This window comes from Nelumbo nucifera, chromosome 1 (assembly GCF_055504915.1).
Source record: "Nelumbo nucifera cultivar China Antique chromosome 1, China Antique-T2T, whole genome shotgun sequence".
Classification (NCBI taxonomy): Eukaryota; Viridiplantae; Streptophyta; class Magnoliopsida; order Proteales; family Nelumbonaceae; genus Nelumbo; species Nelumbo nucifera.
The window spans coordinates 68,679,436-68,751,524 of record NC_142649.1 but is presented as its reverse complement, the minus strand read 5'-3'; the positions used below and the strand labels follow the sequence as shown (position 1 = coordinate 68,751,524).

The 72,089-nt window shown below is 39.3% G+C and overlaps 3 protein-coding genes and 1 pseudogene across 11 annotated transcripts; 3 read left to right on the top strand and 1 right to left on the bottom strand.

The window, feature by feature from the left end:
* LOC104594400 (granule-bound starch synthase 2, chloroplastic/amyloplastic pseudogene) overlaps window positions 1–652 on the top strand; it is a 9,122-nt pseudogene extending 8,470 nt beyond the window's left edge.
* A 39,089-nt stretch (window positions 653–39,741) lies between these two features.
* LOC104594084 (uncharacterized) lies at window positions 39,742–40,511 on the top strand. The gene is made up of 2 exons (XM_010254217.3): window positions 39,742–39,971; window positions 40,098–40,511. Exons 1-2 carry the CDS (start codon window positions 39,867–39,869, stop codon window positions 40,329–40,331), a joined length of 339 nt encoding a protein of 112 aa, XP_010252519.1. The 5' UTR covers window positions 39,742–39,866; the 3' UTR covers window positions 40,332–40,511.
* A 1,753-nt stretch (window positions 40,512–42,264) lies between these two features.
* LOC104594085 (Ribosomal protein L4/L1 family) lies at window positions 42,265–64,921 on the bottom strand. Of its 7 annotated transcripts, none has more exons than XM_010254219.3 (10): window positions 64,785–64,921; window positions 64,369–64,466; window positions 62,577–62,805; window positions 62,400–62,455; window positions 58,500–58,626; window positions 49,173–49,321; window positions 47,779–47,886; window positions 47,555–47,674; window positions 43,552–43,725; window positions 42,265–42,682 (listed from the first exon to the last, which is right to left on the bottom strand). In XM_010254219.3, exons 3-10 carry the CDS (start codon window positions 62,683–62,685, stop codon window positions 42,581–42,583), a joined length of 945 nt encoding a protein of 314 aa, XP_010252521.1. In that variant the 5' UTR covers window positions 62,686–62,805; window positions 64,369–64,466; window positions 64,785–64,921; the 3' UTR covers window positions 42,265–42,580. The 7 variants fall into 7 exon arrangements, with proteins under 7 accessions (XP_010252521.1, XP_010252524.1, XP_088758476.1 ...); XM_010254222.3 differs by having other exon boundaries at window positions 62,577–62,733; XM_088902350.1 differs by having other exon boundaries at window positions 62,577–62,709.
* A 2,132-nt stretch (window positions 64,922–67,053) lies between these two features.
* LOC104594087 (putative methyltransferase PMT15) lies at window positions 67,054–71,217 on the top strand. Of its 3 annotated transcripts, XM_088902940.1 has the most exons (6): window positions 67,056–67,274; window positions 68,637–68,810; window positions 68,908–69,452; window positions 69,888–70,473; window positions 70,580–70,657; window positions 70,748–71,217. In XM_088902940.1, the coding sequence occupies exons 4-6, from the start codon at window positions 70,280–70,282 to the stop codon at window positions 70,995–70,997; spliced, it is 522 nt and encodes a 173-aa protein (XP_088759066.1). In that variant the 5' UTR covers window positions 67,056–67,274; window positions 68,637–68,810; window positions 68,908–69,452; window positions 69,888–70,279; the 3' UTR covers window positions 70,998–71,217. The 3 variants fall into 3 exon arrangements, with proteins under 3 accessions (XP_088759062.1, XP_010252526.1, XP_088759066.1); XM_088902936.1 differs by having other exon boundaries at window positions 67,054–67,274; window positions 68,908–70,473; XM_010254224.3 differs by lacking the exon at window positions 68,908–69,452 and having other exon boundaries at window positions 67,055–67,274.
* The last annotated feature ends 872 nt before the right edge of the window (window positions 71,218–72,089 follow it).

Sequence of the window (72,089 nt, the reverse complement as noted above, 5' to 3'; positions counted from 1 at the left end):
GGGCATCGTGAATGGGATTGATGCAAAAGAATGGAACCCACAGTTGGATGTTTACCTGACATCTGATGGCTACACCAATTACTCTATGGAGGCTCTTCAGACTGGCAAGCATCAATGCAAAGCGACTCTACAAAGGGAGCTTGGTCTTCCTCTTCGGGAGAATGTTCCTCTGATTGGGTTCATTGGCAGGCTTGACCATCAGAAAGGTGTTGATCTCATTGCTGAGTCCATTCCTTGGATGGTGGACCAGGATGTGCAACTAGTCATGTTGGGCACTGGGAGACCTGACCTGGAACAACTTCTCAGAGATTTTGAGAGTCAACACCATGACAAAGTCAGGGGCTAGGTTGGTCTCTCTATGAAAATGGCTCATCAAATAACTGTTGGTGCAGACATCCTATTCATGCCTTCTAGATTTGAGTCATGTGGACTGAACCAGCTTTATGCACGGAGCTACAGGACAGTCCCTGTTGTTCATGCTGTTGGTGGACTGAGAGATAGTGTGCAGCCGTTTGATCCATTGGCAGAGTTCCAAGCCACATATCCGGAATTCGAGCTTGAGAACAAGCTCGTAGTCCAAGAGGGATGTAATGTTACAGACACAGAAGCAGTAGACACACTTGTAGGCGAGCCTAACCACCACGACCGATAGCAGCACGCACCGCCCGGCAGCGCGCAACACGCAACACCTGGCAGCGTGCAGCACGCACCGCCCGGCAGCGCGCAGCACGCACCGCACGACAGCAACACTAGTAGCGTGCTATCGGGCGGTGCGTGCTGCTGTGCGGGCTGCCGTGCGTGCTGCTGTCGGCCGCGGTGGTTAGGCTCGTCTACGAGTGTGTCTACTGCTTCTGTGTCTGTAACAGAACCCCTCAGGAAAACCCTACTCATTAGTCCCTTTGGCCCAAATCTTCTTTGCATCATTCTAGTCATGCCATTAGGGACAATGGCATTTTAGCTGGGGGTGAGGAAAGAGAGAGAAAAAAAATTTTGTCAAGCTAAGCCTTTAAAGATGGAGAATTAAAATTTCACTGAAATTTTTTAAATTTTCCATTAAAAGAGATTCCTAATTAGAAAAAGTTAAGGAAACTGATAAAAGAATATTGAATTCTGTAGAAATTGGTAGCAAGTGATAGGAGTCAAAATTGGTCTTGTTTGAATATTGTCAAAACCGTTTGGAAATTGAAAAATACTCCCAAGTTTGCCCCTACCAAGATAGGAAGAGAAAGATTGAGAAATTAGACAAAATTCTTCAAATTGTTAAGAGACAGTGGACTACCCTGAACAGTGTTGCAAAAGAAAAAAAAAAGATGAGGGGATAAAAGGTCAATGGATATCCTAAACTTACTAAGTGGGTCTCTTCACCTAAGTTAAGTGTTGAGATTTGCGTCAAATGGAAAAGGTATTGCCAAAGACACTTACCTAACACTTAGTAATCGAGTCTCTTCACCTAAAGCAAGTGTTGGGATTCGCGTAAAATGGTGAAAGGTAACAAAAATAATAAGTTCAGGGGTAGAAATCCACTGTTAGAAATAATAAGAAAAATACCTATCTGGTTTTAAAATCAATCTCATTTTATCAAGAAAGTCAACAAGTGGAAGGGTAAATAAGATTTTTAAGCCATGTTTTTGTAATATTAAAAAAAAGACAGTTTTACTCCTAAAGCCCAATACCAATCTATACAGAGTTTGAGAATGCTAGAATCAGGATGTTTGATTAATTCTGTTAGGGATGATCTTGAGATGGGAAAGATCTATATACTCAGTGTAATTTTACGGCTGCATTGCTAAGGGACTAGCAACGGTTAAGTTGGGGGATGTGATAACCCTGCATTTTGATGCCTTAAGGGCATCAATTCAGGGGCATTTTCGGCCTTAGAGTAGTCAAAGTGCACCATTTTCCTAGTTAAAATCAATTATGTGACCTCTAAGGGTCTCTGTGCAAAATATGTAGAAAACTGGGAAGTTTTCATTACTGAAATGTAGTTTTTGGGAAGCAAGTGTGAAGTCCAACTGAGAGAGGGGGCGTTTTTGTAAAGAGATGAGAACAGGAGGGTGCCTCCTATCTGCTAAACCGAGTTGGCACCCATCCTACTGTATTACTATGCTCCCCTCTCATTAGCAAACCCTAGGGAGCCTTTTTAACCTAATCTTTTCCTCCTTAGCTACCCCTAGCCACCCCATATGTGAAATCTCCGTCATCCACTCCTTCTAATCTCCACCATCCATTTTAGGGCTCTCCTTTGTAACTTCTAAACCCTAGGGTGCCACCTATTCTGGTAATCCTCACCATTCAGCTCCTCACCATTAAATCTCAGCCACTCCCTCCATCCTATATCCCAACCATTCAATGTAGGGCACCGCATATTCTTTTAATCTTAACCCTTCAACCCTAGGTTCTAATCTACACCCTCCATTTCTGGGCGCCCAAATCTCAACCCTACATAATATTGGGTGCCCTCTCCTTCCATTTTCATCCATAGGATCACCCCTGAATCATCTTAGCCATTCATTAGAAACCCTAGGGCATCCTTAACTTTGCTAAATCCCAGTTGCCGGTCCCCATCTTTCTCCCTATTTCCAATTGTGTCCACCCTTCTCTATAAAAAGGGTCCAGGGGCCTTGTAGAAGGGGTTGGTCAATTCACCCAGGTAAGAAGGAAGGTTGATCTTGAGAAGTTCAAGGGTAGAGGAAATGGAGGACGCCCAGGCAAGAGGAAGGGTTCCTACTTGTAGTTTGCCAACACCACTACTACCACCTCTGGATTTGAATTCCAACCATTTTTTTTCTTCAGTTTTAGAATTATTTTCTATTCTTTAATTTTCAGTTTAATTTTTTTCCTTCCTACAAATTTATTTTTATTAGATTTAATTTGTGTTTTATTTCTTTTTTGTAGATCTGAAATTTGGCCAGGTAAGACGGAAGGTCTAGCTCAAGAAATTCGAGGGTCGAAGGAGAGACCTGGAGATTGCTACCTCTGATCGGATTCTCAGACATTTTTACTTCGTTCCTTTTATTTATTTGTTGTTGTTATTTATTTGTTTCATTAAAACCAAATTCAAACAGTACTGAGAATAACAAGTGCATAAAAGTAAATAACAACAACAAATAAATAAAAGGAACGAAATAAAAATATCTGAGAATCCGATCAAAGGTAGTAGTCTCCGGATCTCTCCTTCGACCCCCGAACTTCTTGTGCTAGGCCTTCCGTCTTACTTGGCCGAATTTCAGATCTACAGAAAAGAAATAAAACACAAATTAAATCTAATAAAAATAAATTTGCAGGAAGGAAAAAAATTAAACTGGAAATTAAAGAACAGAAAGTAATTCTAAAACTGAAGAAAAAAAATGGTTGGGATTCAAATCTAGAAGTGGTAGTAGTGGTGTTGGCGAACTACAAGTAGGAACCCCTCCTCTTGCCTGGGCGTCCTCTTCTTCCTCTACCCTTGAACTTCTCAAGATCAGCCTTCCTTCTTACCTAGGTGAATTGACCAACCCCTTTTACAGGGCCCCTAGGACCCTTTTTATAGAGAATGGTGGACACAACTGGAAATAGGGAGAAAGATGGGGGGCGACAGTTGGGATTTAGCAAAGTTAGGGATGCCCTAGGGTTTCTCATGGATGGATAAGATGGTTTTGGGGTGATCCTATGGCTGAAAATGGAAGGAGAGGGCACCCAATATTATGTAGGGCTGAGATTTGGGCACCCAGAAATGGAGGGTGTAGATTAGAACATCTAGGGTTAAAGGGTTAAGATTAAAAGAATATGTGGTGCCCTAGATTGAATGATTGGGTTTAGGATGGAGGGAGTAACTGAGATTTAATGGTGAGGATTAGCAGAATAGGTGGCACCCTAAGGTTTAGAAGTTACAAAGGAGAGCCCTAAAATGGATGGTAGAGATTAGAAGGAGTGGATGATGGAGATTCCACATTTGGGGTGGCTAGGGTTAGCTAAGGAGGAAAAGATTTGGTTAAAAAGTCTCCCTAGGGTTTGCTAATGAGAGGGGAGCTTGGTAATATACTAGGATGGGCGCCAATTGGGTTTAGCAGATAGGAGGCGCCCTCCTGTTCTCAGCTCTTTACAAAAACACCCCCTCTCTTAGCTGGATTTCACACCAGCTTCCCAAAAACTGCATTTCAACCATGAAACTTCCTAGTTTTCTACATAATTTGCACAGACATCCTCAGAGGTCACATAATTGATTTTAACTGGAAAAATGATGTACTTTAACTACTCTAAGGCCGAAAATGCCCCTAAATTGTTGCCCTTAAGGCATCAAAATGTAGGTTTATCACATACAAGTATTGAAAGAATTATTTGTCTTATTGCCAACTTCATCAAATTTGAGGTAACATTATATTGCTCTTCTTTTGTAATAATTTTGGATTATTATTGGGTATATTAATTAAATTTTAAGGAAATTTAGTTGGAATTGGTTGTTATATATGTTTTTTTTCTATTTGGATAGAATTTGATATAACAATACCATTGACATTGTGTATTCAATCCATTGGGCTATTTCTAAAGATTCTTCAATAGTTCTCCAATTTCTACAATATGTTGATTTAACTGCAACCTACATGAATCAAAGATGTCTATTCAAACATGAATAAAGTTGTAATTGTGCGCTACCTAAAGTAGTGCACTATTTGTAGATAGTGTATTATTAGTTTTACTTTTTTCTTTTAATCACTCATGATTCTTCTTGGTTTAGATTTTGAAAATAAATTTTCGTAGGGCTTTATCACAAGCTTAATTATTGTGTATCATGCAATTGATTCATGTTATAAACTTTACATGATTCATCGTGCCTTGATTGTGAACCATGAGTTATTGTCACCCTAATGTTTTTTTTTTTTTTTTTTCATTCCTATATAGCTCGTTTGACCATCATGGATCTGTCATACATGTTAGAAGAAACTTCTTAGCATCAATTGTTTCACTTATTAGAAGGCTGATAGGGCTCACATTTGTGGGGCATATCTATTAGAAAACTGTTGTTTCTTCCTTTATGTGCATAGTCTTATTTGTTCCACTTAGAAAAAGTCCAATGGATTCAACCTTACCTACTTTGCAAAAACAATTATTCTATTGAAAACAGTAATTCCAAAATATTTTGTATTTTTTATTGGTTAATAGGAACTACCAAAATTAGGGATAAAAAATTTTGTTATAAGTTTTGAAAATAAGGTCTTGGTAAAGGAATAAGTAGATTGATTGATGCGCTTTTGTCTTTTCGTATTAGGATTGAAAGATGTTAATAGGGTTAAGGATTAGAAACACCTGAGTTGGGTGGGGGGCCCTTAGAACAAAAAAAAAAAAAAAACTAATATTTAAGACTTACACCAAAAAGAAAAACCATAAAGCAATATTAAAGACTTAAATATTTTTAAGTTAAAGGAAGGGCAAATTTTGTTATTGTTTGGGTTCCATTATAGGTATTGGGTACAATTCTAATGACATTGTAATTTTTATCCTTTAAATTTAAAAATTCATGCACTTGGTCTAAAAGTTCGCCTTTGTAAAAGATAAGTTAAAATAGTGGAATTTCAAATTTTGAAGTGATGAGAAACATATGAGCATTTTAAATTATTGCATTTGAATATTATGCACCATAACTAGATAAGATTTGGTAGTCAAATTCTACATATAACCCCAAATAAAAGGAACACAACTCACCACCAATACTAACCAACAATTCACATTGATCTCAAGTCTCTTCTACAACTAACAGTAGACCCTTACTTCTTCAATATTACTTTTTAGTTCATTCTATTTCCTCTTATCAAATCCTGCATCTACAGGTATTAAATTCTCTTTCATTTAATTCTATATTTACGTTGTTTTTGTTTCTTATCATTAAATTCCTTTAATTAAATCCATACACAAAAAGTTTAATGGTGTAAAAACTCACATTTTTAAAACTGGCCTGGTAATGAAACTTTTTTTTGTTGTTGTTGTGCAAGTGGTAGGACTATCTGGGTCAAATGGGAAAACCCATGATGTCATAACTAAATGAAAATTTTTTAAAATAGACAAAATACAATAAAGTATAGAATTTAGATAAAACTGGTCTAGAAATGATCTTGAAATGAAATATTTTTTATTTCTTATTTGGGTGGTGGATTAGTGGTTCAACCATTCAGGTCAAATGGGTCAAGCCATTATGTCATAGTTAAATAATATTTTTTTTTAAATAGAAAAACATGAACCATTGTAAAAATTCAAAAATACTTATATATATATTATTGGACATATTCATAATATTAATCATATTAAACAAAAATATTTGTGATAACCAAGAATTACTTTTACTAATGATGTTAATAAAATACAAAATTTAAAAATGATATGAAAACAAAACTGTTTTCTTATTATTTAGGTGGTGGGTTAATAGTCCAACCTTTTAGGTCAAATGGCTCTACCCATGATGTCATAATTAAATAATATAATAAATATTTAAAAGGGAAAACACATTAAAATATGAAAAAAAGTAAAAAATTATAAAAAGCATTTGATCAAATCACGAAAATTGTGTGTTTATCATATTAAACAAAAATGGTTGTAGCCAATTAGAATTACTTTTATTAATAGAGAAATTGAATACAAAATTTAAAATTGAGATGAAAGAGAAGTTTTTAGTCATTAGCCATCTCTAATACATGAGTTCTTATAATTAAGAACACTAGTACTGAAACCATCATCATCATCACCATTACTTTAAATGACCACGTGCATGTTTACTAGTACTACTACAAAGAGGAATAGTTGTAAACAATAACCAATTTATGCAGCTTAGTTTTGTTCTCTCTATTAACAGTGTGAGCCTGAAGAAAAGATATGTCTAACTCTGTCTTATGGTTGTCTTTTCATTTCCTCCATTTCTGTAGAGAAATATTCCAAGAGTTGCATAAGGGATAAAAAGTTTTCTAGGGTTGCACGACCAAGTTGAGGAGAACTGGGGTGTTAAATGTTAAATGGCCCGTGATCCCTTTTTTTTATTTTTTGAAATACTGATTTGAAATCCAATTGGTTCGTGATTAAATTTGGCACATTTTAGCATATAAGAGGAGTTTTAGAAACTTAAATGGTTGAACCTGTTTTGATATTTCATATTTATATATATAAAAAAAAAGTGGAGTATTTTTTTCTTGGAAAACAGGCTTCCTACAAAAATCTATATGTTTTCTTGGAAATTGTTTATGGGGCTATTCCGGTGGATGCCTTGATTTCAAAGCAAGGTATACATATTGTTTCTAAGTGTTGTTGTTGTTGTGGGTGCCCCTGAGAATTTAAATAATGTTTTTATTGGTGGAGGCATGACCAACAAGCTCTGGAGTTATTACAATAGCTTGATTATAAGCTGGTTATTCATACTTAATAGGTTTTGAACAGGATTAATCTATGGTGGAATTATGCAAAGAGAGATTCTCAGTTTCTCCATCAGGGGTGGAGCAAGGGGGGGACCCAGGGGAACCATGCCCCTCCTATGGTTTAGAAAATCTTCATTGTATTATAGTTTTTTATGTAAATTTCCCCTTCCCCCCCCCCCCCCCCCCCCCCACCCACACACACACTCTCCACCTCAATGGTTGGCCCCCTTACGGGTCCATCCATACTTCATCTTCTTAAAATCCTTCCCCCTTATTACTTTGGATAATTTGGAAGGAGAGATAATGCGAAGATTTGAGTGGAACGGTACCCCACCCTTTGCTCTCATTAAGATAATAAACAAATGGCTTGGTTACAAGGGAAACCACTTTAGCTGAGATTGAGAACAATCTTCTTGTGTTAGAGATATTAAACAATATATCTATTAAACCTATTAGGAGGGCAAAAATTCGATGGTTTATTGGCAGCTCTCTTCTCAATTCCCTTTCAAACTCGATGTTTATGGAGCTTGCCATGGAAATATAAGAGAATGTGGTGGGGGAAGGTATTATTAGAAATTCCACTAGTGCCTTTAGATTTGCCTTCCACAATTACTATGGAAATTGTTTTTTCTCTTAGTGCTGAATGCATGGCTCTATGTGTAGATGCCTAAAGGTTTTGGGCAAGGTTCAAAGTATCGGCACATACTGATATGTCAGTAGGGCGTATCGGCCTGTATCGGTACTTTTTTTTAGGTTTTATTTATTTTTTCGTAACTGGTTCAGAGGGATCAGTTTAAGGCCTGGCTATCCTCTGTACTAGTGTCTGATCTGATAGAACTCTTGGAGGAACGTATCGGAAAGCTATCAGTCGATACGGACCGATACATATCAGTACTTTGAACCTTGGTTTTGGGACCATTGGCCCCATATGCATGTTCCATGAAATGATTTTCAAAAAAGTATGTAGATGAGTTGTACAAGACAAAGGTAAGCTAATATAAGAGATGGAGTAAACATAAATGGCCTAGCTAGCTGTAGCACCTGAGAGGATGAGGGAATGTAAAGTGAGCGAGCTACAAAAGGTTGGACTACCAACTCGGTTGATTCAATATGCTTCTGAGTTGCCATTGAGTTAACCAATCTCAAGTCTAATATTTATTTATTTGATGTGAGCACCCAGAGCTTCTTCAATGACTTATTGATGTGGAAATATTCTTCCTTTGAGTATGAGATTAGGTATACCTTTATCATTTCATCCGTTCCAAGGAGGGAGTTGGATAATCCTTTGATACCTGAATAGCTTGTGAGAAAAGCTTTTCAATATCAACCCTTTCATATTGCTCAGCCTCGTAAGAAATAACTGCTTTGTCCTTCGATGAGGATGCCATTAATAAGCCTTCTTGTGTATTGGTTTTTAGGGTTGATGTTGGTTGATTAATTAATTTTTTAAACCATTCCACCGGGAGTAAAGTTTGGGGTTAAAAAAAAAGTGGAGATATGAGGAGATTTAACTTAGTTTTTAACATAGAAATCAATACAAAAACCATTAAACCACAATTGTTATTCATGTAATTAGATTGTAAACATTTTCTAGGTTTCCTTCCCCCTTACTTTATGCTACAATTATAAAAACCAGACTAGCTCTGCCGGTGGACTGAACCAAATAGTCGGGATCAAACAGTTCATCCAAATTGTCTCGTATTGAAACAAATTTCAATAAAGATTTACATGTCTTTTTTTTTCAAAATCACCATAGGGTTTTTATACCATGGTTGTGGCTATGGCTAGGCTCTTTTCTTTTGGTTCTAGGGTATATTCTCATTAAGTCTTAAATATATCCTAAAATGTCCATGACCAAAATGATGGTCCAAGTAAATTATCTCAATATGTCTCATATTTAAGGTATATTTTCTCTTAAATCATGTTTTTAAGATATATTTATCTCATCATTAAGTTCTATTAATTAAATCCACAACATTAATCTTAATAGTATAAAAATAAATATTTTAAAAAGTGATTTGAAAACAAAATGACTTTCTTCCCTTCCGGTGGTGGGTAAGTAATTCAACCATTTGGGGTCAAATAAGTTAATAAATAATACTATAATTAAATAATAAAAAATAAATAAAATTTATAATACAAAAAAATGGGCTTATCTCTATTGTTGTATATACACTATATAAAACAAAAATAAGTATGGAATGTAAGAAGTATTTTTATTAATGATGAAAATGGAATGCCGAATTTAAAATCAACCTATAAATGAAATGATTTCATAATCAAATAATAAAATTTTTAAAAATATAAAATACAAAGAATCACAAAAATAAAAAAATAGAGAAAAATTTGGGCACATATCTAATGTTATATATTTATAAAAAAAATAAAATATTGGGTACATCTATAATATTATTCATTCATTATATTAAACAAAAATAAGTATTATACATAAGAAATATTTTTATCATTGATGAAAATATAATACAAAATTTAATGTTAACCTAGAAATCAAACTATTTTTCTTTTTGGGTGGTGGGTTAGTGGTTTGGGTCAAATGGATAAATTGATGATATGATAGTTAAGTAATAAATCTTTAAAATGTAATAAAAAATACAAGTAATAAAAAAATATAGGTTAATTATGTCAAATAAAAATTAAGTGTGGTAAGTCAAAATTATTTATATAATGTAGATGAAATATATAACTTAAAACTGATCTGAAAGAAAAGATATTTCTTATCTAGATGGTGTGTAAATGATCCAACTTTTTAGAGAAACTCATAATACCATAATTGAATAATAAATATTAAATAGAAGAAAAAATGAAAAAGTAGAGAATTGTGCCAAAAAAACTTGGAAACATTTCTAATGTTATATATTCATTATGAAGAAAATTTTCTCACATGCAACACAAGTGCTTAATTACTAATAAGAGAAAAGATGAATACTCATTTCTAGTCATTAATACCTTTCTTACTTCCTAAGTCATTTGGTTTGAATCTTGAAACCTAAAAAAGAAATCTAGGAATATTTATGGTTTGTTCCCCCTCACAAATTTTTTATTGCTTTTATGAATGTTTTGTCCCAAACCTCCACCCCTTTGTATTGTTATCCCCCCACCTGTCATTGTTCCCAGTTATACAAAGCTATAAAATTTTATGAGGTTGAGGAATATATAAAAACCTCATGAACACTGGTTCTTTCAATTGCGTGATATGCAAATTTTGCGTATAAATGTGTTAAACCATGACATGTAGATCATTTAACCAACTAATTAGAGCATTTCATTATAAAATGGTATTTCCTTGCATGATTTTCATGGGATGATTTTCAACCAGTGTAAACTCCATAAATGGATTTTGTTCTTTTTATGTTTTTATTGAAAATTTGACACATCGTTGTTTTTTTTTTCTGCCAAAATTTTCAATTACTAAGAATTTTCATATACATAGATACATACATATGTAGTGCATTGTACATTAATACATACATGATTTATTAAATAGGCCTACAAATAAAAATGTCTTTTCTATTTCAAAAAGCTTTCTTCTTTGATTTTCAAAACATGGAATATTTAAGGCATCTCGAATGGTTTCCAATCTCACAACAAAGACATAAGTGACAAATGCATTTATGCTATTTGGTAATATCAGCTGTGTTTGGTTGGATATGTTATATACTGCAAAACAACTGTGATTAGAAGCATTAGGAGGTATTCCTCTCATGGTTGTGTTTGTGTTTCATCTAGTTCATGAACACAATCGCACTCAGGATTTCCTACTCTCTTTTCCTACCCACTCTCTATCCACCGTGAATTGGAGCCACACATCTCTATTATGATTTGAGAGATGTGTGACTCCAATTCACTGCGGATAGAGAATAGGTAGGAAAAGTGAATAGGAAATCTGGGCTCACACAATTGGTATTCTATATGCTATTTGTATGCCATTGTGGTTCTAAACCAACAATCCATGGTTTTGTGGTTTTAGAAAACAGGGAAATGGCTACTTTTATACATAACTTTCTATAGCTTTCTCAACCAAGAAACATGGTTGGCTTGCTTATTGGTAACATATTAATGAAAGTATAATATTATCCAAATTAGAATGCGAACATGATAAAATGATTTGTACTTTTCACATTATTGACAAGGTATTTTACCTAGAGTTTTGGATGAGATTGTGGGCTTTACTTTTAATATTTTTAATTTAATGTGCAATGGTTTCCTTAAATCACACTCATTTAACAAGACTTTTGGAAATCTCCTTCCTTCATGTAACCTTGAAGGCCGTGTTTGGTATGGCTTCTGTTTATTTGATAAATGGTGCCATGTCATCACCAAATCAGTATTTGTCCCATCATGCCGATTCGTATGCATAGGTATTGATAAAAATTGGTCTTGATTTATGTGCATGCTACCCGTTGGGGGAAGTGTCAAAACTTTCCACAACGGTTAAGCGTTTAGTCACTGTTTTATTGATGTGGTGCCTAATGGTGCCTAGTTGTCAACAAATCCTAGAAAAATGTTTATCAACCACTTTTTCTCGGTTTTGAAGGTAAATCAAGTACAAACATTTATTTAATAAACGGAAGCCATGTTAAACATATACAAAATCTAGTAGGCCAGCCTACAACCCCATTTTCCAAGCTTTTTTTTATTTAAAGCTGTAATCAAATTAGGAAACTTGATAAAGATGACATTTTCATAAACAAATATTTTTCTTATCAAAATATTTTTTTGGGATATCCAACTCAACCTTCAAAAGCTTGAATCAAGAAAGAAAAACCAATCATACTGATGAATGTCCCATTATAAATTTTGACAAAGATTTCAATGGAAAGCCTTCTTTTTTTCTTGAAGCCTATAATAATCCTTGATATAACTTGCAAGTCAAATATATATGTTCTATCAACATTCAGAAGCAGAAGTTTCCAATCTCTTATTCTTAACTAACCTTTGAACGATGATCTCCTCTAATCACAACAATGTCAATGGATTAGGTCGGTACAAGTTCAGATTAATCCAAATCTTACCTAAATGCACTATAGAGTAGTGCAAGTATGGGATTATGGGGAGATAAAAAAAAAGGAAAACATTAAAAATAGCGTCCTTATTTAGGATTGGTTATGTAGCGCTTAATATACAACTAAGGATTCGACTATAATATCTTAAAAATTTAACCAATCAAATGGTATTTGATGCGACGCAATCTGGCTGTTTCTAGCTGGAGGTGATTTGGCTTCCAGTAGATAACGGAGTTGGCTGATCTGTACAGAGAGAATCAGAGAACCCGGGGGTGCTTACCCGGCGAGGTCGCTCCGATGCTTAAATCAGTAGTTTGCGAGCTGAAGGTAGTTTTAGAAAACAAAAGAGCTAGTGAGCAGTGATTACGCGTACCTTTGCCCCCGAAGGGTTGGTGTCTTTATATATTGGACTCCTCGTGGGTTTTTCGGAGTGGTTCCGGGATTCTTGTCGTGATGAGGCCCGTTACCGTATTAACAGGAGATAATGTTGCTAGCCGATAAGGCATATCGCTGCGGTCCGAATCAGTCGGAGGAGATAGGGATAGTTGTTACGAGGCATGATCCCGTAAAACGTGGAATCTGGTGACGAGATCTTCAGGGTTATCATGCAGAGGTCGATCAATATTACCCGAACTAGTGCCCCTTGGATCCGTCCTGGTATGAATGCCGAGGTGCCTTATAACTGAGGTGATCTTGATGCAATCGTATCCCGAAGTTGACTTGCTCCCGAGGTCGACTTGCCCCGAGGTGGTTCGGTTATCCGAGCTCAGTCCGTCGTAGACTTGGGCACGTCAGGATGAGCTATCGTTCTATCAGTTAGGTCGTGTCCACGTGTCTCCCTATTATTAGGTCGGGCCAAATCACCCTACATCAATTGCCCCCACTCCCCGAGCCAGGGGTCCTGACCTGGTGCGGGGAGTTCATGTCGAGCCAAGTGGATTTGGTCCGAGGTCCGGTCAGCTAGTCAGATGAATCATGGGTTGGACTTGTTCGCTCACCCGGCTCAACCAGGAAAACCCAGGTCGCGTTTGGTTTACATGCGGATGTCACACGATTTATAAACTCCGTGGATGTCAAAAACGCGCTAAACCGATTTTCCTAAGAGCCGTTGGATTGCTTCGATCACGACCGTTGGTTCTCAGACATAGCGGCTATAAATAAGGGGGTCCACGACTCACTTTTCTTGCCACAAATTATGCGATTGAGCTCTCCCGAGGTCACGTTGGAGTCTTCCAGTTCGGTTTTCTTTCCGTTTTCCACTTCGTTCTTTGTTTTCGGTGAGTCCCCATTCCTTAGCTTTTTCCTGCTTTCCGATTATGCCGAGTTCTAGCATAGATAGGCTTGTAGATAGTGTTAGCGAGGTGGAGGGCGTTGTTGTTCTTGCCGGGGAAATCAACTCACGACAGGGTGCCTCCCCTCACTGATCTTTAGAGGAAACCTCTGACCCCAAAGTTGAGCCATCTCGGCTCAGGGAGACCGAAGCCCAGGAAGAGGGTCCATCCTCCAGGTCAGGGGCCCCAACTTCTTCCCGAGGTCGGAACCCTAATGACTTCGGGCCTTCCAAACTATCTTCAGACAGACTGATGTACTTAGTGTCCCGCTATCGTCTCCCTGATAGCTTAGTCTTCAGCATACCCTTAGGTCAGTACCCTTGGGCTCATGATCACAATGAGCTCGTTGTTTTTGAGGAGCAGCTTGTGGTAGGTTTGCGCTTCCCACTCCACCCTTTCATGATAGAAGTAGTTAAATTTTACAACATCACCATTGACCAGCTTCATCCGAACTCTATTTGGAATATTGTTAGCACTATTTCTTTGTTCCACTCCTACGGTCGAGCCCTAACCCTGGACGTCTTTAGCTCGATCTGTGCGATCAAGCGAAACTCGGACTGTCTGCGCAGGGACATCAGACAGAATTATTATATCTCTCCCAGGCCCAGATTCAAGATCTTGCACGGCTGCCCGAACAAGGTCTCGGCCTGGAAAAGGCGATACTTCATCGCTCGTAACCCGGAAGGGTGGTCTTTCCCAACCCACTGGAGGGTGGCTACTCAGGACCTCGGGGTGAGCTTGGACGGAGAGACCAGGGCGGTGATCAATTCTTGGAGGGACCTCGGGCTTTAGATGAAAACCTTCTTGGCTGAGGATGCGCTGGTGCGAGCTGGTTTGAGCCTTCTTGGTAGGTTTCCTTTCGGATATTTGCTTAAAATACCCTTTAATGTTTTTTGACTAACTATCTGTTTCTTGCAGTTATAATGCCAGAGGTCAATGCAGAGAGCCTCTTGATGAGCTCCCGGAGGGGGAAGAAGTGGAAGGCTGCGAAGAGACTTCGTCGGGAGGTCGGACCTTCGACGTCTAGAGCAACCGAGGCCTAGGCTGTGGAGCCGATCTCTACTAAGCTCCCCAGGGAGGAGACCCGAGCTGCACACCTCGAGGTGGTCACAGAGGAGGGCCGTGAGGAGGAAGCTCGTCCTCAGGAACCAAAGGATGTATCAGCTTCAGAGGGGCCTATTGCTGAGCCAGAGAGTGCCCCTACAAGTGAAGGAGAAAGCATCACGAACCACGTGCTTGCGGTGCGCAAGAGCTGGGATACCGTCTTTCCGAGCCAGGTCACGCGATGGGCTGACATGCCTCCGAACCGGCTCTTGGAACTAGCCTCTAGCCACTGTATGGTGGTAAGTGTTCGTCCTTTAGCTCCATTCTTCCCCCCCCCCCCTTTTTTTTACTTACCTCGATTTTCTTTTGATAGGTCCACTCCGCCCTTCATGCATTGGCCTGCCAGTCCGCGATCCACTCAAAGGAGGCTTGGGACGCTAAGGTGGAGGTACGAAAGCTCCATCGCGAGCTGGACCTAGCTCGGGGCGAGGTGCTTTGGGCTAAAAAGGGAGCCGAGGGCCAGAAGCAGCTTATTCTGGACCAGGAGGGGCGGATCTCCTCGCTGACCGAGCAGATTTTTGCGATGGCTGAGGAGAACGCGAAGCAAAAAGAGCTAATTAAGACAATGACCGAGGAGAAGACGCAGCTTCAACGAGAAGTTGAAAATCTTGAACCAATGGTCCAAGAGCGTACTCAGATCTTCAAGACCGCCATCGAGGAGGGTCAGAAGAGAGAAGTCAGGCCGTTGAACGCTTCAAGGAGTCCTCAAAGTTCTGTGCTCTTCAGATCGAATATAGTTCAAGCTCCTACCGCTCCGGGTTCAAGTTGTGCAGGTATCTAGTCCGACAGAAGTTCCCTGATCTCGACCTCGATGCCATCACGATGGCGGGCTTAGCTCCGGGAGTGGCCAGGGCAGAGAATGAGGAACCTGACTTGTCAGAGGAGGAGAAAGATGACGAGGTCGAAGTAGTGGGCCCTTCGGATGAGGCTCGCAGTCCTCCCTCTTGATAGTTTTTCTTTCTTTTCTGTTCCTTTTTGAATCATGGATGTACACCCCGAAGCCATTGAGCTCGGGTCACAATGAGACCTTTTGTACTTACAATCACTTCATCAATGAGATATATATAGACTTTTTTGACTAGTCTTTGTGTAAAAATATTCTAAGTGTGAGTGACTCCCGATCTGGGTGGCGAATGTATAGGTTACCCGAATTGTCGAGCTATCGAGCTAGATAATAAGTAAGGATAACCAACCATAAAAATTTTCTAAGTGGAGATTACCCCAAATTGTCTGCCCAGACTACTAGTAGGAGTAACTTAACGTAATGTACGCCGAGGTGAGCGGCATTACAGGGTATATACCCGACCTGTCTGCGCACGAGCTACAAATTTAGATGTTGGTTGTCCCTAATGGGCCCAACCTATTGTTATATGCCGAAGTGGGCTACACATCGTAGGGCTTATACCCTAGTTGTCTATGCCTTAGGCATTGGGGGTATTTTGCCTATGCCGAAGAGGCGACTAGGACTTATATGCTTATGCCAAAGAAGCGACTGGGTCTTAGGTGCCCATGCCGAAGAGGCGACTGGGACTTGGGTTCCCATGCCGAAGAGGAGACTGGGACTTATAAGGTGATGAGTCCGTCAATTTAATACTTCTGCCCTTATGCTTTGGGGGCGACTTATTGTCCACCCTTCTTGATCTTGCCCATGCCGAAGAGGCGACTAGGGCTTGTAAAATGTTGAAGTCTTTTATCAGCTCAGCATTTTTAGTCCTTCGACTTTTGGGAGTGACTTACAGTCCGCTCTCCAGTTAGACGATCACAGGTAGTACCGCCTTAGATTGCTGACGTTCCACGCCCGAGGCACCTGTTTTCCTTCTAAGGTTTTGAGCTCGTACGTACCTTCCCCGAGCACCCGCTTTACACGGTAGGGTCCTTCCCAATTCGGTTCGAGCTTACCAACACCGGGCTCAAGCACCATGACTTTACGAAGAACCAGTTCTCCAACGCGGAAGTTCCACTTCTTGATTCTGGCATTATAGTACCGAGCCACTCTCTGCTGGTAGGCCGTGGTCCGAATGTATGCGAGGTCCCGTACCTCTTCAACTAGGTCGAGGTTGGTGCGTAGCTCATCATCGTTTGCCTCTTCGTCCTATGCCTCCAAGCGTAGTGTAGGCACCTCGATCTCGGTTGGGATCACTGCCTCCGTGCCGTAGGTGAAGTTGAAGGGGGTTTCACCCATGGCGGTCTTCACAGTGGTTCGATAAGCCCATAGTACACTGGGCAGTTCGTCTACCCATAGTCCTTTAGCTCGGGCTAGGCGTGCTTTTAGACCATAGAGGATGGCCCTGTTCGTGACTTCCACTTGACCATTTGCCTGGGGGTGTGCCACCGAGGTGAAATTCTGTTGTATCCCCATCTGACTGCACCAGTTCTGAAACTTGATGTCCTCGAATTGCTTGCCGTTCTCAGAGATAAGCACTCGAGGTAGTCCGAAGTGACACACTATGCTCCTCCAAAAGAAGTTTTGCATGCTTCCTGCTGTGATCGTTGCAAGAGGTTCGGCCTCTACCAACTTTGTGAAGTAGTCCACTGCTACTACAAAGAATCTCCTCTGTCCTGTCGCTGGTGAGAATGGTCCAAGGATGTCAATTCCCCACTGTGCGAAGGGCCATGGGCTAGTGAGATACTTCAAGTCAGCAACAGGCTAGTGGTGGACGTTGGCGGGCCTTTAACACTTGTCGCATCTTTTGACGAGCTCAAGCGCATCTGCCTTCATCGTTGGCCAATAGTAACCCTGTCGTAGCGCTTTCTGGGCGAGAGCCCTGCCCCCCAAGTGTCCGCCACACAGGCCTTCATGAGTGTCACGGAGAACGAGCTCGGCTTCTGAGGGTTGTAAGCAGCGCAAGTAGGGGAGTGTGTAGGATCTTCAATACATCCGTCCATCTATTATGACGTACTTGGCTGCCAGTCGCTCTACCCTTCTAGCTGCATTGCGATCTGTAGGGAGGGTCCCGAGAAGCAGGTAGCTTGCGAGTGGGTCAATCTAGCTCGGCTCTACTTGTGCAACGGGAGTGACCTCTTCTGCCCCCTCGAGAATGGTAGGTCGAGGCAGGCTCTCTATGTACACGGTCCTCATTGTGTTGTCGCTTATGCTGGCTAACCGGGACAAGGCATCGGCCTTAGCGTTCTCGGATCTTGAGATCTGCCTGATGAAGTAAGACTGGAAATCGCATAGAGCTTCTCTGACTTTGGCTAAGTAGGTGACCATGGTTGGCTCGTGAACTTCATATTCACTGATGACCTGGTTGACCACGAGCTGGGAGTCACTACAGATAATGATGTGCTTGGCTTTTACTTCATTCGCTAGAGCAAGTCCGGCTATCAATGCTTCGTTTTCCGCTTCGTTATTGGATGCGGTGAACTCGAACCGAAGCGCATACTCCAGCTTCACCCTGCTTGGCCCATACAGAATGATACCAGCCCCACTACCTTGTTGATTTGACGAACCGTCCACATGGAGGATCCAGGGCTCCTCATCCCAGGTTGGTGTTGCTCTGACCGGGGGAGGTGCCACACTGGTTGAAGCTTCCCCTCTATGCTCGGGCTCAATCAATTCAGGACTGCGGTGCTAAAGGTACATTCCGTGACAAAGTCGGCTAAGGCTTGGGCCTTGATAGCTGTTCGAGGCTCGTACTGGATGTCATACTCGCTGAGTTTAATGGCCCACTTCGTCAATCTACCGAAGACCTCGGGCTTGAGCAAGACTTGCCTCAGAGGTCTGTTGGTGAGGACGATGACGATATGAGCTTGGAAGTACGGTCGAAGCTTCCGAGCTACGGTGACTTGCGCGTATGCCAGCTTTTCGATCTCTGGATACCTGGTTTCTGCATCCTGCAAAACTTTACTAACGTAGTAGATGGGTTGTTGAACCCGATCTACTTCTTTTATCAGTACCGAGCTGATTACCTCGTCACTCGCAGAGAGGTATAGCTTCAAAATATCTCCCTTTTTTGGTCGGGTTAAAATCGGGATACTGGTAAGGTATTCTTTGAACTCGTCGAAGGCGAGCTGACACTCTTCGGTCCATTCAAAGTCTTTGCTCTTTTTAATTGCCTTGAACAAAGGCAGGCAGCGATCTGCCGACTTAGACATGAAGCGGCTCAGAGCGGCTATACGGTCGTTCAACCTCTGAACCTCCTTCAATTTACGGGGCGGTCTCATATCTAGGATGGCCTTAATTTTGTCAGGGTTGGCTTTGATGCCACGTCGGTTAACGATGTAACCCAGAAATTTACCTGAGGTGACACCGAAGACACATTTGTTAGGGTTTAATCTCATGTTAAATTTGCACAAAATTTCAAAAACACAATGTAAATCTTTTATTAAATCATTTGAAAACTGAGTTTTGACGACCATGTCGTCTACATAACATTCTACTTTTTTGCCGATCAGCAGCTCAAAGAGTCAGTTTACAAGTCTTTGGAATGTTGCCCCGACATTTTTCAGTCCAAAGGGCATGACCTTGTAACAGTACAGGCCTAGCTCGGTTATGAAGGTCGTTTTTTCTTCATCGGTAGGGTCCATCCTGATCTGGTTGTAGCCTGAGTATGCATCCAGAAAGCTCAACAACTCATGCCCTGAGGTCGCGTCCACCAGACGGTCGATCTTGGGAAGTGGGAAGCAGTCCTTCGAGCAAGCTCAATTCAGGTCGGTATAGTCGACACACATGCGCAATTTACCGTTGGCCTTTTTTACCAGAACGGGGTTAGCCACCCAGCTTGGGTAATGGACCTCCCTGATGAAATCAGCTGCGAAAAGCTTCCCAACTTCCACGTCGACTACTCTTCAGCGCTCTGGGGCTAAGTTGCGTTTCTTCTATCTAACGGGCCCAACTACAGGATCGGTGTTCAACTTGTGAGTTATTATTTTGGGATCTATGTCGGGCATCTCTGTCGCGGACCATGCAAACACATTTAAATTTTTAAGTAAGAAACTTATCAACTGAGAACGCAAAGGCTCTTCAATCGATGTGCCAATTTGGAGAGTCCTGGCTGGATCTTCTGTCGAAACGGGTATAAGGACCATCTCTTCTATCAGGGAAGCTCGTTTCTCAGTGTACTCCATAGGTCGCTCTAGCTCGAGGTCATCTGCTGCCTTGGCTTTCCCTTTGAGTGCGACAACATAGCATTTGCAAGACTCGAGCTGGTCACCTTGCGCTACCCCTATTCCGAAGTTCGTAGGGAACTTCATGGCCAAATAATAGGTGGACACCACTGCGCGAAGAGCGTGGGTGATTGGCTGATCTATAATGGCGTTGTACAGGGAGGGAGTCGCGACCACTAGAAAAGTGTGGTCGAACCTCGCAATGCTAGGCCACGTACCGACCTCTACAGGTACTGAAACTCGTCCTAGGGGCCTGACTTCCTCTTTGCTGAGGCCTATCAAAGGAGTGTTCGTGGGCTTGATCTCGCTTTCTGGAAGCTGCACCTTATCGAACGCGTCCTTGAATAGTATGCCTGCTGAGCTTCCTGAATCGACTAAGACACGCTTCACTTCGAAGTCGTTTATTCTTATTTTTATGACGAGCGCGCCATCATGGGGGTACTGGATACCGCGCGCGTCATCTTCGGTGAAGAAGAGCGGCTCTTCTAACCTTGGCTACTTTGGAGGATTCTGCTCTTCTCTTTCTAACTCACGAGTTGATGTCTTTGCCGCGGCTGATGTGCAGCCTGCGACAATTGATCCACCAGTGATCATGTGAATTATCCCTCGAACCGGTCTTTCTTCAGGTAGCTGTCTCTGCGGCTACTCGCTCTGCCTGTTGCTGGACTCGGGAGCATCTCTACTTTGCTCCCCCTGCCAATCTGTTTGATTTTTATTTTCTTTTAATACAAAATATTTGAGATATCCGCGTCGGATGAGTTCTTCAATCTCGTCGCGGAGGTTTTTAAAATTCTCGATGCTATGACCGTGGTCTCTGTGAAAGTGGTAGTATACATTCCTGTTTCTAGTATTTGGATCCCCTCTCATCCGAGGTGGCCACTTCACATAGTAGGCGTTCTTGATCGCCATAAGAATCTCTCCTCGCTTCGCGTTCAAGGGCATGTAGTTTGTCCTTTCAACTAGAGGAGTTCGGAAAGGCTGATCTGGTTTACTTCCTCCTCTGGCTGGTTCATCTTTCTTCTGCTTATTATCCCCATTGGTTGAGGTTTCACCTTATCTTTTCCTCTTTTTTGGTGGATTCTCGCTTTTTTGGTTCATCTCTTCTTCTGTTCCGATGAACTGGTCAGCGAGCTTGAGAAATTCAGTGACATCTTTAGGCTTGTTGGCAACCACGTGCCACCTGAATTCTTTGTGGGTGATGCTTCTTTTTGCAGTTGTGAGTCTCATAGCATGATCTAAGTCGGGGATCTACAGGCATGCGTTGTTGAAATGCTTGATGTAGCTCCGGATTGATTCTCCCTCCCTCTGGACTATGCTGAGGAGGCTTTCCTGGGACCTCGGGCACCTCTTGCTCGTGATGAAGTGCGAGGTGAAGATCTGCACGAACTGCACCCAACTCTTAATTGTCCCGGGCGCGAGGTTTCTGTACCATGTGCGAGCTACTCTCTTAAAGGTTGTGGAGAAAGCAACACACATGCAGGGTTCATCAGCCCTGACTAGGTGCATCTATGATTGGAAAGAATCCACATGGTCATTCGGGTCGAACGACCCGTCGTACTTGTCCAGGGGAGGTACCTTGAAATCTTTGGGCATCGGGACGACTAGGAGCTCGGGGGATAGAGGAGACAGCATGGAGAGGAGCAGAGCAGTCTTCACCATTCCCGAGCTCACCTCTTCTTTGCCTTTAGGGTATTCGGGCTGACTTTGAACCGTAGCTCGGCGAGCCTTACAACGCCTCTTCTGCTGCTTCTTCACTGGCTCCGCATTAGTGTTGTTGCTTCATGGGGTTATGATTGGTCAAAAGACCTTTTAGTACATATGGCAATTTGACCTGTCCCTATGGGGCTCCGTCCTGATTGGAGCAGGTTTTTTTGACCGCTAATAGAGGTTTGGTGCGGGTTTTGGGAAACCCAAAATTATAGGATCAGGAATGGTATTTATCCACCCACTTTGACTATATTATATTATACAATATATATTGCAAGTATATAATTAGAAATTATCTGAATGAGGTGAAGTAAATTTGGAAATCCCCATCCCCTTTAGAGACAGAAATGGGGTTAAGATTTCTAACCCCAGTGAAATTTGAGGCAAAAATGAGACAGGGCATTTAAGTTTAGGACATGCAAAACCAGGCCCCGCTCCCTTGTGGTTCCTATCTTCTAATATTGTATCTTTCCCGCAAACTAGACAAGATCTGCTCCTCACACCTGGTGTCTCACAGGTATTTCACACACACATCCTATCATACATTAAGAATATCTCTCATACTTATTTGTTATTATTCATGAGAGATGCTCCCAATGCACAGTGAATGTACATGTGACACGCCCATTTGTGAGGAACAGATCCCGTCACTCCCGCAACATGGATCGTCCGCTCCTGTTCCTAATACATCTGGTTCGTACCTACCTTAAAACACTGATGAGTGATGACCCATCAGATCAGAGCATCAACCGGTATTCATCTACGTGGTAACCAATTAAATTGTTATTCTTTGAAATTCATGTGAGTCTATGATTGGTCAAAGCTTTTGAGGTTTGAGAGGTCTTGTTCCAGGATTCAAAAGTCAAAAAGACGCTGCACGGAGTTCACGTCGGCGTTCTACAGTACGTCCTAGCCGTATATTGATAACATCTTCCGATAATAAATACGAGAATAGATGAAACATCATCGGAAGATGTTCTTAATACATGACTGGATGTGCCGTGGGACGTTGTGGGGGCGCTGCGAACTCCGCTGCACGCTCCGACATTTAAATCATGGTTTTTAAAAACGAATCGGTGACTGAACCAGTCAGGGGTCCGGTTACTGGTTCGAACGGTCTGATTATTCAATTTAAACAGTTGGCTTGTTCTGACAAAAAATAAATAAAAAAATTGGAAAATGGTCAAAATCGTTCAAACGGTTTGAACAGTTAACAGGCCAGTTCAGCGGTTTGCTGACTAAAATCAACGGTTTTGAGGGAAAAAGCGGTTTTGGAAGAAAACAGAACCAGTCAGGTGATCGGTTCCCAGTTTTTCCAGTCCGGTCCAGTTTTGAAAACAGTGATCCAAATCGACTACTGTGGCTGATCCACCGTCCCATGCCATGCTTTGAACAGAAAAAAAAAAAGAAAATGGAAAAGTACGAACATGACCAATTCTTAATTCCACTACAAATCTATAAACATTCAAAATGTCAAAAACCCAAATTCTGTACCAAGGTTTTTAAAATCGATCTGGAGAATGTATCGGTTAGGGGTCCAATTCTTGGGTTGAACGGTTCAACCATTTTGACAAAAAAATAAAAAAAATAAAAAATGGTTAAAACTGATCAAACGGTTAATCGCCCAGGTCAACGGTTTGCTTACCAAATCAACGGTTTTTGGGAAAAATCCTGTTTCGGGAAAAATGAAATCGATCACCTGATCGGTTCTCAGTTTTCTAGTCCAACCATCCAGTCTAATCCAATTTTGAAAACCATACTCTATACACTAATTCCAGCCTATTTATTGGCATCAATTTCGAATTGGCACCCACCCCAACTGTACTTTGGGCTTAAAAATTCTGACCCTGGGTTGAACCATCATTCTCCCAAAAAAAGAGAGAATAATTGTTCAGCCCAGGATCAGAATTCATAGACACAAAGTACAGTTGGAGTGCCAATTTGGAATTAATGCCAATTCACCAGTGGGATATAAATACATAGGATGTGAGTTTTTAAACTTTTGAATGTTTATAAATCTGGAGCAGAATTCAAAATTCTAGATTAGGCCTGTCTCTACTTCGCCGAAAAAAAGTGGCAAGGAGCTGTTTGGCGGTTTCCCAAATGACAAGAATGAAAGATGAGATAGAATAGCTGTCGCCCACCGAAAGAAGCTGTAACATTTTTATATTTCTGGGTTACCGTTATTTTGAGGGCCCTCTGGAACTTTTAACAACCATACTGTCTCTGTCTAACTGTTTTGTTTTTTTGTTCAGGGAACCGTCTATATATCACTGATTAATCAACCATCTAGATAATGACTTTGATACATAATCCAAGCCATAAGTTGTTGATTCGGATATTCTTTATTCGCCTCGACTCGGTCGGAAAGGTTAGAACTGGACGTTTTGGACTTCTGATCCAAGGACAAAGGACATTGTCCCTCCATAACCGACGGTTGATAAAGGGCATTGTTAGCATGGGACCGTTTAGTGATAGGGGTGCAACTCGGGTCGATCCGAGTTAGTTTTTTATTTTAGAGTGCTTTGGGTTCAGATTTTCCAGCTGGGTTCATTCAACTTTTATTTTATGTGTTGTTACTTCATGCCAGTTCTCTTGAAAAATGATGTTGCAATCATGTAATGATCTTCCGTGTTTTTTAGAAAATGATATTATATTTTTTTGTTTGGTTCGATTGTTGTTACATAAGTGTTTTTCAACATGTATGATGGATGGTGTTTGGTATGGATTCTGTTTATTTGAAAAACGATGTCCGTTCATTGCTATGTAGACTTTTGACCCAAAATGCTATTTGGTAACATTGTAAATGTTTGTCTTGATTCATGTGAATCAACCGTTGGAATATTACCCCTAGCATCTGTTTATTTACTATTCGGCTTATTTGGCACCTAATGGTGCCTAATTATAAAACAACATTAAGGTGGCATTTGATAACATTTTTCAGATGTCTGAAGTTTGAAGTATTTGCTTTTCAGATACAATGCTTATTTGGTGTTGCATTTGAAACATGATCTGAAAAGTTTTTTCAGATATGAAATTTTAAGACTCAGGCTCGTCACTTAATGCGTTCAGACGCGTTTAAGATATAGCCTAAAGTAAAAAAATACCCAATCCCATTCTCTCTCTATCTCTCTCCCCCCGCCTTCTTGCCACCGTCGTTGCAACTTGCAGCGGTGGCGGTTTTCTCTCTCAAGAGGGTGAGTATTAATAATAATAATTATGATTAATTATAATTTATTTTTACTAATTATTAATTATTTTAATATTTTTTATTAAACATTCATTACTTTTTATTAATTTTACTTATGTTATTTATTAATTATTAATTATTTTTATTAACTAGTAATTTTTAATTATTTCATTAATTTTTAAAAATTATTTTAATTTTTATTTATGTAAATTATTAATTATTTTAATATTTCTATAGTCATTAATTATTTCTTTTTAATTTTAATAAGTTTCATTTATTAATTAATAATATTTAATTATTAATTTATTATTTTTTATTTGTATTGTTTTAATATTATTTTGAAGTTGAAAATTATTTTTTATGAGATAATGCCAATTGAACTCAACATTTCCAAATAGTATGTTCTAGGGGTAAAATAGTAAAATCAATGAATTTCAGATGGTAAAGGATTGATCCAACAACACAAACAAATTTATGGATTCATAGCCTCTAAAAAGTAGAAAATGACGTATGCTTCTTTTTAGATTTCAAACACAGATAATATCTTTTTAACTTTTAGATTTCAGATTTATCAAATGCCACCTAAGAAAGTGTTTATTGACCACTTTTTCTCGGTTTTGAAGATAAATCAAGTACAAACATTTTTCAAATAAACGGAAGCCATACCAAACAACCACATATCTATAAACTTTTGCTAGCAATGAACCATGCATTCCTGATTTCCAAGGTGTATTTTAAGATTTTTTTTTGCACATTTTGGAAAAACACCCAATCAAACAAAAGTGTGTCCTCAAACATTGAATCTTTAATGTGATGCCAACATAGTACCGTTCTTTTGGAAAAATGGCATTGGTTCCAAACATCCCAGTTGCGCCTTATCAATGACCCAATCACGAGTTGCATTCTAGTCAAGAGTAGGGATGTTGATGAATTGGGTTAAATGGTCAACCCAATTTGACCTACTCCTATAGGTTGCGTTTGGATAACAATGCAAATGGAGTGTAAATCCCGATTCAGGGTAAATTTGCACTCTGGTTCACTTTTGCCTGTATTTGGCAACATTAAACTTATGCTTTGACAAATGATAAATCAATGCATATTTACATTGATAATAATATATAAAAGTACATCAATAAAAAAGAAGTAAAGTTGCATTCAAGTGGGCTTTTGATAAAAAAAGCATATGCTTTATTGGAATTTATGTTTGCATCCATTACAACTAAAAGTCTGTTTGGTAAGAAGGTAAATTTGTTAGTGCAAAACTAACCCAACTTTGCAATTTATATGAACCGTTTTACACTCTACGTATTTGCATTGTTTCCAAACGCAGCCATAGGGTTAGTTTAAAGTCCAACTCAATCCAGGTATAGGGTTGGGTTAGGGTTTTGATTCTTTAACTTAGTCGGGTTTAGATCAGTTTGGATTTTGGCCGTTCCGCCCCACAGGTCATGATACCCCCTATATATAGGGTATTCTTGTAATTTGTAGACTTCTAATTCATAGCTTAGGATGCGTTTAGTTTGACTTTCCCTTACTTTTCCTACCATTTTCTTTAAAACCAAACGCATCCTTAAGGTTTAAGATTTCTTTTCAGTCTAACCAATTTCCAACTTAAATAAAATGGCTTTTAGGCTTTTAAAATGTGTTATAAAAAATTATAACCGAAAGGCCATGGATGTTAGATCGGTGTCAAGTTGAATCCTATAGGCTGTGCTTGGAAACGATGCAAATGGAGTATAAATCCTGGTTTGGGGTAAATTTGCACTTTGGTTCACTTTTTCTTGTGTTTGGCAACATTATATTTATGCATTGACAAATGATAGACCAATGCATATTTACATTGATAATAAGATTTAAAAGCACATCAATAAAAAATAAGTAAATTTGCATTCAAGTGGGCTTTTGATAAAAAAAAAAGCATATACTTTATTGGAATTCATGTTTGTATCCATTGCAGCTAAAAGTCTGTTGGTAAGAAGGCAAATTTGTCAATGCAAAACTAACCCAATTTTGTAATTTATATGAACCATTTTACACTCTACATATTTGCATTCACACTTATTTGCATCGTTTCCAAACACAGCTATGGGATTGGTCAGATTAGGGTTAAGGCAAACCCAGCCCGTTGACATCCAAAGGGAGCCTAGTAGCCTATTGAGAAGATCCAGCTACTCCGTTGGCATAGCATTAAGCTAAAACCATAAGACCACAACCATCTATTTTTGTTGTGGCCCCGCCTTAACATCATTTCTTCCGATCCAAGTTGGGGCTGCATCAATACATCAAACGCCGTGGTTCATGGTTTTAGTTGAAGGCTATGTGCAATGGGTTTAGTTGATTTCTCCTCATAGTCTGCTATAAAACCAAGAAGAAATGAGCTACTCAACTTAGAGTAACGTTTAGAGGTGCAATTTGGGCAGACCCAACCGGAGCCTGGATTGACCCAACCCGTAATTTTAAACAGTTGGACTTGGATTTTTTATCTTTGGGGTGGGCCTAGGCCCCAAAGCTTTTTAATTTTTCAAGTTGGGCTTGGATCTAAACCTTAGGTAGCCTGAACCTGGGCCAACCTTATCCCAATCTGAATCTGACCTGACCATAAACATTTATATATGCACATATAAATATATATTTGTATGCAATAAACCATACATATATGCATATATACATAAACATATAAATTAATTTTTAATGTGAGCTGATTCACCAACATGAATTCGTTCCAAGTGCATCGAATTTTAGTGCAAGAACGTTTGGGTTGGATAGTTCTTACTTGACCTCAGGCTTAGGCCTTATGCATATATATAGATATAGGTATATACATGTAAATTAATTTTTAATGTGAGTTGATTCACCAATGTGAACCTATCCCTATGGTTCAAAGTATCGATATGCCTCTGTGTATCGGTAGTTAGATACACACAAAAATGTTTTTTTTTTATTTTTTTTAATTTGGTTTTTGGGGAATTAAAAAAGGGTATTTTTTATTCAAAAAGAGTGGGGTCCTGAAACACTTGTAAACAGATATATCAGAACCCAAAAGATACGATACGATATGCCCAATACGGGCCGTGTTATATCAATATTTTGAACCTTGTCCATCCCATGTGCACCGAATTTTAGTGTAAACATGTTTGGGTTGAATAGTTCTAACTTGACCTTGGACTTAGGTCCAAGTCGAACTAAACTCTGATCCAGCTCACCCAACTTGTATCCCTAGTAGCATTGGGCTAAAACTGTTATCTTTGATGGCCCACTTTATATCATTTCATCCAATTCAATGTGGGGCTACATTAATACATCAAGAACCGTGATTCACAGTTTTACCTGATGCTCCTACGGCACCATGGCAATTTCCCTAACCTACTTCTTAGAGACTCATCATTATTACTTGCTTGGGGGCCATGGCGGTTTCTTTTAGTAGCAGTTTGTTTGATGTTTCTTTGTTAGAAAGCTGAAAGCAAAGAAGAACTATTACTTTACGTAGATTCAAGGATGAAAACTGTGAAGACCAGATAACGACACGAGCATCTTTGGTGGAGTCGAGATATGCTATCCCAGTACTCATGTTCTGATTGTTGTATGACAGTGTTGCGTCTTGCTTTTATAACGTATGGAACCATAAATTTGTAAGGGTAACGGAAGGAAGGGATTTTGAGCTTTTTGTTAGTATAGCGTTTCTTCATTCGTCACGGAGGTTCAGCATCTGCAGCCTTCTGAGAGCCTTTCAGTGAGAGAAGAGGGTGGAGCAGGGATGAAGCTGATGACAAGGTAAAGTACCTGCAGTAGAGGTTTTGTTTGTTTATAGAGAGGGATTTTGAGTTGAGTCATGAGTGATGAGTTGATGAGTTCTGAAGGGTAAAGCAGCAGTCGGAGAGTTCTAGGCAAGGTTAATAATGGCGGTAATTTACTTGTCGTTGTCACACAGTTAATGTCGGTCCAATTGCATGAATGTTGCCTGAAGAGCCCCAAAAGTTAGGTGCCAATTGGAGAGATGAAATTGGAGACTGATAAGAAAAGAAACAGGTTTGATTTTCCATTCTATCATTTCAACCTTTTCTTCAGGGAATTGAGAGATCATGAATATGAGAAAGAGAAAGAGAGGAAGAAGGCGAGGGAAGGAGGTTGAGTTAGTGGAGTGATGAATCAGTGTCTGATTTACTAGGCAGTGACTATTTTCAGTTGAGTTGAGAATAATTGATTTCACATGGATCTTTGGTGGACGGAGGCATAGAAACAGCAAACTATGTCTGTCTAATCTTGTGTGTTCTCTATCTCCACCATTTTCATTCCGTCCTCTGAGTTCTGGGCTTCTGGCACAGAAAAAGAGTGTTGAACAATAAAATGAGATAGGGAGCAGAAAAGCTAGGGTTTGAAGGAAAATGACTGAGAAGGTTTGGATCTATTATAATTAAAAATAATATATATATATATATAGATTATTTTTTACATTTTAATTTTAAGAGTTGGAGTGTTAGAGAGTAATCCTTTACATTTTAATTGATGTCTGGGGAGGGGGGAGGACCCCACCACCACCAAGATAATTGGCTCCGCCCCTTTATATATAAGGGTGAAAATAAGACTGAGAGACTTGTCAACTTTCGAGATCAGATTCAGTCCTCACAAGACTGTTCTCACACAGTTTGCACAGTCCTTTGCAGCCTTACATTAGGAATATCTCCCCACAATGCAAGTTTCAAGGGAATGCAAACCCTGTAAGCACGGTCTTGTGAGGACCAAATCTAAATTTTCAACTTCCCAATAACCTGTAAAAGATCATGGAGCTTGTCAGCAGTGTCATTCAAAATAGGAACAAAAAAGGTGATAGAATGGACAAGAGACTATTGTGGGGTGATATCAGTGAATACTGATTTATTACTCACATAGCGCTCCTCACAGCACTTGCAATCGCACTACAGGAACATCTCCCCTATTCATACATTGTCTTTCATGGGGAGATGTTCTCAATGCACGGTTGCAACATGTTTTCAGGTTAGTGTGAGGAACAAATCAGAATTCAATATCTGCTTAATCACAACAAAAACAACTGCCACATCAGCAAATGTTGTCCAACATCCCCTAAAAGGCATGTATAATGGGCTGTATAACCAATCAAGAGTGAACATACAGCGTTATTCATACCTTTGTAGTAGATCAGAAGTGCATTCGAGTCTCCAAATCTGCTACTGCTACATATAAGATGTGTACATGGGCTATGAAGCCCAATCAGTAATAAACACGTCAGTTGTACATTTAGTAATAATAATTCTTTTTAATTTTATAGACATTAACCAGAGAAATGACGATATTATAGATAATCGAGAATTCAAAAAGATTAGAATATATGAAAAATTATCAAATATTTATGATGAAGCTTTCTAGCTAGCACATAGAGTAGTTCTAATAGGTAGGTTGGCAATTTCTAGCCTATTCGGTGGGTACCTTCTCTACCTGCCTGGTGGGGTGGGTTATTTGCTTGAGAAATGAATTTTGTGGTGTGGATGGGTTTTGGGATTTTACAATCTGTCCAGGTAGATTAGGAAATTCTGTTAAACTCATCCCTCTTGGACTTGCATATTGTTGGAAGGCATATGAATTCATGTATTAGGTGTTGAATTTAATAATATTTTGATTTTCACGAGGGATAATTGATAGTTTGTGTTTTTTCATAAATTTTAATCAACTAAGTAGAACTTTTTATATTGGTTCATGATATTTTGCTTGTTTATTGTTTACATATAATAGGAAATTAGATTCAGGTTTTAGACCCGATCTGCTTACCCTCAAAACCCTCCCCATTGGCATCCTTAAGAGATGATAAAATGAAAGAAAGTAGATTAAAATGGTTTAATCAACTATATAGATTATCTACAACACCTAAGAGGAGGCAATCTGTGTAAATTTGGAGGAGATAGATGGGCTAGGAAGAGACAAAAAGAGACAGGCTAAAATGGTAAAAAATGATTTAAGCGCTAATAATTCAACAATGGATATGGTACTAAACAGAATATAATTTCAAAATAGGATGGATTCTTGTAGCCCATCCCATTTGGTTGGGATAAGGCTAATGATGATGATGCTATTTAGCACATGAGGAAATTGAAACCCATCTTAAGTGGGTATTCAACAATTCAATGGGAATCATTACATTTTTAAACACTAGTAAATATGTACGTGCATTTGCATGTGACAGTATCTCTAAGACAAAATTATTTAGGGAAATTGTCTAAAACTCACCATGAGTTTTTAACATTTTTATTAAACTCACCACAACTTTTAAAAACGTCTAAAACTCACCATGTCACTAACTTGGCGTTAAACAGACTAACGGACATTAATATATTACCATTTTAACCTTCACAGAAAAATATAAAATATATACAAAATAAATTAATGGGTGTTAATATATTACCATTTTAATATTTAGACATGAAAAAAGGAAAAAGTTCAAAAAATATTTTCAAATATAAAATACATAAAAACATAGAAATTACAAAAAATATAAAAAATTATAGAAATTGCAAACAAAATAAAAAAATTACTTTAAAAAAGTATAGAAACTATAGAAATTAAAAAAACAAAATCAGAAAATAAAAATTGTAGAAAATACAAAAAAATATAGATTGTAGAAAATAGAAAAATGTCAAAAAATAGAAATTATAAAAAACATTGGAAATTATAACAAAATATTAAAAATGCAAAAAAAACAAAAAAGTTGAAAACTAAAAAAGACCATTTTTCTTCTTACTCTCTATTCAAGGGTAATTTGATCATGAAAGTTGTTATTTATGCTGACATAGACACCTCTGTTAAGAAGCATTAACGGTGCACTAATGAAAGGTGAGTTTTGGAAAATAAAAACTTATTGGCATGGTGAGTTTTAAACATTTTAAAAAGTTGTGATGAGTTTAAGAGAAATGTTGAAATCTCATGGTGAGTTTTATACAGTTTCTCAATTATTTATAATTCATGGACAATTTTTGAATTGTTATAAGTGGGCAGTTGCTTAACTATTATATGTGGACAGTTTTTGAACAGTTATAAGTGATGGTGCGCGATCTAGATACTCTTAGCTGGAAGATGATCCGAACTCCAGTTGCGCGGTGAGCTGCACCAAGCTGCAAAATAGTAGATCAGAGAACCCGGGGTGGCTAACCCAACGAGGTCGCTCCGATGCTTAATTCAGTACTATACTGTGGATGTGAGCTGAATACTTGAATGCTTGAATGCTAGTGAGTAAATAATCATGTGTCATCAATTGCCTTGGGGTTTCATGTCCTTATATAATGGAGTAGTCGTGGGCTTAACGAAAGAGCTATGGGATCTCTGGGCTGTACGGATAAGATCTGTCCATTTTTTAAGGAGAGCAATGTGTTGATAAGGTTTATCGTTTACCTCCGATTCAGGCGGGGCTAGGATGAGTCTCGTCGTGATCCCGAGAAATTCGGGGTCCGTTGGGGAGGCCATTGGAGTCGATTACGTGGTTATCCCGAAGTGCCAGACTAGCGAGCTGGACTCCACGTGGGATTAACCTTATGTTTGTTGTATGCCGAGGTGGATAGACACTATAGGGTATATACCTGACCTGTTTGTGCACAGGCTACTTACTTGCCCAAGCCGAGTAGGTGGTTGGGGATCGTTGCGCCTATATGAGGCGACTAGGACTTATCTGCCTATGTCGAAGAGGCAACTAGGACTTGTCTGCCTATGCCGAAGAGGCGATTAGGACTTATTGTAGTGCTGAGGTCTTTTTGTCAAATCGGCACCATAGCCCTTAGGCTTCTGGGAGTGACTCACAGTCCTCTCTCCAGTCGGTCGTCTTTTTTTGACCAATTTAGTGGTCACATAGACTTAGAGAAATTTTGCCTTGGAGTCACAGGCTCATAAGTAGTACCTTCTTAGGTTATCGATGTTCCATGCTCGAGGTACCTGCTTCCCTTCCAAAGTCTCGAGCTCATATGTGCCTTCCCCGAATACCTACTTTACACGATACAGTCCTTCCCAATTCGATCCGAGCTTACCTACGTCGGGCTCAAGTACCATAACTTTCCGAAGAACCAGGTCACCGACATGGAACTGTCGTTTTTTGACCCAGGTGTTATAGTACCGAGCTACTCTCTGTTGGTAGGCTACGGTCCGAATGTAGGCCAGGTCTTGCACCTCCTCTACCAGGTCTAGGTTGGTACAGAGCTCGTCATCGTTTGTTTCCTCATCATAAGCCTCCAATTGTAATATGGGTATCTTGATCTATGTCGGGATCACCGCCTTTATGCCATACGTGAGGTTAAAGGGGGTCTCACCCATTGCAGTCTTGATAGTAGTTTGGTAGGCCCAAAGGACACTGAGCAATCCGTCCACCCACAATCCCTTGGCTTGAGCTAAGCGAGCTTTCAATCTGTGAAGTATCACCCTGTTAGTTACTTCTGCTTGTTCGTTCGCTTGGGGGTGTGCCACCGAGGTAAAGCTTTGCTGAATCTCCATCTCGGCACACTAGTTTTGAAACTTAACATATTCGAACTGCTTTCCATTGTCGGATATCAGCACCTGGGGTAGTCCAAAGCAGCATACTATGCTTTTCTAGAAGAAATTATGTATGTTACGGGCTGTGATCATTACCAGGGGTTCGACTTCCACCCACTTTGTAAAATAATCTACTGCTACAACCAAGAACCTCCTCTGCCCTATTGCTGGCAGGAAAGGACCAAGGATGTCGATTCCCCACTGCGCAAAGGGCCACAGGCTGGTGAGGTATTTCAAATCAGCAACAGGTTGGTGGTGGACGTTGGCATGCCTCTGACACTTGTCACACTTTTTGACGAGCTTAAGTGCATCTGCCTTCATTGTGGGCCAATAATAGCCTTGTGTTAACACTTTCTGTGCGAGGGCTCTACACCCCAAGTGTCCACCGCACAAGCCTTTGTGGGTGTCGCGAAGTATGTGCTCAGCTTTAGAGGGTCGCAAGCAACGTAGATAAGAGAGTGTGAAGGATCTTCTATACAACTGTTTGTCTATGAGGATGTACTTGGCTGACTGGTGCTCTACCCTCCGAGCCACATTATATTTTGCAGGTAGGGTCCCGTGGAGCAGAAAACCAGCGAGTAGGTTGATCTAGCTCGATTCCGCTTATGAAACGGGAGTGATCTCTTCTGCTCCCCCCCCAAGAATGTTGGGCTGAGGTAAGTCCTTTATGTACACAGTTTGCATAGTGTTGTTGCTCGTGCTCACTATACAAGACAAGGCATTGGCCTCAAATTTCTCGGACCTCAAAATTTGCCTGATAAAGCAGGAGACGAAGCTATGCAGAATCTCTCTGACTTTGGCCAGGTAAGCTGCCATAGTTAGGTCACAGGTTTCATACTCGCCAGTGACTCAACGCTTCATATTCTGCCTCGTTGTTCAATGCCTCAAATCTGAACCAGAGAGCATACTCCAGATTCACCTCGCTTGGGTCGTACTGTATCAATCCTGCATCGCTTCCCTACTGGTTAGATGAGCCGTCGACGTAGAGGATCCAAGGCTACTTGTCCCAGGTCGGTTCCACTTTGACTAGGGTGACACCGTACTAGTTGATGCTCCCATTGTGTGAGCGAGCTCAGTCAACTCGGGGGTCCTTACGTCGAACGTGCACTCTGCTACAAAGTCTACCAAGACCTGGGCTTTGACTGTTGGTTAAGGCTCATACCAAACATCATATTCACTCAGTTTGATGGACCACTTTGTTAATCTTCCAGACACCTCGGGCTTGAGCAGAATCTGCCTCAGGGGTTTGTGGGTGAGAACAACTATAGTATGGGCCTGGACGTATCGGTGAAGTTTCTAGGCTGCTATGTTCAGCGCGTATGCTAGTTTCTTGATCTCCAGATTTCTAGTCTCTACATCCTACAAAACTTTACTAACATGGTAGATGGGTCGTTGAACCCGATCTACTTCTTTGATCAGTACCGGACTAACCACTTCATCGCTTGCAGAAAGGTATAGTTTTAACATGTCCCCTTCTTCGGGTCGAGTTAAAACTGGGGTGGTACTTTAGTACCTTTTCATCTCGTCAAAAGCGAGCTGACACTCTTCAGTCCATTCGAAGTTCTTGCTCTTTTTTATAGCTTTAAAAAAGGGTAGGCACTGGTCAGCCGATTTAGACATGAAGCGACTCAGGGTGGCTGTCCGGCCAATCAGCCTCTGGACCTCTTTTATTTTTCAGGGTGGTCTCATATCTAGGATCGCTTTTATTTTGTTTGGGTTGGCCTCAATGCCACATTGGTTGACTATATAGCATAGGAATTTACCTGAAGTGACTCCGAAGACGCATTTATTCGGATTTAATTTTATGTTATATCTTCGTAAAATTTGAAAAACATCTTTTAAATCATCAAACAAAGAATTTGAAAATTGGGTCTTCACGACCATGTCATCAACATAACATTCTACTTTATTGCCGATCAATGGCTCAAAAATTTTGTTTACAAGGCGCTGGAATGTTGCCCCGACCTTTTTCAATCCGAAGGGCATGATCTTGTCACAATATAACCCGAGCTCAGTTATGAAAGCTGTCTTGTCTTCATTAGTGGGATCCATCCTAATCTGGTTGTAACCGGAATAGGCGTCCAGGAAGCTCAACAACTCATGCCCTAAGGTTGCGTCCACTAGCCGGTTGATCTTGGGCAGCGGGAAGCAGTCTTTCGGGCAAGCTCTGTTCAGGTCAGTGTAGTCGATGCACATGCGTTATTTGCCATTGGCCTTTTTCACCAAAACTGGGTTGGTCGCCTAGCTTGGGTAATGGACTTCTCTGATGAAGTCTGTCGCGAGGAACTTCCCGACCTCCTCATTGACTACCCTCCAACGTTCTGGGGCGAGGTTACGCTTCTTTTGTCTTACTGGCCCGACTAAAGGGTCAGTATTAAGTTTGCGAGTTATAATTTTTGGATTAGCCTCGGACATCTCTACCGCGGACCAAGCAAAAATATCTAAATTTTCAAGTAAGAAACTTACTAGCTGGGTTCGAAGTGGTTTGAGGCACCGATCTGAAGAGTTTTGACTGGTTCGACGACAGAGACTGGTATGTGGACCGTTTCTTCTTTCGGGGCAGCTCACTCGTCAATATACTCCACCGGTTGTTCGAGCTTGACGTCCTCTGCCAGTTTTGCTTTTCCTTTTAAGGCAGCCATGTAGCATTTGCAGGATTCGAGCTGGTCACTTCGCACGACTCCCACTTTGTAATCAGTTGAGAATTTCATTGCTAAGTTGTAAGTGGACACTATCGCACGTAAAACGTGCGTGATAGGCCGACCTACTATTGCATTGTAGGGGGAGGGAGTCGTGACTACCAAGAACGTGTGCTCAAATCGCACAATGTTTGGCCATGTGCCGGTTTCTACGGGTAGTGTGATTCGACCAAGAGGTTTGACCTCCTCGCCGTTGAACCCTATCAAAGGCGTATCTGCCGATTTCAGGTCACTCTGCTATAACTGTAACTTGCCAAAGGTCTCCTTGAAGAGTATGTCTGTTGAGTTGCCTGAGTCCACCAAGATGCATTTCACCTCAAAGTCGTTAATCCTTAGCTTCACTACTAAAGTAGATTAGTTCCCTATGAAGTAGATCAGTTCTTCGAGCCGAGGTCGCTTTGGCTGGTTTTCACCTTCGTTTTCCAATTCGCGGACCGAGGTCCTCCCAGCTGTCAATGTACACCCGGCAATGATGGACCCATCAGTGATCATATTGATCACCCCGCAGACTGGTCTTTCCTCTGGCAACTGTCGAGGTGGTTGCTCATTTTGCCTGCTGGCCTCGGGGCCATTCCTCCTCTGGTCCCCCTGTCGATCTACCTGTTGGTCTGCTTGCTCCTCTCCTTCGCAATATGTAATTCTTCATCTACCCACAGCGGATAAGTTCCTCGATCTCGTCGCGGAGATTCCTGCAAATCTCCGTGCTGTGTCCATGACCTCGGTGGAAATGGCAGTAGACATTTGGATTTCTTGTTGCCGGGTCTCCCCTTAACCTGGGAGGCCATTTGATGAAGGAGGAATCCTTAATAGCCATTAAGATCTCTCCTCGCTTAGCATTCAAAGGCGTATAGCTCGTTCTCTCCACGGGTGGGGTCTTGGAGCGCCGACCTGGCTTGTGGGTAAGCGAGGGGGACCGACTTCTTGACTTGCTTCTTCCCCTGCTCGGGGACTTGCTCTTCTTTATTTTCTGCCCACCATTGCTCGTCCCTTCATTCTCTCTCTTCCTCTTTTCCGGTGGTGGATTATCAATCTTTTGGTTGATCTCCTCCTCGGTACCGATGAATTGATCTGCCAACTTGAGGAACTCGGTGATATCTTTTGGTTTGTTAGCTACCACGTGCCACTTGAACTCTTTATGGGTGATTCATTTCTTTGTCGCAGTGAGTCGCATCGCTGGATTGGGGTCCGGTATCTGCAGGCAAGTATCGTTGAAGAGCTTTATATAGCTTCTGATTGATTCTCCTTCCCTCTGAACCACGTTCAGAAGGCTTTCTTGTGACTTCGGACACCTTGCTGGTAATGAAGTGCGTAGTAAACAGGTTGGAAAATTGGGACCAGCTTTTGATGGAGCCCGACGCGGGGTTCCTATACCAAGTTCGGACTACCCCCTAAACGTAGTGGAGAAGGCTATACACATGCAGGACTCGTCAGCTCCAAATAGGTGCATCTGAGACTGGAAGGAATCCACATGATTGCTGGGGTCAAACGACCCATCATACTTATCTAACGGGGGCACCTTGAAGTCTTTCCGCATCGGAGTTGCTAGGAGCTCGAGAGATAGAGGAGATGACTGGTAAAGCAATGGAGGCACAGTCTTCATTTCCACCGAGCTCACTTGTTCCTTTTCTTTAGCTTGCTTTGCTTACTGGCTTGGCTTCACTGGCAGACTGTTTATGGCCGAGGATCGGCGTATCTTGCGATGTCACCATTGCTGCTTCTTCACCAGCTTGGTGTTGGTACTGCTGATTTCAGTCTGATCTGGTATCTTAGCATCACTACAGACATTATCGCGAGGTGGTTCCTGGTTCCTTCTTGTCGGGTTCTCTTGGTTGTGGGGTTCGCACCGGCTATCACAAGGGGCAGAGGGGTCCTGCCTCGAGTTCACACCTCAAACTCTGGGTTGGTTGTTATCTCCTCGCGAGTCGTTGTTTTCCTGCTGGGAGTGCTGAGTCGGATTGGCCCTGTTGAGCTGACTATCCCCGGGCCTGTTTCTAAATTTTCCTTGCGAGACTGGAGGAGTGTGCAAGGTCCACTCACCCCGATGGGGGGATCAGTTGACGTTCTGGATAGTTCCAGGCCGATTTGGGTTTTGGCCCTGACGCAACCCTAGGTGTCGGGGTGGAATTGACAGTTGGTTCGGCTGCAGTGGTGGGAACTACTGGTACAGATAGTACTATTGATACTGTTGGAACTATTGGACCTACTGCATCTAGATCTTTATTGTTCAGACGCACTGAACGAGGTGATCCAATTAAAATTGGGATGACCTTTCGATCAATTTCCCACAGATGACGCCAATTGATGGTGCGTGATCTAGATACTCCTAGCTAGAAGATGATCCGAACTCCAGTTGCACGGCGAGTTGCACCAAGTTGCAAAATAGTAGATCAGAGAACCCAAGGTGGCTAACCCGACGAGGTCGCTCCGATGCTTAAGTCAGTACTATACTGTGGATGCGAGCTGAATACTTGAATGCTTGAATGCTAGTGAGTAAATAATCACGCGTCATCAATTGCCTTGGAGTTTCATGTCCTTATATAATGGAGTAGTCGTGGGCCTTATGAAAGAGCTCCGGGATCTCCGGGCTGTGCGAAAAAGATCCGTTTCATTTTTTAAGGAGAGCAATGTGTTGATAAGGTTTATCATTTACCTTCGATTCAGACAGAGGTAGGATGAGTCTCGTCGTGATCCCGAGAAATTCAGAGTCCACTGGGGTGGCCTTTGGAGTCGATTACATGGCGTTTCAGCTCTTTAGCTCCAAACTGGCACTTCAGTTCTTTAGGCCCGAACTGGATTGGGTGTCAAGGTGTCTCTACGCCGAGGTGGTTTTTGGGCCGAAGTGGCTAAATACCCGAGCTCCGAATGTTGCGAATTGGGTTCGTTTGGCTGAGTTGTTACCCCTCAAGCAAATCGCGTCTACGTGTCCCCTTCTTACTAGGTCGTGCCAAATCACCCTTCATCACTAAGTGAGCAGTTTCTTAACTGTTATAAGTGGGTAGTTTTTGGAGTGAGAGTAAAGGACATATATGCCCTTTTTATGTCCATTGTATGCTGCTAAGATAAGGAATAAAAATGTCTAATGAAAATTCTAAAAAATGGGGTTATTTGCTCTTTTATTAGTAGTATAGATATAGATTACATTACATTACAATAGAGAATTGAGGGCAATACCTTTTATTCTTTCCCATATTCTTTTATTTTTAAAGTAAATAAATAAACAATTTTATCCCATTCAATTATAAAAAAAAATAATTTTCCATAAACCTTACATAAAAATAAAAAAATCCAAAATTCCCATAACCAAAATCCCATTAACCCACTTTTCCTTTCTCAAAATCCAAAAACCAATGCACCCTAACTGGGCAACAGTGAATGGAGGTAATATCCCTGATAGCAATGCGTCAAATATGCAGATTCTAACACTTGATCAGTTCTTGAGAAACACTTGTAATTGTGTAATAAAATTTTCTCCTTGTTCTATTCGATGTAAATGAACACAGGAAGACTTGTGCATATTCAACCTTGCTTATTGTCGGAGAGCTTTCCGCTAGACCACTAAGAAAAGAGGAAAACCGCTCCAGCGGAAGTGAAAGACAAGACGAGGTGGCACAAGCGTAGGCATTCACGTGGCATCTCAGAACGTAATAGCGAGCCACGTCCGTCCATTAACCCTCGCATCCTCTCTTTCATTCCCTCCGTTGTCTTCAAGTTTTGAGTTTCAGAATAACTCCTCCATCGGGATCGATTGCTAGCTCCTTCTCCTTCAAATTCCTTACCTGTTTTCACAGTTTTGACACAGATACGAACGAGACATGGCTTACCGTCATCTTCTCGTCTCCACATCGTGCTTCCGCTCATTGGCGGTCAAGCCATTGCTGTTGACACCATCACAATCATCTCTCTACACGCCCATCAAGGTAACAGATTAATGATCATCTCCCACTGGTTAGAAAGAGCGAAGCCCTCATTTCTTTTGATCTGTTTACTCCCTCGTATCTGTGGCTCTGTGCTAAATTAAAAGAGTAATGGATGTTTTGTTTCAGAGATACAGCGACAAGGAGAGTCTCGGCGAAGAGATCATAGAGAAGGCAAGGTCGACGGCCGAGGAGTTCACGAGGGTAGCCAAGGAAAAGGCCGAAGCAGCGATCGAGACTGTTAAAGAGACCTTTGAAGATGCAAAAGAAGCTGTGATGGGCGAGAGCGATGATTCTGACTCGGCCAAGAAGAAGTACAAGAAGGTAGAAAAGGGTAACTGCCACAAGATGGGCAAGCATTAAAACAATTTAACAGAAGCTTCCATATTTTCTGAGCAACACTGAGGCCTTTTGAATATACAAAAACAGAAGCTTTCGTAGTTTATTTTATTTTATTTGGTTGTGGGATTTCCATGTAATAAAACCTTTGTCTTTGTGACCGTAAAAAAAATGCCAATGCCACCAAGATTTAAAGGTTTTGCATGGTTTGGAGCGTAATCCAGAAATGGGGGATTTTATTCCATCCATCCCTCCATTAACTTGCACTGAGTGAGTGAGTGGCATTCAAAAATAAGAAAAAAAAAATCACTGACTGACTGGAAAAGAAAGCCTGTATAGGCATGGCATTCAAAAATTATTAAGAAACCAATTTACTTCGTATATTAAATGGGCAACAATACTTTCATTCAAGGGATAAATTAATGTCGAAGTAAAACATAAAAGTTAAAATTATATTAATAATAAAAAAATTTAAAATGATATTTTATTATTAAGGATATAATCTTAATTCTGTTTCTTCCCTTAACGAAGCCTTATAATTTTCGTTGTCTAAGGGATACAAATAAAACCTGAATTGACCAAAACCCGATGGGAGATGTAAATATTAACTAGTTTCATTTATTTTCAACAAGCTCTGATAGGGTATAGCATAGGGGACAATTTATTTTTTCAATTCGGATTTACTCATACTAATCTCACAGCATGTTGTAATTGGGAATAATTTTTTCAATTCAAATCAGTGATTCCCACCAATAAGATGAACTGGACCCGAATCAACTTTTTTTAAAGGAGCTTCCAACTGAATGTGTTTGCAGCAAAAATTAGTCCTCGTTTGGTTTACTGGAATAGGGGTCTGGAATTTGATTGGGCAAAATTGAAATTTCATTCCTATTCCTGTTGGAATAATATTTCCCCATTGGAAGGAATGGCCGAATGGTCATTCCCTGCCCTTTCTTTGAGAATGAAATCCCATCATTTCTGCTGATTCTAATTTCTATTCTCATTCCTGTCTGAACCTAACAGACTCGGAATGGACCATTTCAATTCCGATTCCAACTATAAACCAAATGGACCCTTAGAATGGTAGACTCACGGATGAGAATTCTATAGATCTTCGTCCGTTTTTTCTTTTTAAAAAAAAAATCCGAAGGGGTACTCCATGATATAGAGAAGTCAAAGATCATAGAATCACTGATCATGTAACCACGCAAGTGAGCAACAATGATCATAAGCTTTCCGGGCTGGGCTAGGCTTAGCAACTATGATAACTGATAAGGGTCATACCTGAGAGGCGGGCTTTAGGCTTTACTTTATCATAGCCTTAGCAACTATGGTAGCTGAATAGCTCAAAGCTTCAATCCATAATTTCCATTCAACAAATGGGTTTTACTTTTACAGATCTTGCATTAATGATCCATCGAGTACAATGAGATGAGGTGAACCGTGGAGCAAGTGAAAATCATGATCCACGGCAGGGTAAAAGTGTATGGATAAATCTATGATGTTAGAAAGGTATAATACCAGAAGCTTTCAACAATGACAACTTCCAAATCTCCTGTAAATTTTGATGAATTCCTGATTGGTAACCACTTTTATGATCCGATTGATTATAAATTTTTCTGTTTATCATGTATTTTCAGTATCATAGTTGAAACCAACTATTGAGGGTTGGGCCTGCCCAATGACAGAAATTTGCAGACAGGATTGTGCCAGGCTAGATACTGAAAAGACATGATAGTTAGTTTCGACTATATACTCACAACAATCCTACCCACTGCACACCATAGCTGTACATTGGAAACATCTCCCCATGAATGGTAACATGTAAATACAGAAAATGTTTCCAATGTACAATAGTGTCATGTGGGTAGGCATGGGTAGTATTCTTGTGGGCAGGAGATCAAAGCTCAGAAATGATCACCCCTACATCAAACACTAACCATCTGAAACTAAAATAGAACAGACCAAATGAAAAACTAGCTACCATAATGGACCTCAGGATAACATCACAATTCACAAGCATTAGACAGTCTCGTAGTACCTCTTCCACCATGTGTATGGATACCGGAATTCTTTTCAAGTCTGACCTACAGGCATGCATTTCATCGAAAATGATAAATAAGACTTGAAGACATGCATAAAAAAGTAGAAAAAAAAACGAAAAAAAAAGGGGGAGGGGGGATGTTCTCTCTTGCGTTTGCTACTCTCCTACTAAGAAAGGATTAAATAAATACAAAAATTCCTCCTCGCTCTCCAGTTTGTTTGTTATTGCTTCAGCGGTTAATTGGAGTATGCATCCGCTCAACGATCCTATTAACAGCATCCCGTGTCATTACAAGAGTGTCGTGCAACAGGATACTGTAGACATTCAAACCCTGCATGTGGTGGAAACAAATTTTGTTTAGATGGAGTTAGGGGTGTAACCATTAAATGTCAAACTGACCAAACTGGCCCCGACCCAACCCAAATTGGTCGGTTTTTCAAAACCACCGGTCGGTTTCAGTTTGTATGAGAAAATAAACCGAAACCAAACCAAACCGAACTGATCCTATATGTTTAAGTAATTATTAATTAGTCCCTACTCTATATGTTAAATGTTGATATATTTTATTTGTGTTTTGTTTGAACTTTGAAAAGAAATTGGTTATTTATGCTAAAAACTAAAAACGCAAAAGTCAAAACCAATACAAATATAATACAATGGTACAATATTTAATTCAGTTTTGTATAAATTTAAATATTTATTGACAAAAAGAAATCAGTTTTGCAAAAAAAAAGTAATTGATTTAAATATATATTTTGGTTTTGCATAAAACAAAAAAGAAATAAACTTAAATATAAATAGATATTTAGACATAGATTTTTAGTTTAAAATATATATAAAATCCGACTAGACTGATAAACCGACCCTTCATGTTTGGGTTGGTTGGTTTTGGTTTAGTCAATAAGTAAACTGACTAAGTCGGGTCGGTTGAAGAAAATGATTCAAACCAACCCAACCCGACCCATGAACACCCCTAGATGGAGTCGCCTGGCGTTTCTTAACATGTTTATTGAAGCGTTCTTTTCTCAGTATTGGGCTTCCCCATTAATACACTGTACACTGACTACAGATATTCAGGAAGTGCAAAACATTTCGATCTAGAGTTTGGAACTTTGGATGTTGTATATGGTGCCCAAACCAAACATTGAGATGGAGAAGGTTAGAAAACCTAATAAATTAAGAGCACAATTTTCAACTTACGATTGAAGGAAGAACGTTGACGTAGTGAAGATTCTGTGTAGCTAATTTGAGTTTTTCATTTATTGGACCGCCATCCACCAGCAAAAGTTTCTTGGTGTTCTCTATTTGTGAGACATAATTCACAATATTCTTGGTCTTGTGGGTTGGGACCTCCAAATCCTCGAAAACCAGAAGCTGTTCATTGTTGAAACTTATTTTGTTAGATTCAACCACCAACATAGAGTTTAGCAATCATCTAAAACAAGGAGTAAAGAGAGAATGGGGAATCAAATAACAATAATCATGGCCAAGATGAAAATAAATAGACTATATACTTCCAGTACACAGAGAAGTGATATCAATAACATTGTCACCAAATAATATAAAATGGATATGTTATTTATGCCATATGACGATGAGGATGGCAAATTGATAGCAACAATGAAGATGATGAAGATTTGTATCATCTTCATGAAATGAGCACATTAAAAGAACAATTGGGTATGCCAGGAAGATAAACCGTGAGAAAGCTGTCTTTTTTTTTTTTTACTTGGATAGTTGATGGAAAGTTAGGGGAGAAGAAATTACCCAAGGGTTAGCTGATTTTTGTGTCTTCATCTTCCATTATAAATTTAAGGGTTCAGAATTGGGTACTTCCATCAATTGATTGCATCAAGTTGGATTTTGATGGCTGTTATTTAACAATCTTGGGAACTGAGTAATAGGTAGTGTTTTCAAAAACCATCAAGGTGACAACATTCATGGTGTATATAGGTGTCATAGGTGATTCTACTGGGGTGAGCTAAGCTCGGATTATCTGAACTTGATGGCTGTGTTAAGGGCTGGGTAATAATGCCCCACATCAGCCATCCACACAAAGTGAGAGACTGAGTGGTGATTGTGAGGCATATACATTTTGTGGTTGCCGTGGGGCATTATTATTGGTATTTGGTAACACAGCCATCAAGTGCAGCTAATCCAGACTCAGTGGAGCTATTATTTTTATTGCAAGGTTTGCTCACAAGCTGTCATTGGGTGTATGAGAAACTTGAGGACAGGTCCTTCACAGTATCAACATCATGCAAGAGAATCAAGATCTTTGGCTAGGGCTGTGAACCCTTTTCACTTGGGTATTAACATCTGCAGATTCTCTAGCTGGTTCACTTGATAGAGAAGGTGCAGTTAGACAGGCCCCGTATGGCAATACCTTCCCTGTATGGGCTTGCCATTGAACTAAGAATGATATTGGGGAGAGCAGCAATGAAGTTGGCTCTTCTGTTTTTCTGTTTTTACTTGGCATAGGTAAAAGCCTATACTTTGTTGTGTACTCTTACAATTGCTTTTATTTTTCTTATTACAACCCTGCAACACCCCCCCCCCCCAAAAAAAAAAAAATACAACATTAGTTTTTTTTAATAGATAACATAAAGCAGTAGTTGATGTTAAGAAAACAAGCAATCTATATTCAAGAGATAATATGGTAGATTTTGAAAGGAAAGGATTCCCAATTAGATAAAAAAGGCCACAATGGAATGTTGGTCCAAGCTATCTGGACTCCAATTGAATATATCGACTTTATCAAGGGTATCCATGATGATGGTGTTTGTTTCAAGTGGGTAAGGAGATCAGCAAATGGTTTTGCTGATGCCCTAGCAAAACAAGGGACTGTAAGGGAGAGACTTTACTGGGCAGGGCTGTAATGTTTGATGTTTATTGGATCAACCTTTTCTAATAAGAGTTGACTTCTGTATTTCAGTTTAGTTTATCTCTAATGAAAGTTATCGTTTCTGATAAAAAAAAGGGATATCCATGATAATACAATGACTAGTTGTTTGATCACCCAAAAAAAAACAGAGACTAGTTGCAATCTAGGGTAGAGGTGACAGTTTCTTGTAAATGTTTGAGTTAATTAAACATTTTCAAGAGGTTGCATCATATAACTTATTTATTGATGACACAGTATTGATTGAAGAGCCTACAGTAGAAATGGGGTACGATAAGGATGACCAAGAAATATAATTCCTTTTACCAGTAACATTAACTAAAAGTGACCAAAAATACTTCAAAGTGGGCCCATTATGTTGCCTTGGTTCAATAATCATAGTAAGGGGGACATTTAAGAGTGGAGAGATTTAAGAGTATGTTGCTCAAAAAATTCAAGTGGATTAGATGAAGCCAAAAAGAGTCATTACCCAATGTTGGTCCTAGCTATCAGGGGTCTAGGGAGGGGTGTTCCTAAAGCCAGCGCCCTAGGGAATCCCCATTGAAGAAATGGAAGCATACCCTCCATTGAGCTTGTTGTCTTGGAACCAGGAACAAAGTGGACTAACCCTCCATAAAAGATTCCCCAAAAGCCTTACCCTATTTTCACTTAGGGACTGATTGATAACAGCTGAAGATGCTGAACTGAAAAGCTTATTGCCTTGTGTTTTATTGAATAAGTTTTTAAGGAGGTTGTGGGTTCCTTAATGGCTGAACTTAAATTGGGTAGATCACTTTACCCTTGAAAGTTTTATTATTTAATTATTTTATCAACTAAAAGACAAAGCAGTAAGTCTTTCAGTTCAGCAACTTCAGCCATTATCAAATGGCCCCTTAGAGTTGTATCTTAGGAATCAAGAAAACAAATCCAAGGTGCCATAGATAGCTCTCCAAAGAGAGGTTAAGGTAGCTAGTCTTGTCAATCTAGTGTCCCACCCATCAGTAGATAGACCATGAACACTTACTAATCACAGAATACCACAAGCTTGTCAAAGTCCAAGGAAATTTCCATAACCATTTCCCTAGTAGAGAAGTATTTATGAGACATGTTCCTCCTAATTCCCAATTCCCCTTCTCTCTTATCCTTACACACAATACCATACTTAATTAGATGGTCTTTCATATTGACCAGACTCCCAAAGTAGTCCCTTGTCACCTTTTACAGTCACTTGATGGATGAAATGAGGGCTCTAAAGACGGAATAAGTAAAAAAAGCAAATTTGAGAATATGTATCTAATCTATATGATGTACCTCCGAATAATTTTAATTCTTACAAGCTAACAATCTTTCAGGACCCATGCATGACAGGGATCCAAGAAAATGAGGACTGAAGGATCCCACCCAACAGTAAACCCAAGTATGGGAAAGTGAAAGCACCAAACATCCAGGCATCATAGAGTAAACCTCAACTCTATTATCTTCCATATTTGTCCCTTCCAAGTTAGCTTTCCCAAGTTAACTTTCAGATAAGAGGGTGGCTTAAAACACCAAATCAAAACAATGATGCTTCTCATTCCCAGACTCCCCTTAATAGTTCATCCTTACAAAATAATATACAGTCATAAAATTAGAGATGGGAGATATTTCTCCTCTCCCTTCCTAGTTCAAAGTCTCTAATCAACTAAATCTAGAGGTGATAATTTTCAGCCTGGTCTTAGCAGTTTTATCAGGATTAGGTAGCAATGCTTACCTATAAACTGGAGTACTACTCCTTTGATTGTAAAACATTCTTTTATTTATGTAATTATATTCAGTAAATAAACAATAGTTATGTTACCTATTAAAAACTAATTTATATTCAGCAAAAAAATTTTGAATGATCTCTCTGGTTCAAACCACACACACATATGAAAAGGGATTAAGATCTTTGATTTTTTACTTTTGACTCAAAATAGGCTATATTCATTCATATCAATAAATGAAAGGGGCATAATTAGTTCATTGCCCATATTAAGATGTTCAGATATAAACCAACAACCTAGTCGGTTGCTTAGGTGATGAGCCTCCAAAATGTATAGGCAGTCACCTAGTCAGCCTAATCAAAACTTGAATTGTACTGGTCTATATTCATTCACACTCCTCTGTATCATGAAGGCACAGACAAAGGCATACTGAAACCATTATTCTAAATCATACTATACCTCATATTACTAAGTCTCTCCTATGAAACCTACAATATTTCTACATAAGCATTTGGAACCATTTGTAGTACGTAAAATAACAATGTTCAGTTTCCTTAAAGAGAGAGAGAGAGAAACTTGCCTTTCCTTCAACTATACGGGCTGACAAAGCGATTTTCAGCCCTAAACGGCGAACTTTCTTCTGCAGCTTGATTGCATGAGTTCGTGGCTTAGGACCATGCATAGTGGCACCATGCCTAAACTGTTTTCATGAACTTTGATTAATTCCATGAACTTATCCTAGACCACACAACATAGATTTAACAAGTAGAAACATGATAACAAGCTAACAGAACAGAAAGTCACCTGAGGCCCACGCAATGTTCCGTGCCTTGCTCGTCCAGTGCCCTTCTGTCGCCATGGCTTTTTTCCAGTCCCACTAACTTCACTAATAGTTTTTGTTGAATGTGTTCCCTGTGTGCCATTTATGTATCACAATTTTATTGACATATCCTTCAGAAACACCAACTCCATTTAAAAATAAGCTAAGAAATTTAGCTTATCTTTTTATTTTTTATTTTTTATTTTTTTTATTAGCAACAGAAAGAAGACTTTTATTAAATCAGCAAAGAAACTTAGCTTAGCTTTCCAAGTGAGCAATCTAATTGGATGGCCCCGCTAGTTGAGTTATTTAGTAAGCTTTGCTAAACAACTCAAGATTTTTTTGTAAGTCTAAACAACCCAGGATTCCTCCATGTGCAATCTAGGTGGAAGCCCAAAAGAGCCCCTACATAGTTGCCCTGCAGGCTCTATGTGTGAAATAATAAGCCTTATTTTACCAATAAAAAATAAAATAGCACTTTGATTTATGTTTTTATTAAAAAAATCATAAATTTCAACAGCTGATATTTGATGAGGAAGTCCACCAATACAAGCTGGTAGTATAGTGCTGATACAGGTAGAGGATTGGACGTCGGGCCAATCCAGAGGGTTCCCTATTCGATGAATGCTTCAAGTCTGCACATTATCCCTCCAAGTGGAAAAAAAGGAGAGGTCATGTAGGGAAGCTGTCTGCTTGAAAGGATTACATAGGGGATAAAGGGGTGGGGACAGAGCAGGGTGCACATAAGTGCACTGACATTACCACAGAGAGCCTGTACTTATGCAGGTTTGATCCCATGCCTCCATATTTGGAGGGATGCCAACATCTCAGCTACTGGGTCATTGCTGGGAAAGAGGTTGAGTACATGATATTGCTTGTGGATTTCTAATAAAATATCCTCATAAGCAGAGCAAATATCATTTATTATAGATTATATTCATGGCTTATTTATTTATTTACCTTTATTTTCAATGGACTCATTCTTTATTTCAACTCAAAGGTGCATGATCCGTGAAAATAGTTTTTCCTTCAAGAACTCAAATAATATATTATTTTTCATTTATAATATAATATTTTATATGTATTTCTAGTTTTTTACAATATAATATAAAATTTTATATTTATTATATAATATTATGAAAATAAAAAGATGAAAAACTGACGGTAACTGAAACGATCAACTGGTTAACCGATTGGCTTCGGTTCGGTTTCGGTTACCAGTTTTCCAAAGGGGGGGAAGAATATGTAGACCAACTACGAAAACCAAGATATTAACTTGTTTGAACTTTATCAGCTATATGGTCCCATAAAATTGGGCAGGATGTCATAAGTTATATAAGTCATATGCACTTGCAATGAAATGATAAGTGCCTAGTACCTGCTGTCGTTTCGCAAGCTGCCATCGTACAACACGGTGAACAATGTCCTTCCTAATAGGGACATCAAAAACATCACCAGCTAATACCATGAAGCCCTTATCTTCATTGTGAAAGTTTGTCACAGGGATTATGAGGTCCTCATAGCATCCTAGAGCAATAAAGCAATAATAATAATAAAATAAACAACAAGGAAAACACTCAAAATTATAACATAGAAACACTATATATATACATACAGAACTTGTTACATGAAAACATAGGATAAAATGAAAGGAACACTTAAATCAAACAAGATTCATAATGAGATCATGCCAAATGGATATTAAATACAAAATAGTTCATTTCACTAGATGCAAGAGCTGAATGGTAATGAGAATTCTTACTGCCAAATGAAGAAATTACTGGGCCAGTTGAACAGCAGAAAGATGGGAATGAAACTACCAGTGTAAACTGCTATGGCCATAGCAGACTAGAGAAATAGATCTGGAGGAATAGTTATGATTATAAATTGTCAATATTAATTTTTACCAAAAAATAGTCAATATTAACAGCAATAGCTGTCATGCTGCATTGGCTATTTAATTGAACATGGATTCCCTTGTGAAACATTTTCTAGGCAATGTAAGGTGCAAATTTAGGAAGAGAACAAATATTATTGGTACTGCCATCCAACCATCCATGTAACAAAACCACTTTCAAATCATTATCCATTATGGCCATACAAACACGTGGTACTCCCAACAAGCTAAATGTCAACCAACCACTTCTGCTTATAATTCTATCTTGGGTTGCCAGGATGTTTGTGCAAGACTGGAGCAGGTTTTCAGAATTTCATCACAAATATGCTGAAGAACTGAAGTACATGCTTTGTGCAGGGAAGGAAAGAGAACCAATGGGACAAAAACAGAAAGCGTATATACTCATGGCCCCGAAAGGCCCATGAAATGGCAGCAATGCCCAAAGTTCAGCCAATCACAGGCCCAAGATTCCAAAGAACATGAACCAGGGATTCCAAAACAAGTTAGACCTCTTTGATAATTGAAAGATAAGAGAGAATTAAAATGTATATTGAAAAAGGGAGCATGTAATTAAAAAGAGAAAATTTTAATCACCATCATCATCATCCAAGCCTTATCCCAATTATATAGGGTCAGCTACATGAATACTGTTTCACCATTTCGTTCTGTTTAATAACATATCCATTGTTAAATTATTAGTGCTTAAATCATTTTTTACTACTTTGGCCCATGTCCTTTTTGGTCTACCCCTACCCCCTCTAGCCCCTTCAATTTGCAACAGATCAATTTAAAAAGAGAAAAATTCTTCAATAAAAAATAAAGCAAAAATAATGGTAAATGTCTAAACAAAATAACCCAAATAGATATGCTAGAGCACGTTCATGTAAAGGGCCTCCATGGTTTTAAATTTGATAACTACACAGCAACAGTAGAAACACATGGATGAAAACCATGGAGGTTATATATATATATATATATATATATATATATATATATATTATCAGCAACACAAAATTGATTCATTAGATTAAAAAAGAGGTACAACAAAGATTTGTGGGCACAAAAACAAAGCCCACTCAGAAACTATTCACTATTTACAGAATTGCCCAGAACAGAGTGTCTTTGAGTTCCTTGCTTTGCCAAACCATCAGCCAAACTGTTTGCAGACTTCCTAATCCATCTTATTTGAATCATCATATCTTTAGTAATCTGCTTGAATCTCCTGAATTCATTCCTTAACTTCCATATGATTCCTTCCCCTTTTTTCAACCAGCCCACAACTACTTTTGAATCACCTTCAATAATCAGCTTAGTAATCCCCATTTCTTTAGCTTTCTCTACTCCATAGACTGTTGCCAATAATTCTGATCTCACCACATCTCCATGCTGAGTAGGACCTGAGTACAAAGCTAGAATGTTTCCATTTTCTTCCCTAATTACCCCACCAATACCCGATGGTCCAGGATTGCCCATACAACTACCATCAAAGTTTAATTTCTTCCACCCAACACATGGAGGAGATAAGGCCTCATGAACAATCTATCTTCTAGACGAAGAACCTGCAATTATTCCCCACAATCTGCAGAAATCCCCAACCTTAAAGTCAGCAAAGAGCTTTAAAGTGCTCACCCAATGTGCTACTCTGAGAATAATCATCTCAATCACAGCTTCTTTACTTCTTTCCTTGTCTTCAAAGATTCTTAGATTCCTTTCCTCCCAAATTGTCCAGATCATTGCTGCTCTAGTGCATCTCCACATAATTCTGCCTCTTCTTTTAGGGCAGCTGAGAAGGTGAGAGCTAAAAACACCTTCCAGACAACCAAGGGGAAGCCAACTGCATCCAAAAAGAGATGAAAACCACTCCCAAATAGAAGTAGCAAAAGGACAGGAGATCAAAAGATGAAAGGCAGTCTCACCATACAACTTACATAAAGAGCACCAACTTGGGGACAGGCACCACTTTGGTCTTTTCCTCTGAAGCGAATCACAAGTGTTAATGAAGCCACGAAACACTTCCCAACAAAAAGCACTAACTTTTGGAGGGATGGGCCGAGACCATATCTCCTTAATAGGGAAATGATGAGAGGGGGTGGTGGAGATAAGAGATTTCAAAAAGGACTTACAGGAAAAAGAACCCGACTGACTAAGGGTCCACACTCTAGAATCTGAACCACCTTCCCCCAAACATACTGAACTCAACAGAAGAAGCAAAGCTGAGACATTGGAAATTTCAGATTCTCTCAGATTTCTAGTGAAGCCAAGATTCCAACTCAGGTTTGAAAGGGACGAGGAAGAGCTGATAAAATCACAAATAGGTTTACCTTTGAAACTAGAAAGCTCAAAGAGAGAAGGAAAAACCTCTAAATGGGGGGCTTCCCCTACCCACATATCCTCCCAAAATCTAATTTTCTGACCCAATGCCAAATCATACCTTATGTGATTGAGGAACACAGGAAGATTGTCATGGATAACCTTCCAAGGAGCAGCCAGAGTAGCTCTATGTAAGCAGCCCGCATCCCAACCGTTGTTTGACAGCCCATGGGTACTTGAAATAAATCTAGTCCACAACCTCTCATTTTCTTTAGGAAATCTCCAGAGCCATTTACTCAATAAGGCCGAGTTCTTCAACTTAACGTTTCCAATGCCCAAACCCCCCCCCCCCACCCTTATTGATAAAAAAAATGCCCATACCCCCCCTCAATCTTCAATTGCATCACCTTATCCCATCTAACCAAATGATCTTTCTTCCCTTCACTAGGCTCCCAAAGGAAATCTCTCATTATCTTTTCAACTCTTTTTACCACAGCTTGAGGCATCCTAAAAACCGACATATAGTACACTGGGAGGTTTGCCAGAATGGATTTAATCAATGCAATTCTTTTTTTTTTTATCAATTTAATCAATGTAATTCTCCCACCCAAAGAAATATAATTCCTTTTCCAACTTGCTAGTCTTTTCTCAAATCCTTCCACTACTGGGTTCCAAAAACTAGCTGATCTAGGGTTGCCACCAAGGGGTAAACCTAAATAACATAAAGGCCAATTTCCTTTCTCACATCCCCAATAAATCTGTCATTGACTTCAGCTCATCATCTTCTACATTAATACCAAACACTAAACTTTTAGACCAATTGATTCTCAAATTTGAAATCCTTTCAAAGAGCTTCACTACTAACTTCAGATTTTCTAGCCCCTCTCTTTCTTCTCCATCACAAAGAATGAGGATATCATCTACAAACTACAAGTGAAAGACCAAAACTCTATCACTTCCTATTGTCCATCCTTTCAACAATTGCAAGGAATTAGCCTTTAAAATCAACTTACTTAATACCTCGGCCACTAAAGTAAATAGAAAGGGAGAGAGTGGATCACCTTGTCTAAGACCTCGTAAGCCTTCAATGAAATCAACTGCTGATCCATTCACTAAAACAAAAGGGCGACTTGTTTGCAAACAACCTCTAATCCATTTACACCATACATTCCCAAAACCACACCTCTTCATGATATTAATCAATAATTCCCAATCCACTAGATCATAGGCTTTCTCCAAGTCCAATTTAATTGCCACTCCCTTTCTCTTTAACCTTTTTTGAGCCTCCACACATTCATTTGCAATTAAGATTTGATCAACTATTTGTCTGTCCTGAATAAAGGCCCCTTGGAACTAAGAAATGATTGAGGGGAGAACCTTTTTAAGTCTCAGTGAAAGTACCTTGGTAATTACCTTATAGATACTAGTCACTAAGCTTATAGGCCTGAAATCACCTGGCTAGGTGGCATCTTTCTTCTTTGGATCAAGGCTAAAAAGGTTGAATTCATCCCCGGACTAATTCTCCCCCTTCTATGGAATTCCCTAAACACTTTGATCAAATTATCTTTGATTGCCTCCCAACAGTCTTGATAGAACGCCATAGTGAACCCATATGGTCCTGGAGCCTTAGATCTATCCATGGAGAAAATTGCTTCCTTAATCTCACTTTCCTCAAAACTTTTCTCCAACAATTCCACTTGATTTTCTTCCAAACACTCCCAATCAAGTCCATCAAGTGACCACCTCTCATTAATTGGCCTGCGATAAATTGATCTGAAATGGTCAGTAAAGGCCTTAGCAATGTCGCCTTGATCTGTGATCTCAGTACCTTCCACCAATAAAGAAGAGATTGAGCTCTTTCTTTTCCTGCCATTTGCTAACACATGGAAGAATTTTGTATTTCCATCGCCTTCTTTAATCCACTTCTCCCTAGACTTCTACTTCCAATTTATCTCCCCTCTCAAGAGAGTAACCTCTAGCTCCTTTCTTAAAGATCACCTGCTTTCCCTATCTTGGTTTTCCAAGACATCTTGCACTTCCTTCCTATCTATCTCCTCAATTTGTGAGATTAACCAACTTTTTTCTCTTCCACTCTCTCAAACTTCACTTTGTTCCATTCTTTAATTTCCCCTTTTAACCTCTATAGCTTTTTAAAAATATTTTGACCTTTCCACATAGGTTGTAAGCTTTGGGACTCCCACCACTCTTTTAACTTAGCTTTGAATTCTGAATGGGTAAGCTACATGTACTCAAATCTGAAAGGAGCGGGACCTCCATCCAAAGACCTCTGAAATAAACAAATCGGCCAATGATCTGATGTAATCTTGGGTAATGTTCTTCCCCTCAATCCCATCCAATGTTCTTCCCAATCAAGAAACATTAAAAACCTGTCCAGCCTAGAACAAATAGGATTAGCCTGAAGGTTGGACCATGTAAAACAGGATTGACCAAGAGGGAAGTCACTTAGTTCAAAAGCCTAAATAAAACTGTTAAAATGCCTCATACTTGAAGTGACCCTCTGCCTTCCTCCAACTGATTCACCCACAAACCTAGTCGCATTAAAATCTCCTCCTAAACACCAAGGTCCTTCCCACAATCCTCGAATATCTGCTAATTCTTCCCACATTCTATCCCTTTCTCTGTAAGAATTTGGACCATAAACATTAGTAAGAACCCATTCAAACCCATCCTGAATATTCCTCAACTTTGCTGAGACCGAAATGAAATAAATCCTCCTTCCAGGCTGTAATTATTCCCCCTGAAACACCCCAAGCTGGTGCAAAGCTCCACTGAATATTTCTCTCTCCCCAAAAGCTCCTGAACCATCACAATATCTGGTTTTTCCTTCCTCAACAACTCCTTAACCAACCTCCTCTTTGTGGCACTTCCTAGTCCCCTGACATTCCAACTGCTGATCTTCATTAAGCTGTCTAAAATTCCCCTATGACTCCTCTTCCTATAAACCTCCTTTTTTTCTTCCTCCCCTTGCACTAAATTCTGTCCCCCTCTACATCATTAATGAGCTTCTCTACTTCATTCGATTTTTTCTTTCTTTTTCCTCCCCCTCCCCCTCTTCCTTTCTTCATTTGGGAGATCACATCTTTAGCCTTCTCTATATTGAGCCCCATCCTATTTGCTAAGTTCACTACTTGGTCCTCTTCCCCATGTCTCCTTTCTATCGAGACCGCTGCTTCAAGTCTATATTCCTTTCCCTTTTCATTCATTACAACATTATCACCCTTCTCCTATTCTAATTTTTCTTTACCCTTTCCTCCCCCCATGCTACAACCTCCACCTCTCATGTTTTCCCCTATTACACCACCGGGCAAGTCCATGGGCTTTATCACAGCAGGAACGGGAGTTGGGCTATCTGCATGAGAGCTAGAAGAGGAGTTAGTACTAAAACCGAAAACACAAGAATTGTAGGGATTACCAGGACACAAAGTAGGCGCAGACACAACACAAGGGGGATTTTCAGGTTCTTTATCTCCCTGTTTCAGATCATGGTCGCCCATCGAGACATCAGGTTTTTCTGGTTGAATGTGATCCATGGCTACCATAAACATTTCAGCTCTTGATTCTGTGCCCCTTGGAGGAGACTCCTCCATAGTCCTATAGTTCCCCTGTACATTCATCCTCTGCTCTTCCAACTTTTGTTGCTCGACAGAGAGAAGTCTACACTCTTTTGTAAACAGGATGACCCTTGCTGATCTCGGGCATGATTTGTTAAGCTAACACCATTTTGCACTTGCCCTTCCAACATTATTTCCATCTGACCACTAAGGTTTTCACGGAATTCTTTCTCCCCCTGCATAACCTGCTCAACGGCTTTAACAACAGAACTCTCTTGAAACTGAGTCTCGCTGACCCTTTCTGCCGTGAACAAATCACCAATGCACAAATTCTCTTCACCCTCCAAGCAAACTTGGATAGTCCCGTCCACACTTCCTATACTGGATTCTTCATCGAAAAGGCTATCCTCATCAGAAACTTCATAGTTTATCCACCGACTGTCGTCTTCTTCACCCCTGCATTTCCTTTGATCTTGCGTACCTAGGATTGGGCTTTTCTTGCATTGAAGGAAGTCGACTAGCTCACTGTAAATGCAGTTGTTTCCCAGAGGATTTGCTGTTAGGGATCGATGGGGACGACAGCGTTCCCCATCAATTCCCCCACAACCCCGCACGTGTTATTTAAGTTATCACGTGAGGGCAAAAAGCAAACTGGCCCAAGCATTTGGTTCACCCCCGGTTTAGAAGCCTTACTTCCTTCTTTTAAAGATTCCACGTAGGACACGGGTCTGTTCCTTTGAAATTCAAAGCAGTTTGAAAAACCAGCTAAAATTGGGAAAATAGAGCCTGAATTAATTTCGCTTGACTTTTTATTTTCTTTTGGGAGAAAACCAAGATTGGCATTCGTGTCTCTCTTTTTCTCCTCATCACATGGCCTTCTATCTGCCATGTAATCATCTTCAACCTTTCTCCCTCCCCCCCCCCACAAAGGAACGATTCAACTTCCGACACTACCCACACTTGCCTCCATCTGCTGTCTGAGAAAACTTCAATCAACCTTGGAATTTTTCCGGCTTGGATCCCCCTAAACGCAAGTTGGCCAATCCACATCTAGAATGAATCCTCCACATATTGCTGCAATTTGAAGGAATATTTCCTCTGTCCAAAGATTAAAGGGCAGTCCCACAATTTCTAGACAAAAGGACTCATAATCTACCTCCATCTTGTTACAAGAGGGATTCCAGTTTTCCACCGACACTACTCCCTCTCTTGTGGATACTTTGATCAGATTCTTACCTTTACTATCTGATGACACATGATTACTTGCTCACTAGCTTACTAGCATTCAAGCTTTTAGCTCACACACCAGAGTACTAACTTGAGCATCGGAGCACCCACACCGGGTAAGCCACCTTGGGTCCTCTGAGTCTTCTTCTTTTGCAGTTCAACCGGCCAGCAAAGCAAACCGACATCCGAGCTGCCCTCCATCTAAGAGCATCCAGATTGCGCGCCATCACTATCCATATCTAAAATTGCTGCCATTTCCCCAAACGTACAAACTAATGCCTTTTCCGTTGTCGACACAAAGACCACTACATCCTGTAGTACTCTTTCCCAGTTATCCACCTTCTTACCCATTCTAACCACCTTTCTTCTTCGCCACTCCTCCAAACCGTCGTCAGCCATCAGTTTTGAGCACAGGGAATTACCACAGATATGTCCAACTCCCGTCATCTTTTCCTCGTTGCAAGGAGATTCTGAAGAATGCTTCAAATCAGGTGGACGATGCTCATTCCTACCTTCTGACTGTCTTTCAAGCAACCAAAGTCTCTGCTCATACTCATCCAGGGCCTTTGCAAATTGCAGCCACCCCTGTTTCTCCTTTCCAGCAGGGATACAAATAATTTGCCTTTTTCCCCTTCCAAACATTTCAGTCAGTTGAATGAATTCTCCCGTCATTCTTCTTCTTCTCCACTATGAATTTTTTCTTCAGCACACAAAGTTCCCCTTTCCAACCTGTTTCTGTAATGGCAAATAATATGCCATCGAAGAATCCTTTGAGCCAGCTTGAAGCCTCCCTACATAAGATAACCACAGATCATTTGCCTTCTCTGATTTTTACCGCCGAAGCTCCACCTAGTTCTTCCAACAGAAAAGTCTTCTTCTCCATAGCTAGGACTTTCTTCCACCTGGTTGCCGGAAGAAACTTCTCCTCCATAATTTCTTTCAGAGATCCCCATCTCCACTGTAGCACTTACAACATCTTACCGGTTAACTCACACTTGGCAAAAGATCACTATGCAATTTTTTTAGGTAGAAATATACCTATTACCAAAATAAAGCAAAATGATCTTGGTATTCTGTGTGATGGCTTTCTAGTAAAATTTAACAATAGCTTGACTTTTGAGGCATGTTGTTTCTTTTCCTCTCTTTATGTATCAATAACAAGTATTATTTTTCTGTTTTATGAGACTTGCATGTAGAGCTTCCTTGGTCATACTGGGCCACATAGCCTTATTCTCCAAATCAACCACCTTGCCTCATTCAAATAAGATGAAAAATATGTATAGAAGTATGCAAAGCCAAAAAAAAAACTTGTCCAACCAAATACTTGTTTATTGTCTTGTGATAGTCCCTTACATGCAAAAGCACATGATACGAACCAACTGTGTTTTGACTCAAATGATGGTCCAACAATCTGGTCCAAGTCTCATAACAACAATATTTTCCATCTGTCCACCATTTTCTAAATTTGATTTTTGGAAGCAAATTATATAATTACTTTATACTATGCAATGACCTAGTTGAGTTTAGCTTTATTCATTTTTTATCAATATTGAGTTGAATAGAGTTTATGCTATACAATCCAAACATAAGCTAGGAGATGCCTTTTAGATATCTAGGAACATTTTCATTTTATTCCAATGAAGTTATAATTCTATATCTGTGCAAAAACTGCAAATAGACTCAAGATTATGCTTCATACCTTGAGTACGATCTGGGGTTAATACAATCTTCTTGGATAATAACTCCGGAGGAATTGCACCTTCATATGCTTGAGGAGTAAGAACAGATGTTGAAATGCTTCGACCAGTGAGGAAAGAGGGACCAATCTACATGAACAAACATAACAAGCTTATTGATTTGATGCCAACAATAGCCGCTATAGATTAAAAATAAATAAATTTACACTTTGAGCATACCATATGACATACCTAATAAATGTAAGAATACAATTGGAGTAAAAAACCATTGACACTTGACAGACTGCAAATCAAAGGGGAAAAAGGAAAGAATGAAAGGTCTCCATGATTCCTTTATTTCTTTTTTTCTTCTAATTCTTCTATTATTTTTCTTTTTTTTAATTTTTACTATCTATTTTGAAAAGTCATGGTGAAATTTTGCTACAAACAGTGAGGAAAAAATGGATACAAAAAGACGAAAGGTTTGCCCCAAGCATTACAAGAAGATAGATTGCCACTAGTCATATGCTTGAGTGGGATGGGCAAAATGGAGGAGCACTTCTGAAGTCCTATGTGATAGGAGAATTACCACCAGGCTAAAAAGAAAATTTCGAAAAACAATTATAAAGTTAACTATATTGTTCTATGGAGTAGAATATTGGGGAATCAAGAAACAAAACATACAAAAAAATGAATGTAGCAAAAATGTGAATCTTGAAATGGATGGGTGGGAAAACCGGAAGGAATAGGATCAGAAATGTACTATTATGGGCCCGGGAATAGGATCTCGTCACGAGTCGGTCCACGGGGAAAACCTCCTGTTCCCCTTGTTCCTCCCTGCTCTTTATGAACCTTCTTGGCGCCTTAATGGTGATTTGTCCAAGAGATCACCTAACTCTCCTTGCTCTCTTTCTTGACTGAAATTTTTGATACCTTTATTGAATATCAGCTCCTTAAATAGGAGATTACAAGAGGTAGAATCCTACTTTTAGGAGGACTCCTTGCTAATCTACTAATCTATCCTATTAAACTGATAAGATAAGACTAAACTGATAAGATAAGATAAGACTTCCTTAATCTATCCTACTGAACTGATAAGATAAGATAAGAACTGTAATTAGATAAGATAAGACTCCCTACTAATCCATATTACTGAACTGATAAGATAAGAACACTGAATAGATAAGACTCCTAATAATCCCTACTACTGAAAGCAGATAAGGCAAGAATACTAAATAGATAAGATAGGATGAGAACACTAAATTGCTGCTGCTTAAATAAGAGATTACAAGAGGTAGAATCCTACTTTTAGGAGGACTCCTTGCTAATCTACTACTCTATCCTATTAAACTGATAAGATAAGATAAGATAAGACTTCCTTAATCTATCCTACTGAACTGATAAGATAAGATAAGAACTGTAATTAGATAAGATAAGACTCCCTACTAATCCATACTACTGAACTGATAAGATAAGAACCCTGAATAGATAAGACTCCTACTAATCCCTACTACTGAAAGCAGATAAGGCAAGAATACTGAATAGATAAGATAGGATGAGAACACTAAATTACTGCTGCTACTGCTGGCGTCCACATCATTACTCCCCTCCTGGACTACGAGCTTGTCCTCAAGCTCGAATTCAGGATGGGTGTCTTGAAACATAGTCAAAGGAATCCCAGATAGGTGGAATGATTTTGCCCTCCTGGATCGGGTTCCAATGAAGAGGGTTCATCCTCAGACAACTGCAGTGAGATACCAAGATTTGACCATGCGTAGCTGCATTCTTTGTCGCGGGCAACTGTAGCCTTAAGGTACTTCTGAGATGTCTTGAACTGTAGAGTACGAAGATTGTGAAGGCCAAATTGGTGCCACTGAACAGCGTCATCTGGATCCTCTTCTATTTGCCGGATTTAGTGCGTACAGAGCTCGCTGAGCCTTGTGAACCATGGCAAGTCCTGCCCATGCTATCCGAAGCTCAATTGTTGCAGAGTCCCCTTCTCTGAGTATTGAAGCCATTTCATTCGCAGCCCATGAAAGTTGTTCAGTGGGATCTTGAGACCTTTCTGCATCCTTGATACGATGAAGTGCAACAGCATATCGAGTTGACATGCAATTAGGCTCCAATTTTGCTGCCTTCTCCAGGCACTTTCCAGCACTTCTATGATCACCAGCCAAATAGTATGCATTAGCAAGATTCACCCAGATATGTGCAGCCCTAGGATCTGATCTGACTACAGCTAACAAACACTCTTTTGCAACATTTGCAGTCGCAACATGAGGCATACAAGCTCCTTCACCAGCGATGACGACCTTGGAGTAGTTGCTCTTATTCTTCTTTGAACTCTCGTCGATGGAATCCTCGATGACACCGGATTCCTGCTTAATCGGAACATTCTGGGTGTTGCTAACCTACGCTAGGGCAACGACCTGCTGCTCGTTGGACGATTCTGCCATGTCTGGTCGGCGGCTCCAGATCATGAACCCTAGACGTCAATCGCTCAAGGTCACCCATGACACCTTGCTCTGATACCAAGTTGTTATGGGCCCGGGAATAGGATCTCGTCACGGGTCGATCCACAGGGAAAACCTCTTGTTTCCCCTTGTTCCTCCCTGCTCTTTATGAACCTTCTTGGTGCCTTAATGGTGATTTGTCCAAGAGATCACCTAACTCTCCTTGCTCTCTTTCTTGACTAAAATTTTCGATACCTTTATTGAATAATATCAGCTCCTTAAATAGGAGATTACAAGAGGTAGAATCCTACTTTTAGGAGGACTCCTTGCTAATCTACTACTCTATCCTATTAAACTGATAAAATAAGACTGAACTGATAAGATAAGATAAGACTTCCTTAATCTATCCTACTAAATTGATAAGATAAGATAAGATAAGAACTGTAATTAGATAAGATAAGACTCCCTACTAATCCATACTACTGAACTGATAAGATAAGAACACTGAATAGATAAGACTCCTACTAATCCCTACTACTGAAAGCAGATAAGGCAAGAATACTGAATAGATAAGATAGGATGAGAACACTAAATTGCTGCTGCTGAGAACACTAAATTACTGCTGCTGTTGCACTAAATTACTGCTACTGCTGTCGGCGTCCACATCATGTACACATTTATAGGAACTTAGAAGTGGGATAACTGAAAGCTAAGAATAGATTAAGATGGTTTAACACATGCACAAAAGACCAAATACAACACCGACGAGAAGAAATGATCCGTTGCAAGTTGAAGGATCTAGAAGAGCTAGGGGCAGGCAAAAAAGATATGGGTTGAAGTGCATTGGATATGACACTGAACAGAGTGGAATGACAAAACAAGATTCATGTGACTGATCTCATATAATTAGGGCAAAGTTTAGTTGCATTGAGTTTCCACTTGTCATATTCTCAGCTTTACCAAAACCACCAGCTGCATGAATCAATGTAAAAACTAAAAGAAAATAAGGTTGATTTAGTTAGAGTCCCATTGTATAATCATGAATTGATCAGCATTTGGATGGGCATTCCAAAGCACTGGTGACACAGTTAGGAGATTGTCTACTGGGGAACCAATACATACATATACAGGACGTTGATAGATTAATCTTCAAAGTCCAACTGAGTTATCTATACAGCTAAAACATTTTTCTCATTTTAGGATCATCACATTCTTCCTCAGCTACCAGAATTATAAAAAGTTGATTGGATTCATAATATTCCACCAGGGGAAAAAAAGGTCTGCAACATGGGTTATTCTGGAGGATAAAATATGTACCAATTTCAATAAATGATCAACCTATTCCAATGAACATTTTGAAGTGATGGATATGACAAAATCCAGTGTTGCAAGAAACCAAAAACAAAAATAAGTAACACCCAATAACTCATATGGAGAGAAAAGTATTCCATAAGTACAAGGAGCACACACCTTGCAAAGCGATGGCAGGACAGAGATATTTTCAGCAGCACTACAACCAGATGATGCTGTTTGGACAAAGGAAACCTATAGGGTTAAGAAGCCAGCTCTGTTTCACATTTAGTACAAAGTAGCAGTATAGAAAACTCAACCACATTAACTTTAGAAAAAGAATAACGGCACCCTTACCACTAGCAGCTTGAAATGATCCATTAATGATCCTTGAAGATCCACAGCAACTGAGAGAAGATAGGGACCCCAAAGAACGTAACAGCTTTCTTGACATTGATATAACCATCTCTTTTCTCTCCACCTGCACCTTCTGAGTCCTTGGCAATGTCGGATTCTAGTAGAGTCAAGTGAAGAAAGTCAACTGTCCATTTTATTTCTGTATATGGATTTCTTCAGAAGAATTTCACTGAAAAAATATCACACCCAAAATGAGGCAACCCTAAGCATACAAAAAAAAAAAAAAAAAACATACAATTATATCTCAAACTTATCATCGAAGACCGGGTGATTAGTGTATAGAATAAAGCATTCTTATGCTGCCACACTTTTATAAAATCCTGGCCAATTTTGAATGGTTCTATCAATTAAAAAAGCTATGGTTTAGCATTTTAATGGTAAGGGGAAGAAAGAAGAAACGAAATCAAGTAAACAACAAAGAAAAGAAATATCACATATAATTTGAACTTGTAAACAAAAACCGCCTTCAATAAAAAGGAAATTTCTGAGTAGTAAACAATGCTGCTTACTGTAGGTTGAGAAATAAACATCTGAATTACCCTTCTCAATGTGGCAGAACAAAATCAATGCACAGAGCTCTAACTAGCAAAAGAAAGTAAAACCATACTGATCATTGATTATTATGGTTCATATTATTTATTATTGGTGATTTATTTATTCAGTTTCTGAAAATAAAAGACAGATTAAAGTGAAACAACTGAAAAGGGAGAGAGAAAGAGAGAATGGGAAACAGCAATAGAGAGAGATGGTTGAAGATTGGAAGCAATTTTGGTGGTTGCGAGTGTGATTGGTATAGATGCACAGAGATACTGAAATAGAGAAGATGTTTTGATGAGGGAGGAAAGGTTTACCAGGCGAGAGGACCCTGACGAGAGCGGTCACTGCTCGATGTTTGAACTCTGAGTCTCCGAACAACCTCTTCCAATTCCTACTTTCCACTTAGCAGCACAAGTTAGGGGTGAGCGTAGGGTCGCTCTGGAATGGGCCGGACATAGGAAGAGTTGGATCCAGCCCAAGCTAAAAATCTTTGGGCTGGGGCCGAGGCCCGCAATTGGTCCTGTATACTAGACTTCAGCCCAACTCGACAATGTAATGTACCTAGCCTATTAGCTCCGTTGGTTAGAGAGTCGTGCTAATAATGCGAAGGTCACAGGTTCGAGACTTGCATGGGCCAAATTTTAGATTTTTTTGCCCTTCTTTCCTTTGTATTTCTGCTCTTCCTTGTAAGAGGGACCAATGTTCAGAGAACCGGACCGGGCATCGACTCGGTAAAGGCATAGGTTCATGGGTCAGAGGTCTGACCAGGGTCAAACCGGAGGTCGAACCGTGATGATGTAATAAATAAAATTCAAAAACTTACTGAATATGAATGACAATTAATCCAAAATTGAAATAAATGCTTCAAACTTTCAAAGTTTAAGACAATATGTCCCACAATGAAAACAAATATATCAACAATCCAATAAAGTTCAAGACTCAATCCTAATTATAACCACCATCATCACAAAGGCATTTCAAGAAATATCAATTAAAAAATTATAATGCATGCATGATAAACTAAAATTGATTTCAATTTTCAGCTATTTTAGTATAACATTATCACTATCACTATTCTAAATTTAGTTCCAATTTTCAGCTATTTCAATATCAATATCACCTAAATTCAAAATATGAAATCAATTTATTCAAGTTTAAATTTCTATTTCAAGATTTCAAGAGGGCTTAGGCTAACCTGCAAGACTGAACAACTAGTTGTGTATCTTGGCCGAATTTGGTGGACTAAAAGCCTGAAGCAAAGATCAAATTCCAAGCCTCAAACAAAAATCAAAACTGTAACAAAACTATCAGTAATTAATTAATTTCATGTTCAAGAATTAAAAAATAAATAAATATTAAAAATAAATGACTAAATGTTGCAGAAATCAGATTCAAACTTAAAAGAAAAAGAAATCAGATTCAGGCGGTGCGAGGAGGAGGAGAAGGAAAGAGGGAAGAAGACTAGGAGAGGGCGGTTAACAGAGCACCGCCGCTACCGCCAAAGAGAGGACACCGGCCGGCAGAGCTGGAGGGACGCGCGCGGTGAACAGAGTCCACCGGCGGGAAGAAGAAGAAGAAGAAAAAAAACTGAAAGAGGAGGGGAGCGGCTACCTGGCGTCGGCGAAGAGGCGCAGGTGGTGGTGGCTGGAGTCGCTGGAGGAAGAAGAGGAAGAAGAATATCAGATATCGATCGAAGAGGGTTTATTTTTGGCTGGGATGGAATTTTCGATTGGAACTTAGGGGCTGTTTGGCCCAATTTTAAGGCTTTTTTTGTGTTTTTTATACTAAAACTGAGTGTGTTAAAAAACCGGAACCGGTTCGCCGGTTCTTCGATTGAACCGGCCTTATAAACGGTTTTTTGGATATATCGATTTTAGGCCCATTCGTTTTTTGATAAGTTATTTACCTGGGTAAATGCAGTTATCTGGGTAAGTTTTCCTAGAGAAACACTTACCCGAGTAAGTACATTTACCCATGTTCTTTTATCTCTCATGTAAATAAGGCAATGACCATTTTAGTCATAAAAATCCATAATTAAAAAAGGCATTTTTGTCTCATTCAAGTGTTGGCAACTTTCCCCCTAGATGGAAAAGTTATTTACCCACTTAGGAGATAGGTATTACTTATCCGGGTAAGTAATGCCCAAAAAAATAAACTTTCTCTAATCCCTATATAAATCTGAAAAAAGAATATAGGATTCTTGGTCAATAGAAACCAAAATCCCATTGACCAATTTTCTCCCCTCTCAAAATCCAAAAAAAAGAATGCCCCCTTCGGGGTATGTTCAGACTAGAAAAAGGCAACAAGAGCCTAGGCTGTTTGCCCCCAAAGTTATGCGGAGGAGTACTAAAAAAGGTGCTAACGTCAGTGGGACTCCGGGGGGTAATGAGAAGAGAAGCTTAAAAAATGAAGCCCATTTCTTTGAAATCCCACTATAGTAATGTCAATAAAAATCGAAAATGAGAATCAAAATAATGAGAAAATGATTTATAACTGTGAGGCTATAAGGTGGGATTACTAAATAATGAAAAAGTAAATGTGACTGAGATGTAAGGGGAAAATTTTTGTAAAAGAAAGAGAAAAAGGAAGACAAGAAAATCTGAAATTCAAACCATGCAAGTAGAAGCTACAATGATAATAGAATAATATTTGAAGTTTATGGCCAGATTGTAGGCTTTCCAAACTGCCCATGCCTCCACTTGGTTGATGGTGGATTAATCGAGTTTGTAAGCTTTATAATCCAGAACCTTCTCTGTGATGTAACAAGTTATAGCAGCGACCAAGCATTTACTATCAATGTTGCAGGAAATATCTAAATTTATTTTGATGCTTCCAGCATTTGGGTGTTTTCACACAATTGAAGTTCATCATTTATTATCCGGGATGCTATTTAAGTCTTTGAGACCTTTCATGTTCTCTGTGAATAGGTTGAACACTTTGTCCAACAAAATGGGAGGGGGGCTTCCCTATTATTAAAGACGTTGCAATTCCTATTTTTCAAGATTGATCAATAAAGATAAGTAATTTTCTCCTTTATTTGAGGGTTTTTAGTATTCTCATTTTTGGCAATTCTTACCCACCAATCCAGTAAGGATTTGATCATTCTCATCTGGACCCTCCAGACTTGGACTAATCAGATGTCAAATTTGTTTAGTAAAGTAGTAATCCGTTAACCGTCAATTCGGTTCATTGGTTTTTTAGTTTTTAATTGTTAAATATATATTATAAAAATATAGATAAATATATAATAAAAAAATATAAATATATATATATATATAAATGTTATATTTTAAATAATATATCATATATTATAAATATATATAATGCATATTTATTAATTTATAATATATAAAATATATATAATATACATAGATATATAGAAATTATATAGAAATATATATATATATACCGGTTGATTTGGTTAACCGTTGGTTTTTTATATTGGTTAACCAAAACTGAATCGATACCTTCAATTTTTTAAAAACATCGAACCGAAACCGAATTAACCAATTCGGTTAACTGATTTTTCAGTTTGGTTTCATCGGTTTTTTCAGTCAGTTCAATTTTTTTGTTTTTTTTTTTGCTCACCCCTATAATTCATCCTCTTTTCCCAAGGAGGGATTTTGTGGGGAGTTCGCTATTTAGAAAAGAGTAAAATATAAAAACCTCCCCTAAAGCTTTTAAGAATAATAAAAACATTCCCTATAGTTTAACTTTAGCAAAAACCTCCCTTTTCAAAAAAAATTGATAAAAACCTCCTTTTCAATGACCCAAACGGAAAATGTTAAACCGATGATATTTTCAAAATATCTATTTTACCCCTATACGATTTATTATATACCTATTTTTTACTAAAATACCCTTTGCCCTCTCTTATTATTCTGGTTCTTGGAGAATGGGTGAGGAACAAACAAGGAAGAGGGGCAACAGGAGAACGAACCAGGAAGAGTAGCAGTTGAAGAGTAGCAACTGAAGAGGAAAGAACGAACCAGGAAGAGGGGCAACTGGAGAGGAACGACGAACCTAGGAAGAAGGATTTCGGTCCCATTGGAAAGGAACGAACAGAGGTACAACGAAGCCAGGAAGAACAATTTCGACCAGGTGGTTTTACCCTATATCCCTCTTCATTTTAATTCTCTAGGGATTTACCAGTAGATAGAGATGGTGATCGATCACCTTTTTGGGGTTTGTCTTCAATTTTAGTTTTGGACCTTACTTTCTCAGGCAGCACAACTGAAAGTGGTTCGGTTCTGATTTACCAGTGATCACATGGTTTTGCTGGGGGTTTCTTTCTGAACATTCTTTTTCTCTTGTGGTTGGCTGGAAGTTGTTCTGGTTCTTATTTTGGTTCTTATTGTATGTCCTCAATGGTTAGGTTCAAGTCACACCCATATGCATAGACATAGTAGACTTTTGCAAGGCTTTCAGCAGCAAAACCTGGGAACTGCAAAGCCAAAAACTCCATAGGATTCAGGTCAAAACCATGTGATCACTTAATGCATGATTTAGAAATCCCAAGTTACCAACACTACTCCTATCTTCCATAAGTTGATCTCTCTTCTTGGTTTCTTATTATTATTACTTTCAACACAAGATTAATGAAAATATAATTCATTCGTAATCATTCCTAGGAATAGCAAAGTACATCAGCTACCTATGGGCACAATCAACATTTTCCACTCAACTTTCTAAGAATAAACAACTACATGCAGTGGGATAAATGGTTACCTCATAAAATACTGAATCCTGAGGAAAAGTTTCAATATAACAATAAGATTGAAACATCTTGGGGCTTATTACTTTCCACTACTATAGCTCCAAGAAATAAAAAGCAAAAGGTTATTTAAATTGTCTCTATTACAAAAAAAAAAAAAAAAAAATCTATGAGAAGCATGTGTCCTTTCCTTGAACAAAGATAAGTTATAATGGAAGAATAGAGCATACCTCAAGTTGAGTGAGCATCTCAATAGTTAGGTTCAAGTCACACCCATTTGCATAGTTGACTTCTTCAAGGCTTTCAGCAGCAAAACTAGGGAACTGCAAAGCCAAAAACTCCACAGGATTCAGGTCAAAATCACTCAAAACCATGTGATCACTTAATGCATGATTTGTATGTCCTCAGTTTGGAATTTGGATGATTTGTCTTTTCTGGGGGTTTCTTTCTTTACGTTCTTTTTCTCTTGTGGTTGGTATGGCTCTTGATGGTTTTTCTTGGGTTACTAGATGTTGACCTGTAGGTAAGAAATTTACAATTCAGATTACTATTAGGCAAATAAGTCTTTTGTAGCAGATCTTTGTGTTTCTTTTTACATATTGCTTCATTGATCTTTGCAAATGATTTTAGAGATTGCTGTTTGTGTTTCTTTTTATTTAGCTTCAAGTACTATTGCCACAAATCAAATCAGATTGCAAATGAAAATTTTGCAAACTTTGGTCTAATGAGTTTTCACTTCTTTTTTGTAGTTGTTCAAAGTGCTTGTCGTGTTGTGTGCGATGTCAATGCAGTCTTCGGCATCTAGAGGTTCCTACCTCAAATACAAGAATAAAATATGCAAATGTGGCCAGAAAACTATAGTACGAACCTCCGATTCAGTAGACAACCCTCATAGGCTATACTTCTTTTGTGCTAGATGATTGGTATGTGTAATGGAATTTTATTTTCCTTCTTGATTTGTGAAACTATGATTTAGAAAAAAGTGTAATTTTTTTTCCTGGTGCAACCCTTCTGATGAAGATGATGACCAAGATAATTATCCAATGGTGATGGAGCAATGAAAAGAGGTAACCAATCCAGAATTGAAGGTCATGACGCTAGAAATAGTGGCTTAGTTATATGAGATGAAAGGAGTGCTGGCTAACTTGGGTGCAAAGATGGATGGACAAAAGTCATCATGCAAACAAACAAGTAATATGGCAGTGGTGGCTATTTTCTTTATCGTCATTTGGGCCACCTTCAAGGTTCTCTAATGTTACAAGTCTAAGAGAGTCTTGGTTTTGTGGATATGTAATCGAACATTTAGTTCTCTAATGGCAGTGGTGGCTATTTTCTCACGAAATGATGAGAAGGAAACATATTTGGTTTTATGGTAGAGTTTAGTTCAAAGGATTGATGTTTGGCGTGAATGGTGCTAATCATTTATGTGGTTAAACCTGATTTGTAACAGAGAAAAACATGTTTAGGCATGTGCTTTTCAACGAGTCAAGAACATGTTTCACACTAAGGTTATGTTCATTTGCCCTGAAGTCTAACATCTGAAAGTGCAATGATTACATTAAGAGGTATATTGGTATTGGTGAACTTTTCTTTCCTCTAAATTCTGAATGCAGAGAATGTTGTTCTGAACTCTAAATTCTGAATTCTGAAAATTATCAAATATCTATTTGACCCCATATATTAGAGTTTTTATTTGCCTTTTTGGGGGTATCATTGGAAAACAAAAAGTTGTATGATTGCACTTTAAGAGATAAGAGATAAGAGGAAATGAACAACCAATTTTCTCTTAAAGTTAAAATATTCCTCTTAAGAGATAAGAGTTAAGAGAAAATGAACAGACCCTAAGAGTATTTGTATGGAATTGGCACTTGTTTACATCATTTGTTTGTAAGATTAGCTCCTTGTGCTAAATACTTTGCTCTTTATTTTCTTTTTCAAGGACCAATTTCTTTTTGTTGATTATATTTATTATACCAACTTTGCATTTCCTTTTGAGGCAGGCTTGTGGAATAGATATTCTTCTTGAAAATGATGATGGCTTATAACTGAACCTCTGATTGTGTCATCCATCAAACTTATCTTTCATCTTGACCCAATGTACAATTAACTCTAATTATTATCATTTTAATCAATGCCTTGGGAGCTATCTTTGTTGGAGAAGATTCTACAATTCTTTCCTCTTGTATATGGGTCATAGAATAGCTATTATTGTGGAATGGCACATCAAAACTACTCAGACTCAAAGGCTCAAAAATTACAATCGGGCTTGTTAGATTCAAAAAACACCAAGTGGTTCCAAATTGTCCTTAGACTTGAATTCCCTCAAACCAATAGGATAATTGGAAACCAAAGCCTTAGGACTTGCAGAAATCATCGTTAACACACTTGTACAATGCGAAGGAATAAAGCTCAACTGGGACAGAAGGGGAGGCATTGGAATTTACTGGATATGAATGGTCACCTGGGTGGGTTTGCGGCTGCTCTCATCGATGATCCAGTTTGGGTCATGAGTGTAGTCCCTACAGAGGCAAAGCTCAACACACTTGGAGCAATTTATGAGCGTGGACTGATTGAATATCAGAATTGGTAATTAAGCTTTGTGCTCTACTCAGAACTCGTATTTAATTCATTCAAAATATGGAGTTTGTCACTAATCGTGTATATTGTTATTAATCTGCTTTTCTTATTGAAGGTGTGAATCCATGTCTACGTATCTCAGGACATATGATGTCCTTCACGCTGATTCAGTTTTTAGCCTTTACAAGGGCAGGTGATTTATCATTACAGAGAGATTGCTCGGTAGTTTGATGTTTTATATATCCACAGAATTCTCAAAACAGACCATGGTTTTGTGTTGCAGATGTGAAATGGAAGATATTCTGTTGGAGATGGACAGAATTCTTGGGCCAGAAGGTACTGTAATATTCAGAGATGATGTGGATGTTTTGTTGGAGATCAAGAGCATCAGAGATGGAATGAACTGGGAAAGCAAGATTGTGGACCACGAGAAGGGGACTCTTGAGAGGGAGAAGCTGCTGTTTGCAGCGAAGACATATTGGACAGCTTCAGCCCCTGTCTCAGAGAAAAGAGAGTCAAAAACAACTTTCTAGAGTGTTTTCATTGATTATGCCTTGGGTTATACACCAAACAACTTTTAGCCATTGATTGATCTTAATAGTCTTCTGAATAGACAGAGTTGTTCTTTTGATTGTCAAGGAAATTAAATAATTCATTGTACCTTCTATTTCCAGTACAGTACAGTGCAATTAATCAAGAGGATGGGTTACTTCACTCCAATAAGTTTTCAAAAACAATAAAATAAAATAAAACCGGAGTCAGTTGAGAGTGACAAAAGTGCATAAAACTTGAGTTGTTAGTTGAGTCATGCATGCATGCTCGAGTCCAGAACTGCTCCTCTGAGCTTGTCAACCTCACCAAACCCCGTCCCCTCCACTTGGACGTCGAATAATTCAGAATCTTTCCAATGTTTCAGTCTCTTTTCTTTTCTGTATATTGAGTGGCAATTGAGCTGCAACTCAGTAATTACACATATATAGTAGTTTAGTAATGAATAAATAAAAGATGTTCTCCTTGTGGGGACATAATATGTGCATTCGTAGTGCTCATCTTGGGCATTCTTGAATGAAAATGGCAAAGGGAAATGTTTTTTTCTTCCAGAAACGATGACATGAACAACACTGAAGCAATGTATCTTCTATCTCTGCTAAATGAAGAAAAGAATCCAAATGATGATAAATCCACATAGCAAAGTATCTTGCCCTTACGACTAATAATGGAGTTAATTTAGGCAGAAAGACACATGCCCTTTACTATGTGGAAGTGGAAATGGAAACTTCATTTTGTTTGGAGTTGAATTTTCATGTAATATTTTGCTTATTAAAATTCCTAAATAATTCTTTTTTTTTTCATCTTACTATTTTATTACCCCTTACCTAGTTCCTCCCTGTTCTTATTCTTCTGGGTTCTCTGTATATTCTCTGTATAACCTACAAAATCAGAACCAAAAGACATGGTTCCCTAATCTTTGTATCACTTCTGCATTTAATATTGAGCTGGTATTAGTACATATACAACTCAAACCCAATATTGGGTGTCTGGTATTAGAGAGCTAACACCCTAGCCCTTACTCTATTACAGAAACAGAAAATTTCTGAACCCAAAAGCACTTGCTACTAACTAAA

Coding starts and splice junctions, on each gene's coding strand:
- LOC104594084 (XM_010254217.3), top strand. CDS start 39,867: ATGGCTTACCGTCATCTTCTCGTCTCCACATCGTGCTTCCGCTCATTG. Junction 39,972..40,097: donor CTCTCTACACGCCCATCAAG/GTAACAGATTAA, acceptor GTTTTGTTTCAG/AGATACAGCGACAAGGAGAG.
- LOC104594085 (XM_010254219.3), bottom strand. CDS start 62,685: ATGGTTATATCAATGTCAAGAAAGCTGTTACGTTCTTTGGGGTCCCTA. Junction 58,627..62,399: donor TCCTGCCATCGCTTTGCAAG/GTGTGTGCTCCT, acceptor TTGTTCATGTAG/ATTGGTCCCTCTTTCCTCAC. Junction 42,683..43,551: donor TCAACGTTCTTCCTTCAATC/GTAAGTTGAAAA, acceptor CACCACATGCAG/GGTTTGAATGTCTACAGTAT.
- LOC104594087 (XM_088902936.1), top strand. CDS start 70,280: ATGCGAAGGAATAAAGCTCAACTGGGACAGAAGGGGAGGCATTGGAAT. Junction 70,474..70,579: donor CTGATTGAATATCAGAATTG/GTAATTAAGCTT, acceptor TTCTTATTGAAG/GTGTGAATCCATGTCTACGT. Junction 70,658..70,747: donor TTTAGCCTTTACAAGGGCAG/GTGATTTATCAT, acceptor TTTGTGTTGCAG/ATGTGAAATGGAAGATATTC.